The following is a 72,089-nucleotide window of genomic DNA, read 5'->3' as shown; positions in this document are numbered from 1 at the left end:
TATTTCTTCTTGTAAAACATCATCTATAAATCTTTGAAAAATTGCCGGAGCATTTTTAAACCCCATTGGCATAACGTTCCATTCATATAATAGGTGCTTAAATCTGAAAGCGGTCTTATATCTATCTTTTTCCGCTAATTCTATACAAAAAAATGCATCTTTTAAATCCAATTTACTAAAATATTTTTTTCCACGAAGCCCGTATAAAAGCTTATCAATGTGTGGTAAGGAGTAATTATCTAGCTCTACCAATTTGTTTAACGAAACTAAATTTGTAGTAACTCTTATAGAACCATCTGGTTTAATTACTGGTCTTAAATTATTCAACCACGTTGATTTTGATTTTCTTATGTAATTTTTCCTTAGTAGTTCTTTGATAGATTTTTCCACTCCTTCTTCTAACTTTTTTGGTAGTGTATAGACCTTTTCAACAATTTTTTCTCCTTTTATCGTATTTATTTCACAAATTCTATTGCTAGACACCCTTTTCAATATTTCTTGTAATGTCTTTTTTCCTACAAGTATTTTAAATTTTTCCACCTTAGGGAATATAAAAAATTTAGAACGATAACTTTTACCACCATAAGAGAAATCTAATATCACATATTCTGTAATCCCGAATCTTTCTTCTAAACATGTTAAAAAATATATTTCCTCTGTACTTCTATAAATTTTTAAAGTTAGTTCAGAAGCAGCCTTTTACTCATAAAATTATAGTAAGAACCCGAGTCAAAAGTTACATTAATTTTTTCATTATAAACATATATTAAATCTTCTTTATTGTTAATAAAGTTTGCATCCAACATTCCGCCTTCTTGGTGGATCTCATTTATCCTTTTATACTGTAGTTGTTTACCATCAGTTCTTTTCTTCTTCGCAAAACAGTCTTTAGCGATATGCCCATCCTTGTGGCAAAAATAACATGAATATCTTTTGTTGATGTTATTGGAGGCAGGTTGTCTTATTTTTGTTATATCGTTATTTTCCTTTTCCATTTCATCAATTATTTCAAGGAATTCTTTATTAATTTCATATTGCCCCGTTAATACCATTTTTATAGCCTTATATCTTGATAGGATTCCATTTCTTATTATCTTCCTTTTATCCGTATTTCTGATATTTTCCTTTAGACATTTCTTTTCTACATCTTTGATAAATTCCACAATACTTTGGTTTTCTTTTTGTTTTAAAGTATATAATTCGTACAATCCAGTACCGCAGTCAAATTCCGTTTCTGCCAACTCTTTCCACATTTCAAATGTTAAGGAACATTTCCGTTTCTCCTTCATTAACTTACTATGCCAATCTAGTATCTCAATGTTGGCTTTATGAATAAAATAATCAATTTTTTCCTCATTTGATAATTTATTAAAACTGGAAAGTAAAGAAGCTCTTTGTAGCTCCTGCAAGATATTTTCACTACTAATCTCTGTTTTCATATTCTCCACCATAAACATTTATTCTAGAATAGGGGCTATAAATAATTATTATTTCACTCAACACATACATTTATATTTTACTCAAGGATAAAATTGAAGGGTCATATTCTAGAGCCTTCGATAAATGCAAGGAATTAGTTACTATAAATGTTGAGAACTTTGTGACTGTTTTTGAGATAAGATTGGTCAATGCATTACGAATATCTTTCCCTGAAGCAAACTGTAATGGATGCTTGTTTCATCTTGGGCAGGCAGCCTATAAAAGAGTCGGGGCGATGGGGGACATAGAAAAGTTTTAAAATGATTCTAACTATAATCTAGTATTCAAAAAGAGGCGTAGGTTTGCTTTTGTGTCAATACGAGATGTGTCGGTTTTTTATAAAGATATTAAGAAATTTATACAAGATAATTCAATTACAACCACAGCCAACTTTCAGTTATACTTTGAAAATAATTATTTAGTTTCAAATGTAAAAAGAGAAGATAATGGTGGGAGAGCTGTCGCCAATATAAATTTTTGGAATGTATTTGATAGGGTAAAAAATGAAATTCCTCGGACTTCTAACAATGCAGAAAGCTGGAATAGAACCATCAACAAGAGGATGGAGACAAGAAATTAAAATATCGCTCTTTTTATTTCAAGAATACTCGATTGTGAAGAAATGGATATATATAATCTAAAACGTTATAAAAAAGGATTATTTGAAGCTAAAAAACCAAAAAAGCGGAGGAAAAAGTTAGAATATACGTTAAAAATAAATAACATTATTCTCGTGAAGAGTACATAAATGCTTTACTGCAACACGTGAATTTCAAATGCGAATAAGTAAATTCAAAAAACCTATTTTAATTATAAATGCTTTTTGAATAGCCAACAAATTTTAATTTAAATTAAATAAAGCTTTTCAAATTTTTTATTCGTTCTTAATACCAATCAATTTTTTTTGTATTTTTTTGGCGAAAAACGAGCAAATTTTAATTTTTGGCGAATTTACGGTTACCGCATTTTCATCATCTGAGTTGATCCAACTGCATCATATAAAGTAGAAACCATTTTGGTGCCCCTGGGAATCGAAATCGGCCATCGCCGATGGAGGCATCGCCTTCTACCACTAGGCCAAGGGCACGAATGATTCATAAATGGGAGGATTCGAATCTTTATAACTGCGCTTCGAGAACTCCGTTTGTTTTTTCTACGACTATGGGCTTTTGATTGTGTCCTGTATCACAGGAAGTTTCATGAATTTAAAATAATTGTTTAAAATACTTTTATTGTTGTTTATATTATTATATTTATTTTGGGCGTATGGGGTCTTCCCATTTCTAGACTCACCCTTCTTGTTAGTGTTTTCCTCTCTGAACATTCTGTACCCTTCTTTGTGAAGTTTCCTTTTATATTTTATGATGACGTATTCGTCCTTCCCAATATTACAACAAACATGTGAGTATTAATAATTGTACCACGAAATATATGATTTCGTTTTGTTTGTTTGTATGGCCTCATGGTTGGTCATCCTGAATCATTTGACAAATAAACCAATTAAACTTAATTGGGATGTTAGGCATAACATCACAGATTGAAAGTTAGATTTTTTTATGCGCCATTATATCCTTACTTCAATTTTTTTTTATTTCTGTGTGTTAATATGTTTATTGTTATTCTCCATAAAAATTAGGGGTACATATAAAATATTTAAAATTATCAACATCCCCCTCTACAAAATTGGCTCATCAACTAAAAGCTTTAACTGAGAAGCGTGTCTTTTTATTTTCTTTTTTCCTATCTTGATTATAAACGCATTATTTTTTAAAGCTTTATAAACACATCCTCGAACCTTAAACTTAGGGCTACCTTTTCCTCTATTTCCTTCTTGTCTGATTAGCACAACCTCCCCTGGTCTAAAAAAATGTTCTTGCTCACCTTTTCCATTCTTTTTATTGTATTTTATTATATTTTCCATTTGAATCCGTCTTAGTTTGTCTTGTACATTTAACAAGGTTGCTTCTTGGGGTGTCATTGAGATTCCAGTATTAAATATGTTGTTCTAAATCTCTATAGCTCTTTTTAACTTCGTTTTTAAAAAACTGTCTTCCTTATTCTTAAATATTAGATCTTGTAGTGTCCTATTAAATCTCTCTACTCTACCATTGGATTGGTGATGGTAGGGAGATGTATAATGTAACTCAATATTATGATGCTTACAAAAGTTGACGACCTTTGAACTTAAATTTTCTTTTGACTGATCTAATATAAGTGTTTTTATCTTGACCTTTTCGTTGACATCTTCTATAAAACTTACTACCTTTTCATCGTTTCTTGAACTAAGAACTTTTGCAAAACCTTCTCTAGTAAAATAATCAATTGCTGATATGATATATTGCTTTCCTATTGGGCCTATTATATCCACCGCAACCTTTTCTCCTCTTTCAAATGCCGTAACAAAAATAAACTTTTTTTTCTTTTTTAAATTGTATTGACAACATATTTCACATTCATTTACTACTTCTTTAACTAGCTTTTCTACATTTTATATTTTGAGTCCTCTTTTTCTAATTTCATACTCTAATGATTGTTTTCCTCTATGTAATAGTTCTAAATGAATAGCTCGCACAATTTCTTTTTCTTCGACCCTAATCTTCTTGAATTCAATTTCTTCTTCTTCGTTATTTTTATTTTCAATATTCTTCCTGTCTTTCTTGTCTTCCTCTATTTGTTTATTATCATCCTTTATTTCCTCATTTTCAACGAAATCAAAATTTCTGCTTAAACAATCTACGTGAGGTATGTCTTTGCCCTCCCTGTACGTAACTTTAAAGCAATATCTAGACATTCTATCTAACCATCTTTGAATTCTCGGGGAGTTAATTTCACCTTTATTAAGCACTTCTAATGCTTTATGATCTGTTATTACCTCAAAGTTCGCTCCATATAAAAAGTAATTAAAATTTTCCATGCCACATAACATAGCCAAACACTCTTTTTCACTAATACCATAATTAATTTCATGGTCTTTTTGTTTCCTAGAAGCAAACGCAATGGGTATCTCCTTTTTATCAATAATTTGACTAAGTACTGCCGCGATTCCATACTCAGAAGCGTCCGTTGTCAAAATAAAATCTTTAGTATAATCTGGCTGGAATAATCCTGTGTTCATTTTGAGAATCTCTTTGATCTTCCTAAAAAGTTTCTCTTCTTCCTCTATCCAAATGAACTGTTTCTTGTCTTTTAATAATTCATACAGTGGACTACATATACCGGAGCAGTCTTTAATAAATCTTCTATAGTAGTTAATTGTTCCTAAAAATTCCTGTAGCTGTTGCTTATCCTTTGGTGATTTTAAATCTTCTATTCCTTGTAACTTATCAACTAATGGTAGTATCCTATTTTCTTCTATATGATGTCCTAAAAAGTCGATTTCACGCTGTTTAAAACTAGATTTTTCTTCATTTATTTTAAGCTTGTTTCTATCCAAAGCTTCTCTAATTCTTTTATATGCCTCATCGTGTTCCTTTTCATTTCTGCCAAAAATTAAAATATCATCCACGTAACAGAAACAACTCTTTCCTATTTCTTCTTTAAGTGCAAAATCCATGAACCTTTGGAATATTGCGGGAGAATTTTTATATCCTTGAGGCATTACCTTCCACTCGTATAGTCTATGTTTAAATCTAAATGCTGTTTTAAATCTATCTCTTTCCAACAATTTAATTTGAAAAAAACCATCTTCCAGGTCTAATTTTGAAAAAAATTTCATTCCACGCAAATTACATAAAATCTCGTCTATTCTGGGGAGGGAATATCTGTCAAGTTCAACTAGTTTATTTAACGCCACTAAATTTGTAGTCACTCGAATGGAACCATCTGGTTTTATTACCGGCCGAATATTATTAAGCCACGTAGACTTAGACTCCTGAATGTATCCCTTGCTTAAAAGCTTCTGAATCGCCATTCCAACGCCTTCTTCCATGTTCTTCGACAATGTATATACGGGTTCTACAACTTTTTTGCCTGGTTCCGTTTTGATTTCACACACATATCCTTCATTTTCTATTTTCATCATCTCCCTCGTCCCATTTTTCCCGATCAATACTTTCTCGATTCTCACTTTGGGTAAAATAAAAAATTTAAAACGATAAACTTGGTCTTTATACGTCAAATCAATAAATGTATGTTTGTTTACAATAAAAGGCTCTTCAAGGCAGGTCCTAAATATCATTTCTTTAGAATTCCATTGAAATGGTAGATTAAACTTTTCAGCTACCGCGTTACTGATAAAGTTGTACGTTGATCCAGTGTCAAAAGTAACAGGAACCTCTTGTCCATAAAAATAAACTGAATTTTCTTTATTTTTAATAATGTCTGATAATTCGGTGCTTATTTCATTCACTTTCTTACTTCCCTGTTGATTATAATTGGTTCCCATACGACAGTTTCTTGCAATATGTCCTAATTTTTGACAGTTGTAACATTTAATGGTTTGTTTAGTAGTTTCGATTTTTAAACTTTCAAGTTTCTTCAGTAAATCTTGAATTTCTTGTTTTCTCTTATTTTCTTCTAAACATTCTTCTTCTATGATTGTCAACTTATCAATAATTTTTTCATCCAAAGATCCACTAATTTCCAAAAAATTTTTTACTCTTCCAAGTTCATCTCTTATCCCACCTGTAATAATTTCAATTACTTCTTCTTCTTTAAGTTTAAATATCCGTGAAGAAGACTTTACATTCATGATATATCGTTTAATGCTTTCATCTTTGTCCTGCTTCATTCGGTACAGTTTTGCTAAAGACAATGTTTTATTTCCGAATGCTTCTAAAGCCAACTGTCTCCATTTCACAAAGGTCATTTTTTTATGACCCACAATAGTCTCGTAGTGCCAGTCGATTAAATCGTAACTGGCTCTACTCATAATCCACTCAATCTTTCTCTCGTCCTCCATATTCTTAAAAAAGGACATTAACTCAAACCTTCACATCTCATTTATAATGTTATCTCTACTAATCTCTGTATTCATGGGTTCTATCTCATTCTCCACCATGTTAATATGTTTATTGTTATTCTCCATAAAAATTAGGGGTTACGTATAAAATATTTAAAATTATCAACACTGTGTTTAAAGCAGTAAAAAATTTCCTAATGTAAAAAAAATGTTTTGTTGAATATAAAATTATGATCATTTTTGCTTTGTTTTCGTATGATATCCTTTTTTACTATACTTTTTCTGCTCAATGGAGATACTTTAAATAGCTTTAATAAATTTAAAAGGTGAGATCCGAAACCTCACGCTACAAGGTTGTTCATTTCATTTTTTCGAACCCATAAATGAATTTCAAAAAGCAGGAGCTAGAAGGAGACGGAATTTTCAAGTACTTATGATTTTAAAAGCAATAAATAAATATACATTTATATACAAACTTATACTTAAAAATAAGCTATTACAACCATATAGATTAGTAATCATTTTTTTACTTTTCCGATTTTTTTGTTGGGACCCAAAACGCCCTCTTCAGAAGGTGTTTACTTTGTTTTAGACCCTAAAAAGAAGCGCAAAAAGGAGAAGCAAGCATTAGCACTCGCAAAACCTGCTTCTTTAAACATTAAAATATTTTCCTTTTTTTGATTAAAAAATCTGTCTGGATTGTAAAACATTTGCCTAAATTTTCGTATATTTATGATACTTCTATTTTTTTTTGGTTTATTATTTAAGAAGATTTTCTTTAAAAAATCATTTCTTATAATAAACAAATAAAAAAATCGGAAAGGTAAAAAATGCTTACTGTGGTATAATGTATTACACCACATTTTCTAATTTAACCAATGGAAACTAACGCCGATTCTTTGCCGGAACGATCAATGATGCAGCTATTTTTAATTAGTTATATCACATTTGCTTCTATTGGTTACTCTTACTATAAAAAAGAAAATCCATCTCCGGCATATTACATCACTCGAACACTAACAAACACTCTTCCTTCTATGATTTAGATAAGCCAAACTCTTTTCAAATCAATCTTTTCCTTCCAACTATCTAAACTCTGGGTTTCACAACACTTAACCCGTAGCATCATTGAATACTTCCTTGCCACCGGCAGCTCCCCGTTAAAAACGCCACTTACTAGTTTATATGATTGTTATAACTTGATTGAAATTTTTTTTGTATATAAATCTATATTCGTTTATTGTTTTTTATATCATAAAAGCTTAGTAATTTTTGTCTCTTTCCAGCTCATGCTATTCTGTACTTGATTTGGGGGGTTTGAAAAATAGAAGTGAACACCCTCGGAGGAAAGATAAAGTATGTACATCTTTAGTCTATATTTATTTTATAATTTCTGATTTTGCAAGGGACAATTCAACCGATCAAATGTTCCATTCAAAAAATCAAGCATTTAAATAAATTAATTATTTATCCTATGCAAGACAATGCTAGACAAAGAAACAGACAACTACAATTCCCCTTGGAATGAAAGACCAAGAAAGGGCTTTTCGGCCAGGGACCAGACTTCCGTAACAAAGGAAGAACGTGGCCTAAGCTTAATAAACTGATAAACTATATAGGGTGTATTTGTTCAGAGGTAGCTCCTCTGGATTGCGTCATTTTGGATTTAAAGGCTAATTAAATAATACCAGGGTTTCCGGGCTATAAGATCCATCCCAAAAGTCTAATTTTACGACTTTTTAAATGGGAAAATTTATACTAGTAGAAGAGATCCCCCCATACCCAAATGGTAAAAAATTATATATAAAAAAATTACCCTTTATTTTTCTAAGTAATCTGCAACTTGAAAGTAGTCATACTAATGTTGCCACCGTTTTCATGCAATTTTTCTATTCCTTTCTTTTTCTTTTAGCGTGTAAGATTTTTTTTTTCATGGGGTAAAGTTTCAAAAATTTTTTAAAAGAATTTCAAATATTTTATATCAATAGATAAGATCCATGGTCTTTTCTATTGGTGGATCTTATGCCCCGGAAAGTTCTGTAAGATAGAAAAAAGAAATTACATGTTCGAATACAGAGAATTCGACCCTAATATCACAGGAGCAGACGTTTAATGTTTATAAAAATAAAAACCATTAAATTTAATATTGGAATAACAAAAATTTGATCATCTAGCATAGAACAATGTCTTGAATAATTTACAGAGGGAAAAAAATTATGGAACTATGTTAGTTGGCGATCAGTTTTTAAACGCAAAGTCTAATAAATCATATTTGAAATCAAGAGCGGCATTACCAGAAATTTCCTACCCCCAGAAACATGAGATTCGGAATTGCACAGGAGCTCAAAGATGTTAAGCAGTACAACCACGCATACATGGAAGATTATGTGAATTCATTTTTCAAAAGTTAGAGGTCTACAGTTTTCCAAAAAAATTTACTAAACAAAAAATCATGAGAAAATTTTCAGAGGTATTTTTTAAAGGACTGGTAGCAGACAGGGTTGGAACAATGCAGGAATGAGGTTATTACATGGTATTTTCATAAATAATTGCCCATCTAAAGAATTTAGAATTTACAATTTTTGTCCAATTAGGAAGACAAAAGGATAATGGGAATATACCATATGAAACAAGAAAAATTTGGAAAATCAAGGAATTCTTATTGTAGTGTGCACAAGAGTTTTCAACAATAAAAGAGATTGTTGACATTAGAACAATTATAAAGGTACTAAAGAATAATAGATACAATCATAAGAATAAACAAAAAGAAATAATACCGTAAGGAGAAAAGTCCGCCAAAATGGAAAAGAAAATTTGAAAAAAATAGCCCTTAAAAGGAGAAATCAAAATGATCAAATTTATTGTAAAATATCATATTTAAAGTTATATAGAGATGTAATTTCTTTTAAAACTTCCAAACAATTGTCTTTTAAATCTTCTATTTTTATTATTATTTTTGAATGTCTGGTCTTTGTTATAGAATTGTTTTTCTTGCTTTTAATATTATGTTTGTATATTTAATTTAAAAAATCACGATTCTAAAACACATTAAAAGCTCAGTTAAACTTGGATGTGGTGATCTCAATTCTCTTTTTAATGAAGAATTAAAACCTTCCGCTCAATTATTTGTAAATGGTATATCATATTCTATTCTTTCTTTCATATCGTTATAACGAAAAAAGTCTTTATTTAACCAATTCGTTATATAATAGTTAAGAAAATCTTTAATTGCATGTCCACTATAATCGCGACATATAAACCTAACTAAATATTTAAATGTAATATATTTTTTTTTCTTCAATAATGAATATTGAACAAAGCAAACATTTGATATAAAATCTTATAATCCTATCATCCTTGTATAATTTAGAAAATCCCAAAGATTTAAATTTTTTAAAAACCGCCTGTGAATAATGAAAGACACAAAATCTTATTCTAGTGCCTGGATATACACTATGCAATGCCTTATGTATAGTCAACTCACCATCTATTATCATATTTTCCATTTTTCTCACATTTGCTAAATTAAATAGCATTTTAAAAGCTTCCACATACGATTCAAATTTTTTATTAGGTAATAGAAAATAAGCAAAAGGAATGTAAGTATATTCATCTACAAAAAATACTACAAAAGTTGAAAAGGGCTAGAGGCGACGAGTAAAATGTCCCATCAACTGCAAAGACTTTCTTATTCATGGCGTTGTTTAAATTTTTATCAGACCAGCATGCTATTATTCTCTCTTTGGTGCTAAAATAATTATCATACTGTACAAATTTAAGTCCAGATCGTGTCATTAGTAGCTCATTTGGAATATCATAATTATTAGAATAGCTAAAATTTTGAGTTAAATATTGAATATTTCTAATTCTTTTCTTTATGTTACGTATACTTGGAAGTAACTGTCTTTCTGAATCATCAAGCATTGATGTTGTCGCACATACAATTTCATTCTTAGTTTTTCTGCTTGTGAGGCTATCTCTTTTTATATCTTCATTTAGAAATAAGCTTTTAATTTGTGAATTATTTAATTCCTCATGATTATGATCTTGATAATTACATACTTCATTTGTTATAATGTTCATGCGTATACTTCTATTACAATTTTTTAAAAAACAAGACCATTTTATAAAAGAAGCCCCAGTGTATTCATATAGTATTTGTATCCTTTGTATAATTTCATATGTTTATTTTTTATGTCTTTTATATCAACAGGTCTTTTTTTCTGTTCTTGTAATCTTCTTTCATTTTCCATATTAAGAGGGTATCGAAAAATTATTGGATGAACATAATTTTATAAAAATCCAAATAATAGTTTAATGTCTAAAAATTGTATATGAAGGGTTAATACATTTGTTATATGTCAAATAATTATTTATTCGTATTATATTATTATAAATTTGTGATTCTAGTTTATGGTGTTTCTTCCTGATGCTGTTTGTCCGTTTCGAAATTCATTTTTAAGGGCTATTTTTTTTCAAATTTTCTTTTATATTTTGGCGGACTTTTCCACCAACCCTTCGAGAAGTTAAAGTGGTATTATAAACACCACAAAATTATTTTTTATCTAATTTATGATTTCTATTTTTAAAAGGGCCCATTCGACCGGTCGAATGGTCTATTCCAAAAATTAAGTATTTAAATTTATTTATTATTTACCCCATACAATACAATGCTAGACAAAGAAATAAACAACTAAAATTACCTTTGGGATTTAAGACCACGGAAAGGCCTCGACCAAGACCAGACCCCCTAAAAAAACGAAAGGAAAAATGCACAACAACCCCAAAAACGATTAACTTAATAAAACTGTTGTAGACTACGATTCTACAACATTTAATTTTATTTCCCCCTGTCAAATCAATCATTGAATTTTCTAGAATTTTTTTTACTATAAATAAAATTCTAGAAAGGAAGGGTACAGAAAGATGATGGAGAGACGAACACAAGGAGTGTTTGGGGATAGCGACAAAAGAGCTATTAGAGAGTCCAAAGGGGCATTTAAGAATAAAAATAAATATATTAATTCTATTTTAGAGTGGTACTTTATTACCGGGAGGGCTTCCCCGGGATACCACAAAAACTTCATCTTTCCTGAGTTGGCATTATAATTACGTCAAAATAATTATAATATTTTTTACATTGGAAAATAACTATTAATATTGTTCAATCTCCTCGTCATAATTATTAATTATGACGACCTTCTTGGGAGGAAATTTAATTAAAGTGATAAAAAAAAAACAAATGTGTAACTTTAAAGTATTACGCGGATTAAAGGACTTGCATATTATACCGATTGCATAACCAATCAACCTGTTTACATCTATAGTAAAGTTGTGAAAATTTATTGAATTGTGATAATATTTGTAATTTTAGAGTCTTAATGAAAAAGTCTTTTTATTCTAAGGGTAATGCCCAGTTCTAATATCATTATATAAGGATTAAATTATTAAATGGTATTAAAGACTGTTTTCATATAGTCTTCGAGTTATTATATACCTTTCAAAATTCATAAGAATATTTCTAAGTTGTGTACCTGAAATATATGAGATTGACATATTACCAGCCTTTTATAGATATCTGATGTTTGCCATTTCTTCTAAGATCGTTAATGTGTGTATAAATACCTTCACTGATAGATAAATGTTGCACAGGATCAATAGTTGTTAAATCTACTTTAGTCTTAGTTGACGTCAATTGAACTTGTGAATATATTAAAATATATTACAACAATTTTCATGTCAAGCCTGTTTTATGCTTAAAAACCAACTTTATTCTGTACCGCATTCAATATTATGTTTACTGTGTAACATATGATATAAGTATATAATTTTATTTGAAAAAATAGAGCTTATTGACTGGAGTCAACTCTTCATTGTGTATTATTGAATTGCCTATTTTTCTATATTTGCAATTATTACGATAATGGTAAAGCATATTGTCTTGTCTTCCAAATAGCTTTTTATATTTTGATCATTTACATTTAATTGGTTTAAGATCAGTGTGAATTAAGTAGTGTCTTTTTATTTGACTTATTGTTCGAAACTCCACATCGCAATCGGCTTTCGCACAACAAAACATTTTTACTCCATTTCTATCTACGGTAGCAAACATGCTGTTTGGGAATTCTGAATAGCTTCTTATAAATTTTTCCTCTGTTGTTGCCAATTCTGCCTGGTTATCCTCGTCTACACTGTCTAATGAGACATCGTCTTCTAAACGTGCTACACCTTCCCTTTTCTTTCTTGGTTTTTCTTCCGAGACATGCTTATCTGTATGGCAGAAGTATTTTGTTATCTAAAACTGGTTAGATCCCTACTTATTTGATCTATTTTCATTTTTCTCAATTTTTGTATAATTTTGCCTCGAATCTTAATCCATTCTTCTTCTAATATATCTTTTCCGCCCCAAGAATCTTTTAGCTTATTATATTCTTTTTGTGCTCCTTCTAAATATTCTAAAGGCACTTTGCTTTTTTTAAGTTTAGAACTTTCTTCTTCTGCTATTTCTCTTAAGTAATCTAGACCTGTTTTTTGGCTTCCTTCATGTGAATAGCCGTATGGTGGAGCCCTTTTCTGGTTACCATTTTCATGGTTTTGATAAGACTTATTGACATTTTTTTCATTTCTAATATCACAATCAGAACTAGATCTGTCTTTAGCAAAAACATCGTCTGCCGTTTCTCCAGATTATCTGATTTCATCCATTTGTCTGATTCTCTACTAGACATAGTATTTTCAATATTTTTTTTATTTTTATGTAAAAAAGGAGAAAAGGGGTCACTCCTTATATATTAGTAAGGCATATTTTTTAAATACCAATCACATTAAAAATTTTAGTATTTTTTATAAGTGTTAAATATGCAATATTATAACTTTTATGCTTTTATCATACATTTAATGCTTGTGTGTTAAAACATAAATTTAATGCAAAAAATCAACTTTTTGATTAATACTCTGATATATAATTTATTCATTATAAGAATTCGTTTTTTTCACTCTTCACAATGTAGATATTATATAAACTAATATTGATTGTTGTAAAACATACTAAAAGTATATTTTGTGATGTTTTACTTATGCCATATAATTATACATGCAAATGAATTTAATTCTACTGACCTTGAAAATTCTCTTTTAACTATATCAGGGGCTTCATAAAGATCCATTCTGGATCATTCAATCTAGGAAGTCATTTAAATTATAAAAAATTCTTTGTTTCGCAAGAACTGTTTTGATATAATAACAAAATATAAAAGCAATATTAAAATTTTTTTAAAAAAAAATTTCTATTTTATGAAACACGACTTAGTGCCCATTTTAAAGTTACAAATATTTTTAGTAATTTTCTATGATTGATAATAAATTGATCATTTAATTTTTTTTATTGATCATATTTTTATTGGTCAACGGTATCTTATTGTATTACTAAATCTAGAAAAGTAAACTGACATATACATAGTAATATCTCCGTTTTATAATACATTTCTAAAATATTTGTATTATTTTACATTTATTTATGTTTGATCTGTTTTAAGTGTTATTCTTCATGCTCAGTGTTTTCTAACCTTTTCGGACTATTTATATTATTTATGAAACATAACGTTTCATGTCTGATCTTTAGAGATCATCGCCTTTGACTATTCGTTCGGAGCAGTGTTTTACTGATTAAAGTTTTAACACAGTACAACACAGATGTCATGGTTTTGAGGACATGACATAAACATTGTCCTATAATATTTATACACCATATTAAAGACTGTTCGTAATGTTTATTTTTTAAAGTAAATTATAATTTTTCTAACCCTAGTTACAAATCATTACTCTTTATCATATATCAAACTTTTCGTTACAAACTAGTCCAGACCGACCTGGTTATCACAAATCATTGTCTCAAACACAGATATAAAAAGAAAAGTTTCTCAATAAATATGTAATTTTGTCCTTTCCCATCTACTCTTTTCAACAATAATTATATGTTATAAACAAGATAAATACATAATAGACAATATGTAAAATTTATAAATAATTGTTATATATAATAAAAACATGATACTGTAGGGACAATGCAAAGGCATAAATCTAAAATAAGAGCGTCAAAAATCAGTGTAGTGTAAAAAAAATTACAGGGGTCAAATTTCTTAAAAAATAGCCCCTTTTTAAAAAAAGGAAAGGAAGAGGAAACTCTAGAAACAACATAAAACTTATATGTATATATAAATGTCATTGAATTAAGATTTAGATATTGTCGTACCTCCTGCGGAAGTACAACTCCAATAAAGATAAGTTTTGAGTAAATAGTTTATTTCTCTTATCTTCCATACCCCTAAGTATGGAATTTTCTTTTATAGTTTTTTTTTTGTTTGTTTACAGGGTAAACAAATCAAGAAATGTCAAAAATGATATGTTTGACATGTGGGATACCACATCCTACCCTCTTCTTTTAATGTCCTTTATGTGGATCCAGTTGCCTCCTTCTTCTACTTTAACCCAGTTTCCTTTCTTCCCAACCTCTTTGATCGTACAGGGTCCTTTATATTGTTCATCCATTTTCCCAGCTTTGAAATCTCTTACAAATACTTTATCATTTATTTTTAATTTTTTATCGTTATTCTGGTTCAGTGTGGCTGGAACTGATTTGTATTTTGGTTCCTTTAGGTTGCTTTGTCGTCTGAATGGGTCAAAAAAGCTGTATTGTTTCTCTAATTCGAATGGAGAACATCCAATAGTTCTTTTGTAATTTACGTTAAGTTTAATGTTAATTTTATTTGTTATGTCGTTGATGTTATTTAGCTTGTTTATCCTTAGACATTCAGCTATTATACTGTTTTGCCTTTCTGCCATTCCGTTGCTTTGTGGATGGTATATTGGAGTGTTAACGAGTTTAATTCCTCTACTTTTCTCATATTTTTCTCTGAGTTTTTCTCCGGTAAATTGTGTGCCATTGTCCATGATAATTTTTTCTGGCTGTTGAAATTCTTGTATCCATTTATCTATACATTTTATTATTGTATCTTCCGTTATGTTATATAGAAGGTATACCCTTGAAATTCTTGAGTAAACGTCTGTTATGCAAAGGTAATAAGCCTTATAATGGATTGTATCATGTTCAAAATTTTCAAGTTCAAATGGTCCAAATATGTCCATGGCTATTGTTCCGTAAATTTTATCAGATTCGATCTGTAATTTCTGAGTTTTGACTTTCTCTTTCTTATTTAAGTTACACATTCTGCAATTTTTTGTTATTGCTATTATTTTGTTCTTTAATCCAATTATGTTGTAGAAAGGAGAGAGATTCTTGTTTAATACTACGATTCCTGGGTGGCCGGCTAGTTCATGTATTTTTGTTAGAAAATTTTCTGCTTCGGTGTTTTTGATCATTATTTTGTCATCTTTATTTCTTTCCCAGTTTTCCTTTCCGGATTTATCGTCTGATATTTTTTCTACATATTGTTCTATTATATTCGTAAGGTTATTTCCATGTCTGACATTTTCTATTTTAAAACATCTTGATAGGTAGTCAGCTACTGAGTTATTCTCTCCTGCGATTTGTTTTATGCAGTAATTGTGCTCTATCATCATCGCGTCCCATCTTTCTATTCTTCTGCTTATTTTGCTTTTAAATAGACAATTCCTGTTATCTGTATAGATTTCGACGTAATTTCCGAGTACTATGTTTCTGCACTTATCCATCGCGTATACTATTGCAAAGTATTCTTTTTCCACTATTGTATAATTTCTTTCTGTTTTATTAAATTTCATGCTTATATTTAAAATTATTCCGTGTTCTTGTGATAGTACTGCGCCCATTCCTAGTTCAGAGGCGTCGCAATGTAGTGTAAATTTTTTACTGTAGTCTGGCAGTACTAGGTGGCTATTGTTCTTTAGTGTACTTATTAATTTGTTTATTATTAGATTGTCTTCTTTTGTTAGCTTGACTTTTTTTTCGTTTCCTTTTAGCTTTTCGGTTAAGCTTAGAATTTCTAGACTTAAGTTTGGAATGTATTTTCTGTACCAATTAAATATGCCAATTATTTTTTGCAGGTCTTTTTTAGTGTGGCATTTCATGTTTTCTGTTAGTTTACAGTCTTTCGTGAGAGGGTACATTTTTCCGTTAAAAATTCTTGTTCCTAGGATTTCGGTGTCCTTTGTGCAAAACTCTGATTTTGCGAAATTTACATTTACATTGTAATGTTTCAATCTTGTGAACAGTTCTTTAAGCGTATTGAGGTGTGATTCGTAGTCCTTTGTGGCAATTATTATGTCGTCTATATATACTGAAATGTTATTTATCCCGAAAAGTATTTTGTTCATGATTTTCTGAAAAGCTTTTGGTCCATTTTTTAATCCAAAAGGAAGTCTTTTGTACCTGAATGTTTTACCAAATATCGAAAATGCTGTCCATTTTCTGCTATCTTTTGCTAGGAGTAATTGATTAAACCCGTTTGTCAAGTCTAATTTGCTTATTACTTCGCTTTTACCAAGTTGATAAATAATATCGTCCATTTTGGGTATTATTTCCACTTCATCTTCAACAAAGTTATTTATTTCTCTATAGTCTACTATTAATCTCATTTTCCCATTTTTCTTTTTCTTAAAAAATGCGGGACTTGTGTATCTTTCATTACATTCTTCTATTATGTCAGCGGTTATAAGTCGTTGTATTTCGGCTATTGCATCTTCTTTAAAGTTTGATGGTACGGCATAGTTAATTTTCTTACATTTTATGTCGTTGTTTGAAACTTGTAATTTAACGTGATCTGTGTTTATAGGACAATTTTCTTTGATTTCTCTTTTATAATTATCTATAATTTCCCTAAGTCTTTCTTCTTCCTTAGTGATAAGTATTTTTCCTGGGGGTTTTTCGAATTCTGTTTCTTCTGCATTTGTTTTCATATTTACGGTTGCGTTGTTCCAGATTATTTTCTTTCTTGTAAAATCTAATATAATATCGTTTCTCGATATGAAATCTCTACCAAGTATAATATTGACTGGTAGGTTTTTTAATAAGTAAAATTCAATCTTGCATGTCTCGTTTTGATCCTTTAATTTTAAGTCGAGTTCTATTGTAGTGTTAGTTTTTTCACTAGATTTATTACCGAACATTACCTGGATCTCTTTGTTTTCTCTAGTGGTGATGTTCCATTGTTCTACGAGGTCTGCTTTTATAAAGTTTAATCCTGCTCCGCAGTCTATAGTTCCTGTTGACTCATGTTTTGTGTTGATTATGAGTGGGATATCGAGTTGTTCGACAATGTTAGGATTTTCTAAAATAACATAGTTTAAAGAGTTTTTATTTTCCCTGGGCTCTGAAGTCTTTCTCGTTGTATTTTTTAAATTTTGATTGGTATCGGGAACTACTGTCTTTTTGTAGTTGTTGAATTTTTCGTGTTTTACTTTGCTCATATTCGATCGATTTGTTTCATTGCTTTGCCCGCAGTCTCTCGTTGTATGTCCCAAAGTTTTGTGGACTTTACACCATTTTTTCATGAATCTTATACCTGAGGTGTTATTTAGCTTTCTCGGTATGTTAAATCTTGTTATTATGTTTTCTTCAATTCTTTTTAGAGCTGGTATGATTTCAGGTAGTGTTTCGAGGTTTTGTTCCTCGAGATATCTTACTGTTTCTAAGCCTAGTCCTCTGTATAGAGATTCCTTTGATCTTCGTTCGTATTCTTTCATGCTACAGTTAGATACTTTACTGTAGATAGTTAATCGATTCATGATTTCGTTTACATAGTCGTCGAAGAAGATGTGGTCAGTCTGTTTGAGATTACTCAGTTCTGCTATTAAGTTCTCGACCCTTTTCTGTGAAAATACTTTGGACATGATGTATTTTTTGTTCTCTTCATAATCATCTTTCAATTTGGTTTTATCTATAATCTGATCTTCTATAAGATCGTATAAAAAGAGCCTTTTAGTTTCTTCATTCCATTGGTTCCTTTGAAAAATTTCTTCGATCTTTTTGAACCATCCTAGTAGATCGATTTCGAATATGTCGTTGATCAGTTCTACATTCTTAGTGATTCCTAGATCCACTTCACCTGTCTTAATTCTTATGGTGACTACTTTTGTTTCTTGAATTTTGGAGTTGTGCCCTGCGATTTCTCTTCCTCGCGTGGGTGGGAGTTCATTATATTTGTACTCTCTTATTGAATTCAATATGTCGTACCTCCTGCGGAAGTACAACTCCAATAAAGATAAGTTTTGAGTAAATAGTTTATTTCTCTTATCTTCCATACCCCTAAGTATGGAATTTTCTTTTATAGTTTTTTTTTTGTTTGTTTACAGGGTAAACAAATCAAGAAATGTCAAAAATGATATGTTTGACATGTGGGATACCACAGATATATATAAAAAAATTTGAAAAACATAATTTCAATAACGCTTCGTAGGTATCCTGACTCTCATTTCTCCAGATCATATAGAGTGTCAAATAAATCTCTGCAAGGTCATATGTCCTACATCTAATGAATCACATTATTTAAATGATTTTTTATATCCTTCAACGCTTTATGAACATCTATTTTATCGCTTAAATGTTTGTTTATGATTCACGGGTTTATGGTACCCATAATAGTCTTTCAAGGTTATATAGGCCATCCACATATCATGATTTTTAACAGATCTAAATTTCACGTGCTTACATAAGATCGGAAGCGATGTATCTTTTTTAATAATCACTAAAACTAACTTTCTTATTCGGCCCTTTCCATCATCTCGAAACACTAAAATAAAAACCTTTAACAATTTTCCCCCTGGTTATTTTTTACCAATAATATTTATTCTATCTCTACAATAATCTCACGCCTCCTATCTGTCTTAGGTTATTCAAATAGTTGTCGTAAGTTTTTTATGTGCAATTGTTATAAGATGTAACCTAAGTTTTGTACATATCATCCTAACGTTTTCAAAATATGAGTTACTTTGTGTCTAAAATTTCCCATTTTGAAGATTTTACATGCGTAGACGATCTTTTTCACATTTGAAAATTAAGTATTATTTCAAATTAGCAAAAACATGCTTGTATGAAGGAAACTTTGATCTAGAATAAGCAGCTATATTTGATACTTTAGAGGTATACCAAAAACTTATATATTTTTGTTTATACTACTTGTTTAGTAGACGTGCGTAAAGTTCTTCAATCACTTCATTACTTAGCATTCCTTTCCTCTTTTTAAAAAGGGCAATTTTATTACACTAATGCTTTTTTTCTCACAGTTCTATTTTATGCATTGTGAGATTCTGTAGTAAAAAATTTACAAGCATTATAGACTTGAAATTTGACTAGATAATTTCTTAACAAGTATTCAAAATTGTCGCGAGATCTTGACTATGTCTAGGCAGTTTTGCAGATTAAACACACCATCCCAAAACTTCTTCATTCAAATAAAACGCAAATTTATAATCATGTAATATTGAATATAAAATCAGCATATTTTGACATCTTTCTCGCAAAAAAAGATTTTATTCTATAAAGTGTACTTTGATGCATCTTTAACAGTGGTCTCATTGCCATAGAAACTATGTCTTTATTAAAAGGAGAAGCATTTTAAGTCTAACTTTTGCACCTCTATAGTCCTACTTTCATGCAAGTTCTTTATTATTTTAAAAAAAATAAAAATCTTTTGTATACCTAGAAAAGCGAGAGCAATAGTCACAACGGGTTGCGCATTTTTATCAATCAAATGAATTAACGAGGAACTGAGAGTTTTAGGCATTCTTATGTTTTTTGCCTTCATATTAACCACAGCTTAAAGAAATGAAGAATATTTTTTTATCATGAAATCGAGGCTTTGTGCTGTACGAAATTTTAATAATAACGTAGAAACAGATTTAAAACAATTCTAGAAAACGATTTAAGCTTCTCGTGCCATTGATTTTTTACGATTATGGTATGATGCTAGAAACGACAAGGAGAAATATGAATTTATCCCATTTAAAGAGTTGTATATTGTTTTGCATATATTTCCCTCTAGTTCATTATATAACAAATTCTGGTTTTTTTCAATAAATGGATTTTATAATGCAAAATGAGCAGTTAAAATCATTTAAGAAGACCCAGAAAATGAAGTTTATAATTTTACTAAGAAAAAATAAAATTCCATACAAGAACATACAAAATTTTTTTTTGAGATTACACAAGCAGCTACTTTATAATAAGAGGAATAAAGAGAAGAGATACACACGGCCCTCGTATTTGGGGGCGTACAATTTTTTTTCGAACCTCAAAAATGAAATTCCAAAAAAGTAGAAATTAGCAAATAACAAAAATACTGACCATTTTCAATGACTAAAAAACTTAAAAGATAAAAAAAGAGGGATAAATATAATTGTAAACATATTTGTTCTGTTATTGTGCCAAAGTAGATAATTTACATTTAACAATTTTTATAAATTTACTCACCTTTTTTTTATACAATGCCCTTAAAAATGATCTAGAATTAGAAAGAAGTCGAAGAAATCATATGCAATAATAGAAATCGAAAACACCAATTTATCTGTTTATTTTGCGTTAGTATATAAAAATATGCAAAAAAACTAAAAGGAAACTCAAATGTTCGATGAGACTGTGAAGAAAAGAAACCTTTTAAACAAACAGAAGGCGTTTTTAAAACTCAAAATCACAATGGTTAAAAAATATGTGTTACCTTTATCACTTGCGGCTTTACAAGGTTTGAATTTCTATAGTGCCATGTTTGAATTTCTATAGTACCATAAAAAGTTAAAATTTAAAAATTTATAAAAATTTTCATTTTTTATGCCCCTTAATGGTTAGAAAAGAAAGAAAACCCATAACTACTGAATTAAGAAATGTAGTTTTGAAGTTAGCGAAAGATGAAAAACGATGATGGTTGAAATATCGAGGATGGTTCGTTTACATCGTAAAACCGTTGCATCTATCATAAAAAGACAGCACAATCAATCCGTTGGTCCTTTTCCGCAGTTTGGTGAAAGCGAAATATTTTCAAACACAGAGCGTGTTATAAAAAACATAGTTGATTGTGCAAATGATATGACTTTGAAAGAAATTTGCGACGAGCTAAATACACGAACAGGAGTAAATTTGAGCATATCTTCAATATTGAAAAACTTAAAAAACTAGGCATAACAAGAAAAGGACTTTCATTAATTCCTGTTAAACGTAATTCTTTGGACAAGTTAAATAAAAGAAGTATCTATGCATCTGAAATTAGTAGGTACTCTGTTGAAAACGTAGTTTTCCTTGATGAAACTGGGTTCAACGCTCATTCGACCCGTAGTTACGAATACTCATAGAAAAACACCAAAGCCTATAAGAATGTGCCAGCAAATCGCGGCCAAAATATCAGCTGCATGTGCGTAATTAAAATAAATGGATTATTGGCATTTGAGTTTAAACGTGGAGCGTATAACTCTGAGAGTTTTATGAACTTTGTGGAGAAAAAAATGTCTATGTTTTTTAGGAATAATCCGGGCAAAGTTCTTATATTTGATAATGCTAGTTTTCATCATTCACGGGAAGTTTTACTAAAATTAAACTGTCTAAGATCAATCATAAATTTCAGCCTCCTTATTCTCCACAATTCAATCCCATCGAAGAATTCTTTTCAATGCTCAAGGCAGGATTTTCATCTTTTCATAATGCAGAAAGTCAAATTTAAACAAGTCTTAATAATGTTTTGAGTTTAATTTTTAGCCGCCTGTGTCCTGAATTTTATAGAAATATGATGGAGTGGAAGAAAAGTCCAGAGCCAAAAGAAGACTTATTTTAATAAACTTTTTATAAATTTTTAAATTTCAACTTTTTATGGTACTATAGAAGTTCAAACATGGCACTATAGCATTTCAAACATACGAATATAGAAATTCAAACATGGGAATATAGAAATTTAAACATGGGAATATAGAAATTCAAACATGGCACTATAAAAATTTAAACATGGCACTATAGAAATTCAAACATGGCACTATAACGATTCAAACATGGCACTAAAACGACTATATCCCTGTAAAGCCGCAAGTGATAAAGGTAACACATATTTTTTTAACCATTGAAATTTTGAGTTTTAAAAAGGCCTTCTGTTTGTTAAAATGGTTTCTTTTCTTCACAGTCTCATCGAACATTTGAGTTTCTTTTGTTTTTTTGAATATTTTTATATACTAACGCAAAATAAACAGATTAATTGGTGTTTTCGATTTCTATTATTGCATATGATTTCTTCGACTTCTTTCTAGTTCTAGATCATTTTTAAGGGCATTGTATAAAAAAAAGTTAAGTAAATTTATAAAAATTGTTAAATGAAAACAACTACTTTGGGCCAATTACAGAACAAATATGTTTAAAATTATATGTATCCCTCTTATTTATCTTTTAAGTTTTTTAGTCATCGAAAATGGTCAGTATTTTTGTTATTTGCTTACTTCTACTTTTTTGGCATTTCATTTTTGAGGTTCGGAAAAAATTGTACGCCCTTAAATACGGGGGCCGTGTGTATCTCTTCTCTTTATTCCTCTTATTATAAAGTAGCTGCTTGTGTAATCTCAAAAGTTTTTTTTTGTATGTTCTTGTATGGAATTTAATTTTATAATCTTAGTAAAATTATAAACTTAATTTTCTGTGTCTTCTTAAATGATTAAAATGCAAAATTTTGCATTTTAAAATCCATTTATTGAAAAAAATTGAAAATTATCCAGCATTTGTTATATAATGAACTAGAGGGAAATATATACAAAACAATATACAATCTCATTAAATTAGATAAATTCAAGTTTCGCCTTGCCGTTTCTAGCATCATACCTTTATCGTGTAGAATTAATGGCACGAGAAGCTTAAATCGTTTTCTAGAATTGTTTTAAATCTGTTTCTATGTTATTACTAAAATTTCGTACAGCACAAAGCCTCGATTTCATGATAAAAAATATTCTTTAATACTATTAAGCTGTGGTTAATGTGAAGGCAAAAAAACATAAGAATGCCTAAAACTCTCAGTTCCTCGTTAATTCATTTGAAAGATAAAAATGCGCAACCCATTGTGACTATTGTTATCGCTTTTCTAGGTATACAAAAGGTTTTTATTTTTTAAAAAAATAAAGAACTTAAATGAAAAGTAGGACTATAGAGGTGCAAAAGTTAGACTTAAAACGGAACCCCCTTTTAATAAAGACATGGTTTCGATGGCAATGAGACCACTATTAAAGACGCATTAGAGTACACTTTATAGAATAAAATGTTTTTTTTTGCGTGAAAGATGTCAAAATATGCTGATTTTATATTCAAAATTACATGATTGAAAATTTGCGTTTTATTTGAATAAAGAAATTTTGGGATGGAGTGTTTAGTCTGCAAAACTGCCTTTACATAGTCAAGAACTCGCGACAATTTTGAGTACTTGTTAAGAAATTATCTAATCAAATTTCAAGTCTATAGTGCTTGTAAAATTTTTTACTACAGAGTCTCACAATGCATAGAATAGCTCCTGTGGCTAAAATCAGCATTAGTGTAATAAAATTGCCCTTTTTAAAAAGAGGAAAGGAATGCTAAGTAATGAAGTGATTGAAGATTTTTACGCACGTCTACTAAACAAGTAGTATAAACAAAAATATATAATTTTTTTGGTATACCTCTAAATATCAAATATAACTGCTTATTCTAGATCCAAGTTTCCTTCATACAAGCATGTTTTTCTAATTTGAAAAAATACTTTATTTTCAAATGTGAGAAAGATCGTCTACGCATGTAAAATCTTTCAAAATGGGGAATTTTGGACACAAAGTAACTCATATTTTGAGAGCGTTAGGACGATATGTACAAAACTTAGGTTACATCTTAGAACAATTGCACATAAAAAACTTACGACAACTATTTGAATAACCTAAGACAGATAGGAGGCGTGAGATTATTGTAGAGATAGAATAAATATTATTGGTAAAAAATAACCAGGGGGAAAATTGTTAAAGGTTTTTATTTTAGTGTTTCGAGATGATGGAAAGGGCCGAATAAGAAAGTTAGTTTTAGTGATTATTAAAAAAGATACATCGCTTTCGATCTTATGTAAGCACGTGAAATTTAGATCTGTTAAAAATCATGATATGTGGATGGCCTATATAACCTTGAAAGACTATTATGGGTACCATAAACCCGTGAATCATAAACAAACATTTAAGCGATAAAATAGATGTTCATAAAGCGTTGAAGGATATAAAAAATCATTTAAATAATGTGATTCATTAGATGTAGGACATATGACCTTGCAGAGATTTATTTGACTCTCTATATGATCTGGAGAAATGAGAGTCAGGATACCTACGAAGCGTTATTGAAATTATGTTTTTCAAATTTTTTTATATATATCTAAATCTTAATTCAATGACATTTATATATACATATAAGTTTTATGTTGTTTCTAGAGTTTCCTCTTCCTTTCCTTTTTTTAAAAAGGGGCTATTTTTTAAGAAATTTGACCCCTGTAATTTTTTTTACACTACACTGATTTTTGACGCTCTTATTTTAGATTTATGCCTTTGCATTGTCCCTACAGTATCATGTTTATATTATATATAACAATTATTTATAATTTTTACATATTGTCTATTATGTTTTTATCTTGTTTATAACATATAATTATTGTTGAAAAGAGTTGATGAGAAAGGACAAAATTACATATTTATTGAGAAACTTTTCTTTTTATATCTGTGTTTGAGACAATGATTTGTGATAACCAGGTCGGTCTGGACCAGTTTGTAACGAAAAGTTTGATATCTGATAAAGAGTAATGATTTGTAACTAGGGTTAGAAAAATTATAATTTACTTTAAAAAATAAACATTACGAATAGTCTTTAATATGGTGTATAACTATTATAGGACAGGTTTACTTTTCTAGTTTTAGTAATACAATAAGATACCGTTGACTAATAAAAATATGATCAAGAAAAAAAAATTAAATGATCAATTTATTATCAATCATGGAAAATTACTAAAAATATTTGTAACTTTAAAATGGGCACTAAGTCGTGTTTCATAAAATAGAAATTTTTTTGCTAAAAATTTTTAATATTGCTTTTATATTTTGTTATTATATGAAAACAGTTCTTGCGAAACAAAGAATTTTTTATATTTTAAATGACTTCCTAGATTGAATGATCCAGAATGTATCTAATGAAACCCCTGATATAGTTAAAGGAGAATTTTCAAGGTCAGTAGAATTAAATCCATTTGCATGTATAATTATATGGCATAAGTAAAACATCACAAAATATACTTTTAGTATGTTTTACAACAATCAATATTAGTTTATATAATATCTACATTGTGAAGAGTGAAAAAAACGAATTCTTATAATGAATAAATTATATATCAGAGTATTAATCAAAAAGTTGATTTTTTGCATTAAATTTATGTTTTAACACACAAGCATTAAATGTATGATAAAAGCATAAAAGTTATAATATTGCATATTTAACACTTATAAAAAATACTAAAATTTTTAATGTGATTGGTATTTAAAAAATATGCCTTACTAATATATGAGGAGTGACCCCTTTTCTCCTTTTTTACATAAAAATAAAAAAAATATTGAAAATACTATGTCTAGTAGAGAATCAGACAAATGGATGAAATTCAATAATCTGGAGAAACGGCAGACGATGTTTTTGCTAAAGACAGATCTAGTTCTGATTGTGATATTAGAAATGAAAAAAATGTCAATAAGTCTTATCAAAACCATGAAAATGGTAACCAGAAAAGGGCTCCACCATACGGCTATTCACATGAAGGAAGCCAAAAAACAGGTCTAGATTACTTAAGAGAAATAGCAGAAGAAGAAAGTTCTAAACTTAAAAAAAGCAAAGTGCCTTTAGAATATTTAGAAGGAGCACAAAAAGAATATAATAAGCTAAAAGATTCTTGGGGCGGAAAAGATATATTAGAAGAAGAATGGATTAAGATTCGAGGCAAAATTATACAAAAATTGAGAAAAATGAAAATAGATCAAATAAGTAGGGATCTAACCAGTTTTAGATAACAAAATACTTCTGCCATACAGATAAGCATGTCTCGGAAGAAAAACCAAGAAAGAAAAGGGAAGGTGTAGCACGTTTAGAAGACGATGTCTCATTAGACAGTGTAGACGAGGATAACCAGGCAGAATTGGCAACAACAGAGGAAAAATTTATAAGAAGCTATTCAGAATTCCCAAACAGCATGTTTGCTACCGTAGATAGAAATGGAGTAAAAATGTTTTGTTGTGCGAAAGCCGATTGCGATGTGGAGTTTCGAACAATAAGTCAAATAAAAAGACACTACTTAATTCACACTGATCTTAAACCAATTAAATGTAAATGATCAAAATATAAAAAGCTATTTGGAAGACAAGACAATATGCTTTACCATTATCGTAATAATTGCAAATATAGAAAAATAGGCAATTCAATAATACACAATGAAGAGTTGACTCCAGTCAATAAGCTCTATTTTCTCAAATAAAATTATATACTTATATCATATGTTACACAGTAAACATAATATTGAATGCCGTACAGAATAAAGTTGGTTTTTAAGCATAAAACAGGCTTGACATGAAAATTGTTGTAATATATTTTAATATATTCACAAGTTCAATTGACGTCAACTAAGACTAAAGTAGATTTAACAACTATTGATCCTGTGCAACATTTATCTATCAGTGAAGGTATTTATACACACATTAACGATCTTAGAAGAAATGGCAAACATCAGATATCTATAAAAGGCTGGTAATATGTCAATCTCATATATTTCAGGTACACAACTTAGAAATATTCTTATGAATTTTGAAAGGTATATAATAACTCGAAGACTATATGAAAACAGTCTTTAATACCATTTAATAATTTAATCCTTATATAATGATATTAGAACTGGGCATTGCCCTTTAGCATAAAAAGACCTTTTCATTAAGACTCTAAAATTACAAATATTATCACAATTCAAGAAAATTTTCACAACTTTACTATAGATGTAAAAGGTTAGTTGGTTTGCAATCGCTATAATATGCGAGTCTTTTAATCCGCGTAATACTTTAAAGTTATACATTTGTTTTTTTTAAATACTTAAATCAAATTTCCTCCTAACAAGGTCGTCATAATTAATAATTATGACGAGGAGATTGGACAATATTAATAGTTATTTTCCAATGTAGAAAATATTAAAATTATTTTGACGTAATTATAATGCCAACACAGGAAAGATGAAGTTTTTGTGGTATTTTGGGGAAGCACTCCCGGTAATAAAATACCACTCGAAAATAGAATAAATATATTTATTTTTATTCTCAAATGTCCCTTTGGACTCTTTAATAGCTCTTTTGTCGCTATCCTTAAACACTCCTTGTGTTCGTCTCTACATCATCTTTCGGTACCCTTACTTTCTAAAATTTTATTTATAGTAAAAAAATTCTAGAAAATTCAATGATTGATTTGACAGGTAAGGGGAAAAAATTAAGGTACATGACCGTTTGGAACCCGCTTTGGGAAAATGAACCTCTTTGAAAATTTTAAAAAAGGAAAAATAAAAAAAATTATAAAAAAAGAGACTTAACGATTTATTTTGAATAATGAAAGAAGTCGATTAATTCTTTGGTTTTTTGGTATTTAATAAGACCATAGAAACTGTAAAAGATACTCATAGTGCTCGTCCTGGTTTATTCCATGTCTAGACCGAATATCTCTCTTCGAAAGAGACCAAAATCCTTCAATTTGTTGAGTATGTGTCTCGGATCATTAGGATTTACGAAATTGATAGTGTGATTCACAGTTTAATGCTCCATCCCTGTGATTTGTCTAAATGCAGCATCATATGCTCTTCATTGATCACAATAGAACCAGGCAATACATTATATTGTATTACCTCAAGAAGAGTAGCAGTATTTCTACTAGCTACAGGGACGAGAAAGGCCTTTTTAAAACCTCTTTCCACTCCTCCTACATACCACTGACCTATGGTATGATTGCCACGATTATATTTGGCACGAAAGAATAGACTCTCGTCGAACTCCACTACTTTAGGAATGCCGAATTCATCACGACCTCCTAACCTCTGACTATTATTGGTCACTTCCTCGATTATGCGATCTCTGCAGAGCATACCACATGTACTTACGGTATTTCTGTCTAGCTCAAGATCATTTGCTATATCGAGAAAGGAAACTCTTTTGATATACTTATATATCATTCTTATAATTTTATAAAAACTTAATTTGGTATTTCCAAAAATAGAGTCTTTTCTGACAGATTTAGAAGCCGTACAAGGTTTTGTGCAATTCCAAACATATTTGTCTAATAATCTTATTCTTCTAATAAATTTCATTTGCCTTTCAGAGCTGCATACAGTACAAAAAAAGTTGTTTTTTATTAATGAACTGCGTGCCAGAAAGATACACGCTGTCTCAGCATCATAAAATGTTTCCAAAATAAAATTTTCATTTTTTTCCTGTTTAAAAACATTTCACTACTAAAAAGCTCATCTTCTTCAACAAAATTTGTTTTTTGTCAATCTTGCCATTTTTTGAAAGGGGGGTTATTTAAATTTTCAAAGCGGATTCCAAACGGTCATGTACCAAAATTAAATGTTGTAGAATCGTAGTCTACAACAGTTTTATTAAGTTAATCGTTTTTTGGGTTAAGGTGCATTTTTTCTTTCGTTTTTTTTTTTTGGGGGGGGGTCTGGTCTGGTCGAGGCCTTTCCGTGGTCTTAAATCCCAAAGGTAATTTTAGTTGTCTATTTCTTTGTCTAGCATTGTATTGTATGGGGTAAATAATAAATAAATTTAAATACTTAATTCTTGGAATAGACCATTCGACCGGTCGAATGGGCCCTTTTTAAATAGAAATCATAAATTAGATAAAAAAACTAAATTGTGGTGTTGATAAAACCACTTTAACCTATCTGAAGTTTTATGCCCTTAACGCGTATCCACTTAAGAATCCATTTAACCCTTACTTATTTTTCTTTAGATCCTAACTGCGTTATTTTTCTTTTTTTTAATTACTTTGAGTCTGACTTCATGGCCGCTAATTTTTTACAGACACTTTGCTGACGTTGCCTGAATTTGCTAGTAGTTAATGTTTTTTATTACGCATTTGTATTGCTCTCTCTAGTAGATTTAGTACTCTTTGACGTTTAGCGTAGCATTAGGAAACATTTTATTGATCTATTAAGTTATTGTTGAACATTTATTCGCACATCTCGAAGGCGTAATTAAATTTTAGCTTTCACGATTATTTTTATGAATGTAAGAGTGCATTTTACTGACTATGATATATCATTTGAACTTAGGGTATTTGTTATAATATGTAAGGGCCTTATCCATTCTTCTTTAGATAATGTTCAACATGCTTGTTTATAACAGCATTCCGTTGTCTAGTATTAGCTTATGGGCTTGAATTTTATAATTGATTTCAATTGCCGACTGCGCCGTATAATTTCTTCTTTCCATTTTAATGCTTACTATAGTTTCGTGCATACTATTTTAATGTCTGTTAAATTAGTAATTAATCTTTTATTATGTTACTTGTGTCCCCAAATTTCCTACACTAAATAAACCATATATATCCGAGTTGATTCTTTAAAGCTTGTTTTCGGCCGACATATGAGCTCCTATCTTCCTTTTGACAAAAAATTGTGTAAAGTTTTTCATTTTCTGCAATTTTTACTAATTGTTTTATCTTATGGATTAGATGTGATCAAGAAAAATTCTTTAGCCTATTGGGCTAAAGTTAGCTTAGGACGCAAATTTCGATGTAGGGTTTTTTGATTTTTTGGCCCTTTTTTTAAAAAAATGGAAGAAAGAAAATGTAGAGGAAGGAACAAAATTTAAAATTAAACAATAAATTTAATATTGCATCGAAACAGAATTAGATGAATTTTTCTGGAGCATATACCTAAGTAAATAAAGATTCCGTACGTTTTTTGATCTATTTCTGTTAGGTATGAAATTTTTGAGTGAACTTTAATTACCTTCAATGGTATTGGTGTGTACTCCAGTATTTGGATCTCGAAAGTTTAACGAGTGGTTTACCATATAATTTTTTTAAATAAGGTGCCCAAAGAATGATAAGCCCTCCACATATCACTATATATAGTGCTTTTTGTATTAACGAATTTTAATAAGAAATCTGTAAGAGTTTCTTTATCTCTTTTTTGATATATAGAACCACAATATTACGTTCGATAGTACGTTCTATTATGCCGAAACCATAAAACCCTTCACTGATTTTCCTCTGTTAAATTTATTTTTTTCCAATTTTAGTTTCATCCATTTCAACAATGATATCTTCTCATATCTTGTTTAAAGATGATAAATATTTAGCAAAGAGGTTTAATTCCTTTAATTTTTTCAATTGAAAAAGATATCGAAGGTTTTGAACAACAGAGAATTTGGCAAATAAATTCACGAGACTGGCCAAGAATTCACAAATTTAGTACCTGCAAAATTGTGATATGATCGAGTTTGAGTTTTCAAAAAGAGTATTCGTCCATACTGATGTTTGCTTCTTACAATCTTTCCAGGTACAAATTAAAACACAACTATGTTTTCTCATGAACCTCATTCTATTATCACACACACACTGCAAATCTGAATTTGTTTTTTAGTAATTAAATTTTCATACACTGTTTCTAATTCTGCTCTTAAAGTTATTCTTTCTTCCATTTTTTTTAAAAAGGGCAAAAAAAACAAAAAACCCCTATATCGAAATTTGCGTCCTAAAGCTAACTTTAGCCTATTGTACATTGTTGAAATTCCTCTGAGGCCTCGTTCATGATGTAGTTATACAGCAGTGTTTTACTTTGTTTGGTTGCATAAAAATCTTCCCCTTTTTACTTATTTATCCTTTAATTTTTATCACTTATTATTGTATTTTAACCATTTTTATGTAGCCATTTCCATTGTTTGTAAAAATTGTGAAGCATCTCGATAAATTATCTGCTCTTATATTTTCTTGGCTTCTACGGATATCAATTTATGGCTAAACGCAGATAGAATTAGCTTCTAACGATACACTCTTGCAGTTTCTAGTTTCATCCCGTGTAAGCAATGTTTACTATCTTTTCCGACTTCTAGAAATTTCCTTGAAGAAACCTTTAAAGTATGTCAGTGATAAAAGTATTTCAAGATATTCCTTTTTTAAAAATAATATAATTTAGTTCAACTTTCTCAAATAGTCTAATAAATATCCAATTGGTTCAACCTCTTGATACAGTACACAACCTATCTCTATATCAGAAGCATCACATTTTAAGATGAATGACTTTGTGCAATTTAAGCAGATTAATTTTGCTTGAATTATAATAAATTCGCTTATATCCTTGATAATGTTTTAATTTGCAGGGGTAATTCCGTTTTTACTTCTTGTTGCAGCATGTTTGTTGATGGAAGTAATTTTGTTGACAATTTTGGTAGGAATTTTCTGTTCAATCCAATTGTCCATAATAGTTCTTGTAATTTGTTTCGATTTTCTAGCTTTTGGCCAATATTCAATTATAAATCGATTTATTAGTTGCAAACGCACCATGGGCATTGATAGTATTTTCTAGTACGCGATGTTATTTTTCATAAAGTTACTTGTCTAAATTTTTTAAAAAAAAATTGTTCTTTCAGTTTGTTCATTCATTTATGATTAATTTGCTATGTGCTTCCGGTGTTTTTTGTGAATAATCAATATCGGCCATGTCTATGAAGCAGTTATCCATTTCGTGTAATATTTCAGAAATGTATCTTGTAAATTTTTTTGGACTCGGTTTGATGCCAAAGATACACGTTTGTATCGACGTTGGACTCCCATAATCATAATTGATGTCAAATCTCTACTTTCTTTCTGAATTTTGATCAGGTTGAATCCGTTTTTAAACTATTTACGAGATGTACGTATTTCTTCCTATGCCTCAGTATTAAGTCACCTATATTTTGTATTGAAAAAATGTGATCTGCGTTGTGATTTTTTATCCCTTTATATATTTTTACTCCGTCTTAGTTCACAAGATTTTTCTATGGAATGACCAGGACTTGCAAAAATGGTCTGGACTTTTCTATAATGCCTTCGTCGATTAATCTTTTAACTTCCTTTCTTCCTCTTTCAAAATATTTTAAAGCTATACTTTAGAATGTATGTCGAATTATATTGACTTTTTAAAATCATTAATCGAGCTTCATACATTTAATAGAGGAAAATACATCATTGAGGTTCTTATAATTTCCAAAGTAAGAAACATAAATTTCCTCAATGAAAGACATAAAAATAAATTATTATATCTTTCATTCTATCTAATCCGTGTTTGATAACGCGTTAATAAAGGGAATTTATTCTTTTCTGTTAATAAGTGATTGGTTTGTAAAGTCAAATGTGGGGTTTATTCTGTTTCAACCACTCAGCTGCTAGAAGTGAATCCTTTGGACAATTTATAATAGTAAAGTAACCAATTCCCGTGATAATATTTGTACAGACTTATTCGTATTCTGGCTTTAGTGTTAGTTATTTGTCCTTTTACATTCAAAATATAGAGTGGAAGGTTGACAAAGCTCAACTATATAATTATTCATATTGACCACTTGTTCACTTAGAAAATTTAAATGTAAACCAGTATCTATTAACAATATGTAACTATTACTGTTTAAACTTCCTAATATTTGCACTTATTTCTGACGTTTATTCTTTCTAGCTGTATAGCCGTTTTTTTTGTTTATTCTTAGGATTGTATCTATTTATCTTTAATACCCTTGTGATTGTTCTGATGTCTACAATTACTTGTATTGTAGAAAGCTCTTGTGCACACCACAATAAGAATTCCTTGATTTGCAAATTTTTCTTGTTTCATATGGTATATACCCATTATTTTTTTGTCTTCCTAATTGGACAAAAATTGTAAATTCTAAATTCTTTAGATAAGCAATAACCCATGAAAGGTCCGTGTAATAACCCCATTCCTACATTGTTCCATCCCTGTCTGCTACCAGTCCTTTAAAAAATACCTCTGAAAATTTTCTCATGATTTTTTGTTTATTAAATTTATTTGAAAAACTGCAGCCCTCTAACTTTTGAAATATGATCTTCACATAATCTTCCAGGTATGCGTGGTTGCACTGCTTAACATCTTCTAGCTCCTGTGCAATTCCGAATCTCATGTTTCTGGTTGTTAAAGTTAATTGTAAGTTAAGGGTTAAATTTATTAAATATATATTCTCAACATGCCCGCGCTAAATTTAGAACTGAGAGATGTAATTATCTTTACTACTTCCTAAGTTTAATACTTCGCTCTAAAAATAAAAGTGCATTTTTATGTTAACTGGCCATATGCTGCGCTTTATCTACCGCGTCTTATTATCCCTTCTAGTATTGGTCTTTGCGGTAGTTTCTTTCCTTGTTATAATACATAAGTCTATGGGCATGTGATTATTCTTTTCACATGTATTCCAACAATGGAATTGGATTTTATCCGTCTATCTCATTCTTCGACTACAACAGACTTTCATTTTAATTTTCTTCTCTTTTTAAATCTCTCTAGATTTTTGAACACTGTGGTTCAGCTATCTTGCCACGATAGCTTTAATGTGAATAGTGGGATTACCACTACACTCAATCTCGACAACTCTTATGCCAGATCTTATTACAGTCAATACTGTTTCTCCATAGCTCTTCATAGCTACTCTCATTCTCCACCTATCCGGGCCCCTCGACTGATGCAAGTCATACCTTCTCTTCTGTTAGACAACCAACCATCCCCATTCTAACATATACTGCGATTTTTTACGTCTCATGCCTCGGCGTAACTTACAACCTCTTCTTTTGTTTTTTTGTTTGGGTTCAATAATTTTATTCTCCACCATGTTAAAGATAGTTGTAAGTTAAGGGTTAAATTTATTAAATATATATTCTCAACACTGATGATGCCGCTATTGGTTTCAATATGATTTATTAGACTGGGTGTTTAAAACTCGACCGCCAACTAACATGGTTCCATATATTCTTCCCCTTGTGAATTATTCCAGACATTGGCCTACGCTGGATTCTCAAACTTTGTAATTCCAATATTGAAATTAATGGGGAGGTTGTTAATTTTTATTTTTCTATACGTTAAACGTTTGATCCTGTGATATTAAAGTCAAATTCTCTGTATTAGACATGGAATTCTATTTTCGTATTTACTATTTGATTCGTCTTTAAATTCAAATTGACGACATAAAGAAGAGCTACCTCTAGACAAACACAGTTCTATATAATTTATCAGTTTATTGTGCTGATGAGCATGTTCTTCCTTTTATATGAGAGTCTGGTCTCTTAACGAGAAGCCCTTTCTTAGTCTTGAGTTCAAAGGATAATTGTAGTTGTCGTTATTTTGCCTAGCATTGTATTGTATATGATAATTAATAAACTTATAAAGTACATAATTTTTTAGAATAGACCATTCGGTCGGTCGGTCGAGTTGTCCCTTGCAAAAAACAGAAATTATAAAATAAATAAATATAGGCTATAGATGTTCATACTTTATCTTTCATCTATGAGTGTTCACTTCATTTTTTTGAACTCCAAAAATGAAGTACAAAGTAGCAGGAGCTGGAAGGATACAAAAATAACAAAGCCCTTATGATATAAAAAACTATAAACAAATATACATCTGTGGTATTAACCACATGGGATTTTTGAATTGTTGAGATGTCAAAAATCTCAACGAATTTTCTAGAATTATTTTTTGTATAAATAAAAATAATTTGTTTAGGGGCAAGTATTTCAGAGAGAATGAACAAGAACCATAATAACAATAAATATATTAACCACAGTAAAAATTATATTAAACATAATCAAAACACTATAACAAATATAGTAGAGAGTTTTCTCAGTACTGGGAAGGTCCCGCTGAGAAATACCACAACATCATATAAATATTATTTTTAAATCAATCATTACAATCATACAAGTGAGTAAACATTTTTTATTTCGTCCAATTTTTTTTTATTTGTTAGTTTATTATAAGAGAAGATTTTTGCATAACAACTCTTTAATAATAAACCAATTATTTAAAATAGAAGTACCATTAATATAAGAAAAATTAAATAATGTTCTTCAGGTTAAGTTGCGATGTTGCCCCCCCCCCCAAAAAAAAAAAAATAAAAAAAGGGGGGAAAATAAAAAAAAAAGACAAAACTAAAATTTATTCAATTAATTCAAAATCAAATTCAGGGACTAAATCGTAATTTACAAACCATATATTTTGAGCTTCAAAAAAGCATAACATTCTTTCAAGTAGTGATTCTTTATAAATATACTTAAAACGAGCTATTTAAAGTTTTCGAATTAGATTCATTAAAGAACTGGCGTGTTTACCGGGGAGCTTGCCTGTGGCAAGGAAGCATTCAATGATGCTACGGTTTGGGGAGCAGTGAAAACCGGAGTTAAAAGAGTTAGAGTGAAAGGATTGTTTATTGTTATGAAAAGAGTTTTGTTTATCTGATTTGTAGAAGGAAGAGTGTTTGTTTGCGTTCTGATGTTGCACCATGTTGTTCATGGAATTTCTTTATTTATATACATGGTAACCAATAGAAGTGAAATAAGATTTGGCTGACCAATAATAGTCGACCATAACTGATCGTTCCGAAGAAGCATCGGCGTTAAAGTATTATGTGGTTTTTAACATTCATATGGTATGATCCATTATACCACAAGAACCAAAACTTGTTCCTTCTTTGCGCAATTCCCTTTTAATTACAGAACACATTCTCTCAATTGTTTGGGTGTGGCGCCTGTTGTTGAATTTACAAAATTTTGGCTATGATTTACAGTTAAATGTAAATAGTTACAATCCGGACATAGTTCCGAAAACCCTTCATAACCCCGCCAACAATCAGTAATAATTGTAGATCTGAGTGTGATTTTTCGTTTTATTAAATCGAAAAGAGTAGTTCTTGAACGATTTTCAACAATTTCGAAAAAAAAGAATTGCCGTCTCTTCTTACAACTCCAGCAACAGCTCAAATTTGGTATTAAAGCATTCTACCGTTATGGTTATATCTTTTAACAAGCAATGTCTCGTCTATTTCAACTACGCAATTTAAACCTCCTGTGGTTTTGTTTTGAAGGTAGTTGAAATAGGATAAGAATACGGCGTTATGCCCGCGTACACCAGAGAGATACGGTACTACTATCTATATCCCATTCGATAGTAGCCACAACATTGCTTACACCTTTAACCCATTCACACAGCAAAATTAAAAGATCTTCGATATCTAATCTAGAACTTTTAAAAATGCTTTCTTTATAAATGTTACCTTTGTTTGGGCATTTTCTCCTATTTCGTCGTAAGTAACAACGATATTTGTCCAAATTATTTCTAATTTAGGTCATGGGGGTCATGCACTTATTGCACATTGGTACCTTTAAAATTTTTTGTTTAAGAAGAAATAAAAATAATTCCTCTTTTTTATATATTAATTTTCTAAAATTCTTTATGTTTATTTTAGGGGTATAATTTTATTCCTTTTTTAGTTTTTCCCTTTTTTTTATTTTTTTAGGGGAGGGGGTAACATCGCAATTTAACCTGTTCTACAATCCAGACAGATTATTGGGTGCTTCTCCGTTTTGCTGCCCCAAAAAAAATGGGGCAGCAAAAAAAAAATAAATTTAATAAAATCAAAAAAAACATCCATTTCCTCATTCTTCAATACATTATTTAAAAAAAATTTTCTAAAAGTAAATTCTTCGAGCCAAGATTCGATATTCACACGTTTTACTTCGTGCTGTTTAGTCATTTCAGATTGCATAATAGACGAAAAATTCTCAATATTATTAGTATGAAAACCTTCTTCATTAGTAAATCCTATCGAATGATTTACAATAATGTGTTTGAGTTTTAGATTCGCTGCTACACCGGGATAACTAGGATGGCCATCCGAAATAAGAACTGATCCCGGTAAGACTATATCTCAATTATATTTGTTAAAGTATTTATCTTTCGATCCGGAACTTGTACTATGCAAATATTTTTTCTATCTACAGCTTCTATTAACCCCCAAATCCATACAGTATCTTTAATTCCATCATCTGCTCTAGATGGAACTCTAGAAGTTCCTCTTCTACACAGTACAGTTTCATCAACTTGAACTCCCGATCCACCGATTTTGCAATCGGTTTCCAATTGCTTTCTAATATATTCCCTCAATTTAAGCTTTTTTTTAAAATAGTGTCATTTGACACACACGTTAAACATTTAATTGATCTATAATTGCTGTTACAAAGGACCAAGAACACAACAAAAAGATAAATTTCAAATGATAATTTAATGCCAGGTAAAAAGCTTTTTTTTGCCCTGCATTCTTCTCTCATACACCTATAAACTAATCTTTCCTTTCCCCTTTCCAATAATATTGTAAGCTTTGCAACAATATGATCACAAGAACCACATCGTCTAATCAAATTAATAATTCCAGTCTCTATCATGTAGTCTTTATATGAGGCAAGACTGGAAAACAAAGGATGTCTATAATTATAAAAGTTTATTTTTGTCATTTTTGGGGCTTTTTATAAAAAAATAAAAATTATTAAATTTTTGCTTTTCCCCGTTTTGCTGCCCCCAATAAAATGGGGCAGCAAAACGGAGAAGCGCCGATTATTGAGTCAAAAAAATGCATACAATACATGGCGAATTATTCGAAGCTATATAGTTTCATAGTAATTATTCTTTTAAATTTCAATTTTATATACAATAACATTTTTATTTAGTATTTTTATTGTTTAAAGATGTAATTAAGTCAAGTGCTAATGCTTCCTTCTCTTTTTTGCACTTCAATTGGCGCCCCTTAAATTCAAAATCACTGGGGTTAAAAAAATTAAAAAACCCGCGAACATGTATTGTAAAAATTCTACAAAAAAAATTCCAAATCCCCCCATGATTTTGAATTTAAGGAAAGCGATTTTTTTTGAATTTTAATTTTTTACCCCTAATGCAAGTAAAGAACCTCTACAGCATAATATTTGTTGAAGAGGAAGCAGCCATAGAATACTTTAAGGCTTTAAACTTCTACAGACATACTGTAAAGTGTGACTGTGGTTGTTTTATGAACCAAGTCAAGTCCAAAAATTACTGAAAGGAATCTGCTTTTATTGCACGAATGGCTGCAAAAAGAGGAAAAGTATCAAAAATGGTACTTTTCTCCAGAAGTCTTGAATGCCCACACATATACCCCTTAGAATGATGTATTGTTAGGTAATGAAAATGACTAACCCCATGGCCTCAGTAATATGCGAGGTCTCCGAGCCCACATATATTTCTTTCAGGGGAGTCATCCTTGAAAAAATAAAAAATGAAATAAATACATTTTTTTAAAATAAGAGGAATAGGTAAAACTATTCAGGTTGACGAAACAGCAATCTGTAGAGGTCGTATAATTACGAATCCATCTACAGAGGAAGATGATATACCTAGAACGACTTGGTTGGTTGGGGGGGGGTATAGAAAATGAAGATAGGGACTGTTTTCTAAAAATTGTTTCTAATAGGACTGCGGCTGTGATGGTAGAGCTTTTTAAGGAGTATGTTGTCGAAGGAACGATAATAAGAACTGATGGTTTTGCATCTTACCGTTCTGCTGTTCGTGACTTCGGATCTGTTCATGAAGTTGTTAATCATAGTGTTGGCTTTACTAATGAGTATGGACATCATAATAATAAAATAGAGAATCTATGGAGTCATTTAAAAACAGAATTAAGAACAAGAAGAGGAATAATGAAGGTGAATATGGAAGATTTTATATATGAATTCCAATTTAGAAGTAAATATCTAAAAGACAAAAATATCGAAACTTATGCCGAAATTTTCAAAAAAATATTTTTGTTAGTGTTACCGCCATCACTTGCGGCACCAATGAAGGACTGAAACAAAATTTTTAAATGTTTCAGGCTGAGAATAAAACTATATAAAGAAATTATATAAATAAATAATATGTCTCTTAAAAAGAATTCTTTCTCAAATACCAAGCCTCAAGACTACCCTATCAACGCCTTCAGGTAACACTGGCGACAACTTTGCGAATCCAACGACAATGGAACATTTATTAGAAAAACTTGGCGTTAACACTGGACTCAGAATGATATCCTACAATGGCAAATCAAACAACAATGCATGGCCATGGATAAATCAATTCAAATACTTAGAAGGTGAATGGAAAAATGAGAAAATTCTCGCTTATGCTAAAAAATTTCTAACTGAATCAGCACTAAAATGGTTCGAAGCCGGAATCGAAGATAACTGTACTTCTTTTGCGGAAGTTAAACTAAAATTTCTAAATAAATTTGGGAAGGAAGAGCTGAAGCAGAACGCGAATCCAATTAAAATTATCTATAAGAAAGTTTATGAAGGTCCAATGCAAGGAAGCATTGAAGATTTTATACATGATCTGATGATTTTGAACAAGAGAGCGAATATTGAAGTCAAAGACCTAATCGAGGAAATAGCAAAACACTTTCCATTAGCCTTGAGAGAAAGGGCCGAAGCAACAGAATCTTGAGAAGAACTCCTCGACTGGTACGAGAGAAATAAAAAATTCATTGAGACGTCACATTCGAAAATGGCAAGTAGATAACAGAGAGTAGTGGGCCGATCAGACAAAGGCTCCCCCATCCAAAACAGAAGACAACGAAAGAAAAAAACTTATTTGCTTTAAGTGCGGCGGAGAACATTTGTATAAGGATTGCTTTAAAAATAATCCCAAGAAGGTAATGTCAATAGAAGACATTCAGTCTCAAGAAGACAATGAATTTACCACGATCAAAGGACACCTCAATACTACCCCTGTTAGAATACTATTCGATAGCGGTGCGTCGCATTCTTTCATAAACAGGCGGCTGATAGGAAACAGAACTGTCGAGAAAACTGAGGAATCCGTACTAACAACCACTACCTTCTATTCTCGGATCGATGAAATGATAAGAACAAGATTAGTGATACAAGGAAACTCTATAAAGCCGACTTGCTTGTGGTAAAGGACCTTAACTTCGACGTCATTGTGGGAAGAGATTTTATGAAGACCACGGAATACGAATGAACTACGACGACCAAACAATTGTGATCAATAATAAAATTATTAAGTCTTGCTCATTTCCAAAAACTTACATCTCAGTAGCCGTATTAAAAAAATTGCCTTCGGATAAGAAAATATCCGTTAAACAGAAGCTTTTACGCGAATATGAATCAAATTACTTGACATGCAAATCTCCTGCGAACTTTGTTGAACATAAGATACAATTAAACACACCTAAGATTATGTATAAAAGAAATTATCCATTAAGTATAGACAAGAGGAATTTTGTTCGAGAGGAAGTATCACGTCTTTTAAAAGAAGGTATCATAGAGGAGAGTACTAGTAGATTGAGTTCTCCAATAGTAGTGTCGTAAAACGAGATGGGAAGAAACGATTGTGTATAGATTTTAGAGAACTTAACTAGATTACTGTAAAGTTAGTATGTCAGCCACCTCTGATCGAAGAATGTTTAACATATCTGAGCGGTGCAAAGATATACTCCCAACTTGACCTAGAAAAAGAATATTACCAGATCCCGATGGGGAAGGAATCGAAAGAATATACTGCTTTCATGACCTCTTCGGGCAAGTTCAAATTCGTGAGAATGCCCTTCGGATTAACGAATGCTCCAGCTACGTTTCAAAGTTTAATGTACAAGATTTTTAGAAACTAATTGAACCGGACTACGGTAGTTTACCTCGATGACATATTCGTCTACTCGAAGGACAAGGAATCGCACGAGAAAGACCTGCGCGAGGAGTTGGACGTCTTAGCCAGCAATAAACTAAAAGTCAACATGGAGAAAAGTAATCTTATGATTAGAATGATAGAAATACTAGGCTATACTATCGTGTCAGGAAAGATTACACCGGACAAAGAAAGATTAGGTCCACTGGAAAATTGAATTGAAATTAAAACCGTAAAACAACTACAATCAGCCATTAGACTATTAGGTTTCTATAGAATGTTTATACCAGATTTCAGCCGAAAAGCTGCAGAGGTCTACCGAATTATAAATGAGAAAGGTCAAATCTCGCAAAAAGCCAATGACGACATAGATGCTATGCGGATGGAGCCCATAAGTTCTCCATGGTCGTCTCTATTGAACATGGACAAGCCTTTTATAATCGAAGCGGATGTCTCTGACTTCTGTCTTGGTGGTGCATTAAAGCAGGTGCAGGAAGGTAAGGAAGTTACGATACGATGCACCAGCAGGGTACTAAATAAGCACGAAAGAAACTATACGACACTTGAAAAGGAAGCCTTAGCAATAATCTACGCAATAAAAACCTTCAAGATGTACTTACACGAGGAATTTATCTTAAGAAGCGATCACAAGCCATTAATGTGGCTATATAAAGTAAAGAACCCTCAAGGTCGGATTGCGAGATGGCTAATGTTTCTTAGTGCTCTCAGGTTCAGGATAGAGTATAAAGAGGGCAAGACTCACATATTGCACGACTGCTTATCACGGGTACAAGCTTACACATTGAAGTTAGAAAGTCTGGACGAGAAAGAAGAACGAAAGAAAACGATTCGGGAAGCCCATGAGCACATAGGACACGGAGGCGTTAAAGCGACCCAGTTGTTTTTAAAAGCACAGGATGGGATAGAAGGAAAACGAAAGACGAAATTCGGAAGGTTGTTAGAGGCTGCCAGACATGCATCGAACATCAAAAGCCACGAAAAAAATTTCGATCTTTCCCCACGGCGGTAACCGTAAATTCGCTTACAGGCGAATTTACGGTTTTCGCCAAAAAATATAAAAAAAATTTATTGGTATTAAGAAAGAAAGAAATAAAAGATTTTAAAAGCTTTATTATAATTTAAAAATTTATTGGTTATAAAAAAAGCGTTTAAATTAAAATAGGTTTAGAGAATGAAATTATTCGCATTTGAAATTTACGTGTTGCAGTAAAGCATTCATGTACTCTTCACGAGAATAATGTTTATAATTTTTAATAATTATTCTATTTTTTTCCGCCGCTTTTTGGGTTTTTTTAGCTTCAAATAATCCTTTTTTATAACGTTTTAGATTATATATATCCATTTATTCACAATCGAGTATTCTTGAAATAAAAAGAGCGATATTTGGATTTCTTGTCTCCATCCTCTTGTTTATGGTTTTATTCCCGCTTTCTGCAATGTTAGAAGTCCGAGGAATTTCATTTTTTACCCTATCAAATACATTCCAAAAATTTATATTGGCGACAGCTCTCCCACCATTATCTTCTCTTGTTACATAGAAAACAGAATAATTATTTTTAAAGTATAACTGAAAGTTAGCTGTGGTTGTAATTGAATTATCTTGTATAAATATCTTAATATCTTTATAAAAAACCCGAACATCTCGTATTGGCACAAAAGCTAATCTAAGAATCTTTTTGAAAACTAGATTATAGTTAGAATCATTTTTAAACTTTTTTATGTCCCTTATTGCCCCGACTCTTTTATAGGCTGCCTGCCCAAGATGAAACAAGCATCCATTACAGTTTGCTTCAGGGAAAGACATTCGTAATGCATTGACCAATCCTCTCTCGAAATCAGTCACAAAGTTCTCAACATTCAGAGTAACTAATTCCTTACATTTATCGAAGGCTCTAGAATATGACCTTTCACTTTTTCCCTTAAGTAAAATATAAATGTATGGAAAACTTTTGCCAAATATATGTTCATGAAAGACAACAATTTGGTAAAACCCCCGAGGAGAAGATTTAAACGTTCCATCGACAACAAACGTGTCTATTTTTTCAATCATACTTTTTTTGAATTCTGAAAAAAATATTATAAATATATCATTATCCTGCATACCACTATCAAATCTAATTTAACGATTTTTAGAATCTACTTGCAAGACTTCGGGTATATCCATAATGCAACCAGTTATAAATCCGAGTCTTGAATTTCTTGTTCGTTTAATTGTATCTCTTAAATATTCTATGGAAGGCATTTTATTAATATCTAAGCTGGTTGACAATTCTGGGAGTTGTTTTTTATTATTTCTAGGGTATTTCATTACTTGTAGCAACTTGTTCTTTTATTTTTTTGATAGTTCTTTTAAACATGCATTTCTCAGGTACTGGTTCATGTGAATGAGTAACTTTTTTAACGATTTCGTTTTGTTCATTCATTGTAATGGCTCCTCTACAAGACCTATTATTGCGCCTCCATCGCCCAGTGCCGTCCTTATTGTAGTCTAAAGTGTATATCTGATCTTCATAGATAAGATTTTGCCCTCCCGTTGACCTTTAAAAATTTCAAGTTGTCGGTTATTTTTTTAAGGGTAGATTTTCGGCGAAAAAAGGAAAAATTTTTGGCGAAAACAACCATTTTTGAACTTTTGGCGAAACCCCGTAAATTCGCCTGTAGGCGAATTTTAGGGTACCCATTCGGAAGGTTGTTAGAGGCTGCCAGACATGCATCAAACATTAGAAGCCACGAAAAAAATTTCGATCTTTCCCCACGGTTCTTGAGTCAGCATTCAAAATGATAGGAATCGACTGCATAGGACCCCTGCCTAAGTGCGCCTCTGGAAAACGATTTATCATAGTAGCTACTGATTATGTAACTAAATGGGTGGAAGCGAAGGCCATCAAACATAAATCGGCATATGAAATTGCTAAGTTCATCATGGAAGAGATCTTACCAGACATGGGCCTGTTAACGTGATCAGGAGCGACCAAGGATTAAAATTTAAGAATCAGATTGTGAACAGAGTATCTGAGCTATTCAAAGCTAAATTTAGATATTCTAGTCCTTATCATCTGCAATCTAACGGCCCAGTGGAGAGAACTAACCAGAGTTTCATATTAAAACTATCTAAATTTGTATCGGATTACCCAATTCATTGGGACAAGGCCTTGCCTTTTGCTCTTATGCAATACCGCTTGTCCCCGATCGGGAAACTTGGAATGTCACCGTTCGAAATGTTGTATGGAAGAAAAGCAGTATTACCGAGTATAATACAAGACCTGCCCAATGACTTCGAGATGCTGTTTACTGATCCGTCAGAGTATTTAGCTACGAGAGTACAGATAGCTGAAAACACTCAGGATATTATTAACACCCGGAATAGAGAAAACATTTTAAAGGAAGACATTCGATCTAAAAGAAACGATCGACCTGATACTGTACCGGAGGGAACTATAGTATTTATGAGAAACAGAAATATGAGAAGTAAACTCGATAAGAAGTTCATCGGACCGTACATAGTTAAAGAAAACAAAACTAAAGGTGCGGATTTAATCAAAAGTTTGGAAAATGACACAGAACATCTCATTAACCGCAGTGATTTCGTAACATTCAAGACAGAAGAAAATTTGTCAGAGAATACCCAGTCGATCTTAGACGGACAGCTTCAATTAGAAGAGTGTTACCGCCATCACTTGCGGCACCAATAAAGGACTAAAACAAGATATTTCAAATGTTTCATCTCAATCTGAAACATGATTGTTTCAGGCTGAGAATAAAACTATATAAAGAAATTATATAAAAAAATAATATGTCTCTTAAAAAGAATTCTTTCTCAAATACCAAGCCTCAGACTACCCCATCAACGCCTTCAGGTAATAGTTAGAATAAATGGTTTGGGTTTTTTTTAATTTTTTAACCCCTGTGATTTTGAATTTAAGATACGCCCTTCATTTTTAGGGTCAAAAAAAAAGTGGACACCTTCTGAAGGGGAGGGGTTGGGCCCAATTCAATAAAAATAAGAAGAGTTAAAATGTTCACCAACTTTTATGGTGGTAATAAACTGGTTTAAAATTGTTGTGACATTCTCATGTCATTGTTTACTTTATTTTTTTATTATTAAATACCCCTCAACTTGGATATGTCTAACAAAAATATAATTTTGTATATAAAAATGTAGAAAGTGTGACACATGTCAAATTCAACAGTGTCCATCTTGAGACATTTGACAGGGCAATTTTTAAATATTCTATAATAAATAAACATATGTTTTCACTCCAACAATTTGGCGACAAGGACATTTTTTTTCAGAAATGAAGAGAAAATCGACCCACAGCAGTTTTAGAGGACTTGCTAGAGGTAGGGAGGTTGCAGGAGTACAGAGAGGGTACGCTTATACTCCTTTTTGTAATGTCTTTAAAAGAAGAAGCGAAAGACCGGATCAACTCCCAGCCAATGGGACTTGGGCTTGATAAATTGATCGAGGGATTTAAAGGAAGATTTTTTTAGTAATATACAATTTAAAATTTCCTTTGACAAACTTTCTTCGTTAAGATGTCATGGGGTTCTTTCTTAAATTATCTGGCAATAGAGCCTATTCCGGGGAGGGGGGTTAAAAAGGGTCACTTAAAAAAAATGATAGAAAAAAAAAGAAATTTTAATTACTTATTTTATTTAAAATTGTTAAGAGGCGTTTTTATAGGCCCCAAATCACGGGGTTTGATTTTCTTTGCCTCCAAACATATTCTTCTATAAAGCCTGACATTGAAAGACCTGGTATTTTATTCCTCGTTCTAATGTCCGATTTAAAATGAGGCCACTCACATTTTATTAAATTGGTGTGGTCCTTATCAGCATTGGTGAATTCTTTTCCATGATTCACTGTTTTTTTTGTACTCCGCCAATTCTAGCAACGGCGTATGGATAGGATCTGTGTCCATCAGTTTTTATTACAGACGTTAGAAAAAAAAATTTCAGAGAAAAGGTTAAAAAAAGTTTCCTTTTTCTATTTGAGATAACTTTAAGAGCTAGTTTCTGGTTTTTCTTCAACTGCACCAATTATTCAAGTAGTTAAACTAATTGAATCGCAGATTTCATATGGTGACTTTAAAGGTTTCCTTTGATTATTACACTCTCGTCTACTTGTATTGGGCATTCTGGCCCTTATTTCTCCCACGTTGTCTTATTATCTTCAAATATAACATCTATGATAGTCCTTTTTATTCTCTTAATAGTATTTAATGAAACAATGTATTTTTATTAATGCTGTATTCTTAATTTTTTTCATGCCATGAATACATTATAAATAAGTATTCGCATATGTCTATCGTTTACTTAAAATTTTTAACCCCTCAAAAACAGATTTTGATTTTCTACAAGACAAGTTAGAAAATCTAAATTAAAAACTGTAAGAAAATGTAACGTCATGCTCCAAAACCACACACTAGTATCATTTTAAGCATGATTTAAATTCTTCAAATAAGCCATGGCCTTTAAATAAAGGCCATGGCTTATTTGAAGAAAAAATTAGATCTTGAGTTTCTCGGTTCTCGAAATTTTTCAACTTTGGGGGTTTCAAAATTTCCCAGTTTAGAGCCTTTTCCGAAAAAGTCGTCTTTTTACGTTTATATCAAAAAAAGCCCTTGGCGCCAACGATTGTTATTATAAAGGCATTGATTTTCTACCCCCCCCCCAACGCCACTCTGTTACTTAAAATTATTAAAAAACAAAAAAGGGTTAATTTGTCGCTCTATATGGCATTGGCTTGTTTTCTGTTCATACCAGCGACAAATACTTTAGATGTGTTCTTTCTTTCGTTCTATTGTCCGAAAATAAATTTATCCTCAGAACAATTGTATTGATTGTTTTTTTAAATTAAAGTATAGTTATTGTTGTTGATGATTTTGATAAGCAAAACATTAAAGAGAAGATAACAAAGGTTTAATTGTTCGTGTTAACATTTCACGAGAATGGACCAGCTTTGCTTGCGGAAATGACTTCAAATAGTTTTAGGGCCAATCAAATACTACCATTTGTCAAAAGATGATTTCAGTTTTGATGGGCTATAACATACCCAGTTTTTGACGAATATCTTTTTACGTGACTCTGTTGCCTCTCAATTATCCTTTGTTATTCATCGGCTTCTCTCGGTTAGGTTCCTAAATAATAATTTCGGGCGTTTTATATCCAACAAACCATTTTGACCTAATTATTCTTCTCTAGCCAAGCTTCTATAGATGATTGCTGGTTCTCCAACTTCCAACTTTTCCTTGATAATTCTTTATCCCTTAATTACATCTTATTTATATTTAATAAAGTTTCTGTTTCTTTAATCTAACAAGTCTGTTTATAAATCTTTAAAAAGGATTTGAAGTTTCTTATCTATTTCAGTTTCTATCCGATGTCCTATTTCATTATATACGGGAGTGGAGTTCCTACGGCCCAATTAAGTTTAATTTTGAAAGCCAATGTTGCTTTTTTAAAAAAGAGGCTTTAGTCTTATTCTTAGAATAGTGACAATTTCATTAACGTGTTTCTAAAAGGTTTATATGCTTTTACAATTGCCCATGTGTCTGTGATGATCGGAGAACTGAATTCTCAATCCATATTTTACTTTTGTGTAGTTAGATTACTTTCTTATTACTAAATTATAATCCTAAATCTGTGAAAATCTTCTCTAGCATTTCGTGTTTCTTATAAAATAACCCTTCTATTTCACGATAAATACATATATTAAGCTTTTTTTAAACAAAATTTCAGCCTCATTCCATTTTGTTTAATGATCAAAGGCTAAGAATACATACTTTGATTCCGTACTATAGTACATTTTTTTTCAATGAATAATTTCCTAGAGTTTATTGGGGTCCGATATGATTACTTTGTTTTCAGGTTAAGTTTTTGGTCCGTTCGCCATAAGACACTTTGGAAATTGGATGCATATTTTATCTAGTTCTTTATGCTTTTCCCTCGAAAGTTTTAGAAATCATAAATTTTATGGGTTTGCGGAGGCAAGGTCCTAGATCTTATGATATCCCATCGATATGTGTTTTTTATCCTCTTCACTAAGTAGTTGTGTGTTTATGTTATTAATCTTTACTTGCGGAAAAAATTTGCCAATTTGTTTGCCATATTATCAACTAACTTTACATGTTCTATTCTAAAATCGTATTCGGTAAGTTTTATTACTTATTTTTAATGTCTGCACGACAAGGATTTTGTTTGCATTAAGTAGATGACTGCCTTGTAGTCAGTTTTAAAGGCAATTTTACATATTGGATATTGTCTGTAGTGTGCTGTTTCTTTTACTGGTCCTTGTGTACTTTATCTGTTACTGAATGATAATTTGACATTTGTCTATCTTTTACTGCATGCTGCAATCATTTATTCTATCCCCTGTTTGTTATCTTGCAAAAAAAGATTCCTATTCATGTATCTGAGGATTCAATATGAGTATTAATTTCTTTTGAGGTCGGCTTAAAATCTAATGGTATTTCTCCTTGTTTCAACTTATGTATCATTAAAAACTTCAAATTCCTTATTGTTCAGATTAAACTTTTTATTTGACTTTTGTTTTCTCTCTTCGGGATATCATATGTGATCAGTGAGGATTGCTATGTCTCAAATAAAGTCTTTACAATAATTAATAGTCCCAAGAAGCCTCGAAGTTATTTAATAGTAGAGATATTAGGTGGGACTTTATTTAAGTAATTCGTTCGGGGTCAACTTTTATTTATCCACTTCTTATGATAGTTCCAAAATTTTTATTTCATTTTTATAAATTTGCATTTTTTAGATCAATGAATAATATGGGAGCTCAAATTTTACCCAGTACTATTTGTAAGTGTTAATTATGTTTGTCTTTGGTTTTAAGAAAAATCATTATATTATCTAACGAGGTATGATAAATTTTCTATATCGCACCTTAAATTTTTGTCCTTCGCACGTTCAAATACGGCCGGATTATTTCAAAGTTCAAAATGCATCCTATTTTACGAATAGTGCCCTTATAATAAAATCTGTATGTTCTGAGTCTTTTTTCTCCTTAGGACGTTGTTAAATTTACTTGTGGCGTCTAGGATCATAAAGATGAAGCTTTACAACAACTAAAAAATTAAGTCAATTCTTAGTAAAAATATATGAATCTGTGACTGTAATATAGTATAATTCTTTATAATGATTACACATTCTTCTGGGACATCCAATTTCTAACCATGACTATCATACTGCACCAGATCTTTTATTGTCCCCGATGATTCCTTCTTTTTAATTTTTAAATTTTCTTTTCTATTATATCTTCTTGCTAAACATTATCCAACTCTTTTAACAAACAGATACTTTTTCGCTATTTACTTGAATGTTGTGTTTCGCTCCCAGGCATAGATTTAATCTACCAATTTCTGTCTTAGAAAAAATTCATGTTCTTCCTCTAGTTTTGATTTAATTGTGTCGTTACAGTATTTAACTTTTTGTTGGACATTAAGAGATATTTACAAAAATATCTCTTGTGAAAACCAGTTTTTGCCTGTGGCAAGAGCATTCAGAAATGCAACAGCAGGAAGTAAACCCCCATGTATGGTCAAATTCAAGAAATAGATTGTTTATTTGGTAGTCAGAATGTGGCTTTTCATAATTGGAGAAGAAAGAGTTTTTCTTAGTATTTAAACGTTGCTCCATGCTGTTCATGGAATTTTTTTTATTATATTATAGTATAAAATAAAAACAAATGTAATAAAACTGAGCAATAATAGCTGCCAATAATTTACAGATAAGAAGAAACATCTCGTTATAGTCAAGGCCTATTTCATAACATGTGGTAGGATACATATTACCAAAAACTAAAGAACTAAATTTAATGTGGTTTATTAATTTTGATTTTAATATTACAGTTCTCGTATTTTGCATTATTAGTATTTAAAAGGTTATTGTTAATGTTAGAAGAAATATGAGATTAAGTTGAATTATATTTATTTTTACCCATGATTGTTAACCAAAAAGGTCATTATATTTTTTTCTGAAACATTGTTTCAGATTGAGACGTTTTACTGATTAGAATTACCAATCATGATATCTGGACTATCCACCGTCTACAGGTTATATTTTTATTTTTTCTTCATATAGCATATTATTTAACTGTTTAATATTTTTAGCGTGTCATTGTCCATTTCTTTAGAATACAAAATATATATATATGTTTATACAGATGAGTTAGTATATTTATTTGTCCAATGAGTCTCACATCTGCCCCAGCATTCAATAATCCCCGTTTCTTTGTTTTTATAGATATGACCCCACGAAGATATTAATTGTCGTTGTTATGGGATGATAATCTAGTTACTGAGATTATCCTGTAATTACTTTATTGTAAATACTTACCCAAAGTATCTACTGTAAAATATTTACTATAAATATTTAACCCATCTAAAAATATTATGAAAAGGAAGAGAAACTTTATTTAACATGGATAATACCACAATAAGATAATAACTATAAATAAATTATTTTTTCGTTTTTTTAATTTTAATTGTTATTTCATTTTTCTATCTACTTGATTAAATCTGTACTTATTATATACTTTATGTATAATAAATAGAAATAATAATATATATATAATGAACATTTAACACTGTGGACTACTGGTTGCCCAGCAGTCCGAGAAGAGTTAGTTTTACTTAATGGTTTATTTAACTTCTTCATTTCCTTATGGGTATGATTTTCTTTTATGTTTGTGGGAGGGAAAATAAAGTATTTCACTCCAAAACATAATTGGAGAGAAGAAGAAGAATACCTACAGCATGGTATTCTCTGGTCTCCAGGGCAATCTTAGGACCACTGGGGATCTGTCCCTTGACAAACACAACTAAATTATAATGTTTTAAATTAAAAATAAGTAAAATCATATATTAATATTAATCAATGAAGTTAATTGTAAAGCAGTTTATTAATTATAGTTTACAATTTTAATGTTATCTAATACATATGAATGATTTAAAGAACATCAATATGAGTTTTTGAATCTTCTTCTGTCTTTTAAAACTAATAAATTAACAAAAAAACTAATTTTTTTTTATATAGTAAAAATAATCATAAACAAATCTAAAATCTGTTTTAAACAGCATAAAAACAATGTAAACATTATTATAAGCATTAGAATCTAATTATAATGACATAAGAAAATAAATATATTTTCATGTATTTAGACATCTATTTTAACACAATTTAGAAAAAATGATACTTAAATTTGTTTTATTCTTATGTTTTACATATAATATGATCAAATTAGAACTTAATAAAACTATTTTTTGTGCTTTAAAAATTATTTATTTTCTCCTCCTTTTTTTTGCATTTTGGTTTTATAAAAAAAGAGATATTTTTTAATTTTGGTATTTACATATGTAAGGGGGGTTGTAAAGTGGAATTTGACCATCTTTCCATTACTCTGTACCCCTCTCGGGATAAAATGATCAAATAAATTTTGGAGGAAAATATTCATAAACTATTTTTATGATATTTAGGATATCATAGTACATCATACCAAGAATAAGGAAAATAAATAAAACTCTCAAGGATAATACACAAGGATAGAAATTGTCAATAAATTATTTTTTCCAGAACAAAAAATGGGAGAATATTCTAGTTAGTTTACAAACGCATATACAATTGTTAAAATTTTTCTACAGATAATTTATAGAAAACAGTAAACAAGTTAAAAAGAAATTGCATGGTATGATATACCAAATATCATAAAATATATTATAAAATCTTTCCTTCCAAATTCGTTCAATTTTCCCTCCAACATTTATTAAAATATTTTATCCGGAGAGGGGAACGGAGCAATGGAAAGAAGGAATGAAATCAAAAATAAAAACATTTCAAATACTTTCCTCATTGGTGGATACAACACATTGTTTGTAAAAACATTTCTTTTGTGGTTGAAACAATCATCTGTGATAACCATGTTGACATGAATGAACTTGTGTGAAATAGTTTGGTATAAGATGAAAAGCAATGATTGGTACCTTAAAAGACAATTTTAACTAATTGTAAAATTTATGAAAAATACTTTACATGTTAGTATTTAATAATTTGTAGTTTTGATGCCTGTATTATATTTACTGTAATACTTTTGTTTTGATATTCTAAAAAAAATAACATCATATTTTTGATAATAGTTATTAATTTTCAATTCTAAAGTTTTATTTGTTAAAACTTTGCAAAATTTAGTCATTAAATTAAGATTCCCTTGTTGTTTGTGTTTCAGAAGGGGAGCTGGATAACGAAGAAGGTTTTAATATGAAATAAACTATCTTTAATTGACATATTTTATATTTAATTTTTCTTAGGTAGTTTTAATTTCGTATCTGAAAACAACCTGTTTCAAATCATTATCAACTGTTTCATCTTATAGTTTTTGTCTTATTATCGGCGTGTGCAACACGTTTGTACCAGTTGCGTTCAAAATCAATGAATAAAAGAATTGGACAGCTGACAAAAACATCATAAAAGAAAAGTTTGACATTCATCAACGCAGAACTGTCAAAGCGATATGTAGTATAAAAACACACAAAACAAATGAAGGTGCGTATTAATTGGTTCTTAATTGCTCGATTGTAAGCTTAGGCGGTAAAATGGTTACAGTGTTCACTAATTATGTTGTTCCCCGTGACTAATATTAATTTTCTATCACTTAATTTTATTGTTGTATTTTTATGGTTATATTTTTTCTTTTGTTTACTTTCCCCTGCTTTTTATTTTTTTTATTTTATTCCCCTTTTATGGCTATAACTCGTGTCTACACTTCTATTGCAGAAGACAAAAGCCAAAAAAGATCTCATACCAAGTCTAGGCTATGTTTTTTCGGCATGAAAAATACCTTAATTACTCATAGTCGGACCAAAAAGAAAATGAGTAGACCTACTTCTACTGTTTTAAAAAAAATAAGGTTTTACCAAAAGAGCATTACTTTTTTATGTAGTAGACTGCCCTTTGATAGGATGATGAGAAATATTTCTGAGGATATAGCGAAGAGCACATATAGTCGTGCGCCTCGATTTACATCTCAGTCTTTTATAATACTACAAGATGTATATGAGACACATCGTACTTCTACGTCGGAGACTTCTTGCCTGGTGTGTAAGCATGCGAAAAAATGTCTTTATTGCCCAACGATATAAAACTATAAACAAAATCAAAGGGCGTGACTAGACTTCTGCAAGAATTAAATTTACTTAAAACATAATATTATTTTTATTTTATCACTAACGTTTTAACGTTAGATTTAATATATATAGTAATTATAGTTATGCGAGGATATTATATTGTACTAAAATAAATTCAACCCAACAAACATGTATGACTAAATCTAATATAAGATGTATAATTCATCATTATCGACCTTTCTACACAATTAAATAATGACAATAAAACGACCAGTTTTTAATTTTCCCCTTTTTGCAAATCAGACAATGTATCGTCTCAAAGTTGACTTAAAAATATTAACAATTATAAAATTATATTCTAGCGAAATTGCGATCGATTTCAAGATTTACATTAGTTCATAAAGGGGGTTCCTCTGTCGCCGAAAAAATACTACTAGACGACCTTATTCTTTCTTGCGGAAGTATACAATAAAACAAGCTATAAAGAGTATATCAAGTCCATCAATGTTTTTTTTTGCTAAAAGGCTATAGCTAGTCATACATTTGAAAGATTTTTTTTACCCTTTAATGTAGAAAAGAATAAAATATAAAATTTGTAAATTGATATGTAAAAACAAGATTTATTAATTTGGAGTTTTATAACCCTTACACTTTTCACAATGTTGAAAATAGCAGACGAGTCTGAATGAAATTGCATATTTATTTAAAAACTTTATCTTTTATATTGTGTTTGAAACCATGGTTTGTGATAACCATGTTGGATTGGTCAAACTTGTGCTAAAACAGTTTGGTATATGATTACAACCAATGATTGGTAACTAGAGTTACAACACACACATTACTTAAAACCATTTAAATAGTCTTAGAAATATAGATTTCTCGTTTTTAAATGGTTCCTTTATGCATTATGAAACAAAAACAATGAAGAATAAATATTACCTTAACTTTTATTGTATATAAATTATTCCAATGAAATATGGAATTAATTTTGAGTAATTTAACTTATAATGTATTACTCAAATATAATTTCTTTTCTTTGAAAATTACTTTAATTTTTCCTTTCAGAAATGTTGTATCAAAATACACAAACGTTTATAAGTTGATTTCTAATAATTATAAAATATTTTTTGTGGAAATTTAACCTAAAATGTATATACCTACGTTTTAGAGTTATTTTCTTATTTCTGAATTGTCGCTTTCTAAAATGCCAATTGCAAATAATAAAATATCAGAAGAAATAAACAGTGGGAGATGATTAAAAAAATTTTCTTTGAGTTATTGTGGCAAAAAACTTCACATAATTTTTACTAATGTTTTCCCGATCAATTTTGAGAATGCAACTAAGTAAAGATACAATTGATGATGATCTAAAACATAAATTCTCCAAGAACTCTTGAATCCAAAAATTGCATAGTGATACATAACATACAAATTGATAGGGGCAACAACTGTATTTTCACAATTTCCTTAACAATCCTAATCTTCTTAATAACAGCAATTCTAGAAAGCATTTCGATCCCCCTATTTATGTAGGCATATGAAGAAGCATTATGGAAAATTGTCTATGCTCTGCTCCTTTCTTGCATATAATGCAATAATTTTTAACAACATTATAAATATTTTTATTAAGGCTCCGAACCAAACGAATATTATACACTCAAAAAGAAATCTTGTTTTCTTGTCTTCATAAATAAAATTTAAGAACTATATAATTTTTTTCTTGTTGCTCATTATGTTTGCAAAAAAAAAGAAAAAACAATTATAATGTTATCCCAACCAACTATACCATCTACCAGAAGATGAGTATTAATACTGAAAATGACAATGCTATTTTCTATGAAGTCAATATATTTGTTGATAACACAAAAAATATATAAAAATGCTAGAGATACAAAAAGGACTCCTTTACTTGTTTTCTCCGGCAAAAACAATCCAGCTAACTAAACAGAAATAATCAACGCGACAAAAGGATCCAAACAATAGCAGTCTAATATATTTTATAGATCGAATTCAAAAAATTTATACTAGTAATCATGCTTAGCATTATATGGGATTTTAAAGATTTTTGTGGTTGATGTATCGCATTACATTTTTGGCGAAGCGAGCAGTATGGTTCATACAGAATTTGCTGTATTTTATAAAAGTCAAATTACAAAGAACAATAAGCTGCTTAGATGACAAAAAATTTATGTATTGTGATATAAAACGTTGTTTAACTTTAGAAGATGTTTGGCCAGCAATTCTGCTTTTTCTTTTGACTCTCTTGTCAATCAGGTTAAGTCTCTGTGTAACGTTTCATTGATTTCAAGACAGGTAAAAGTATATCATAACACTTATGATATTATTATTTGTGCCTATACATTAAAGAGTTTGTCTATTAAATTTAGGGGATAGTTACATCGCGAAATTTCAATGGCCAATGAGACACTTAATATAAATTGCGATATTAGTATCATAAGCAAATGAGATGAATTTATAAAATCGGAAAATTCATACTTATCGCACAAGAATATGTCTGAGTAGAGAAAGAAGCAACAGGAGGCAAAAAGAAGTTTAAAATTTTACAATGGTCTTTAGAAACTAGAAAGAGATAAGAAGGCTTAATGTACTTTCTATAAAAGAAATCGCATCGATATAATGATCGAAATGAGTATACAATATATAAGATTTGATGTATACAGAAAAAACATTAACTCGGGCGATTTACATCAAAATATTTATGGTTCTCATTTAGGTCCAATAACATGTACTTGGTTCTTTCACGTAGTAAAGTTGGAGGAAATATAAATATAAGAATAGATCTTATTTTGGAAAGGCAAAGAATATAAATTTGTTACAATATAAAGCATCGCAGATATCTATGCTTAAAGGTAGATACGTTTTTTCTTTGTCGAGCAAAATTGTTTCGACAATTCATTGTTAAGTCATATCTACAATTTGAAGCAAAATACCTTTACTTAAAAAAATTTTAATATATTATGTTTGTGGTATTACAACCACATGTAAAATTCCATTTTCCCAAAATGGAATTTCTTAAAAATTTTTAAAAAAATATTATTTTTCTACCCCAACAAAAAGAAAGAAGAAGCAAATGCAGAAAAGTAACAATAAACATTTTATAATAATAAACAAACAAGGCCCAAGGAGCCGTTTACAAGTAGTTTACTAGAGGCCTACTTTAAACGAGGGTTCATCCCTCGTGACCAGCTCAAGTTGAATTCAACTAGGAAAACTCATATCAAAGATGAAAAGAAAGAAAAAGAACATACAGAATTTGAAAAAAATATACAAGGAACTGCAGTTAAGAGCAAAGTAAAAATTTATAACATTTATGATATTCAACAAGATTTAACCATAAATCAACTCCAAAAATTTGAGATGTTAGCTAAAGCAAATGATTGGAATGACGAACAAATGGCTTTGATTTACATGGATTGTATACACGATCTAAGAAAAGATTATTTACCATCAGATTCTTATATTGCATTAAGAAAGTCACTGTTGAATTTTATTTAACCACCGGAACAAAAAAGACATGCTATACGTGAATTAGATAATACAAGCCAAATAAGTTATTTTAGTATCAAAGAATATAAAGAAACAATCGAGGAAAGACTTAACAGTTATTCATATTATAATGATCTAAAAAAAAAGAGAAGCTCTGCATAAAATGGAAGAAGTATTTTTAAAGGGACTAGGAGATTTCACACATTTAGAATTAACAAGACAAAATATGATAAGTAAGGAAATTTATGAAATTTATAATTACCTCGTTCTAATAGAAAATGAAATTTTAACAAAAGTCGAGAAACCCAATACCCATTATGAAAAAGAAAAATTTGATAATAACAGAAATACTCAATTTAATAACCCGAAATGGTGTTCACTTCATAAGAGTAACTATACTCACGATACCAGGCGTTGTTACGCCTTACAGAATAAAAAAAAATTGCCTGAATTTGCAGATCATAAGGATAAAAATATGATTATAAAACAACGTAGCCAATGTCCCGAAGACATTACTGTAATAGGAAAAATAGGTAATAAGGATGTGAAAATGTTATTAGATAGCGGATCAAGGAGAAATTATATTACTAAAAGCGCAGTTAATGAATATAATTTAAAGAAAGAAGAATGTGCTAGAATTAAAACCATTTTTGGAAATAATATAACAGAAGAATCCAATGAAATGGTCAATACTGTTGTTACGATAAAAGAAAAACCTTTTGAAGTAAAATTTTGCGTTTTAGAAAAATTACCCGTTAATTTTGTTCTAGGGAACGAATTTCTTGACATGCATTGTGCAAAGTTAGATTACGCCGAAGACGCGGTAGAATTAGATGGACTACGAATTGACATGGTACATAAAGAGGGAAATGCTGAAGAATTGCTAGATAAAGAAATAGTTAATAAATTATGTCAGGTTAGCGGAAGCAAAGGATTTAATAAACTATTAGACTTCTATATTAAAGAAAACAAAAAATTTACCTCTATGAAAACAAACCTAGCTTCGTTTAATGTAATACAACCAGTTATAAAAACAAAGAAGATTACCTATACAGTTCCATTTAAATATATTGAAAAAGCGAAAATGGAAATTAAAAGACTTTTAGATGCAGATATAATTGAAAAGAGTTCTTCTGATATAATAAGCCCTGCATTTTTCATAGAAAAGAAAAATAAAGATTTACGTTTAGTAGTAGATTATAGGGAAGTAAATAAAGCTTTACAAGATGACCCATGGATATTGCCCCAAATTGAGGATTGTCTAACAATAATGGGATCTAACAAATTTTTTACGCAGATTGATTTAAGTAACGGATTTAATCAGATAAAAATAGATGAACAAAGCAAGAAATATACATCGTTTTTTTTATTAGGACAACAGTGGCAATACAAGAGAATTCCCTTTGGAATTAAGCCCGGTCCAAAATTATTTCAAAGAAATATTTCAAACATTTTAGGAGATTTCGATAATTTATTTGTTTTCATAGATGATATTGTGATTTATAATAAAACAAAGGAAAGTCACTTAATTTCCGTAGAAAAAATACTAGAAACATTATATAGCAAAAATTTCCAAATAAATTTCGAAAAATCGAAGTTTTTTCAACCAGAAATTGAAGTTTTGGGTTACAAAATAAATCACGAAGGAATTTTTCCAAAAACTAATTATTTAAATGACAGAATATTTGAGAAAGAAATAAAAACGAAAAATGATTTACAAAAACTGTTAGGAGTGATAAATTGGTACAGAAAGTTTATTCCAGATCTATCGATAAGGATTAATAAATTAACCGATATGTTAAAAAACAAGAATGAAAATAAAATCAAAGTAACGACCGAAATGAGAAAGGAAGTTAACAGAATTAAAGAGTGGATTTTAGGTAATCATAAGTTATCATTTCCCGATTACAATAGTAAATTTACCTTACACGTTGACGCGAGTGAAATAGGTTTAGGAAGTACGCTAACACAAAGGGATAAAATCATTAGATATTATAGTAAAAAATTTTCTGGTCCAGAATTAAATTACAATATTGTTGAGAAGGAATTTTTGGCGATAGTTTTATCTATGCTCAATTTTAAAAACATAATCCAAGGATCTTATGTAGAGATTTATACTGATAGTAAAAATTGTATCTATGAAAATAAAATAGAAACATCAAGAATTAATAGATGGAAATTGTTGTTAAATGAATTTAGTTTTTCACTAAATCATATAGATGGAAATAAAAATTGTATGGCAGATAATCTATCAAGAAATTTTATTGGAATCGGTAATAATGAAAACAATAATCACGAAGAAATTATTAAACTAAACCAAGAATGTTGTCTCAGAGACAAAAACGGTAACTTTATATTTGATAAAGAAAAGCGCTACATAGTTAAATTTAACCAAGTAAAAAAATTTATATCATTTATGCATGAATTTGGACTTCATAGAGGAATTTATACCCTATATTACAATATAAAGCGCTATTACTATATAAAACGAATCTTTAAAGAAATAAGAAATACCATTAGCCAATGTAAAATTTGTGGAATTTATAAAAATAAGCATCCTAAAAAATATATCACTGGTAATATAGTAGCACAAAGAAAATTTGAAAAGGTAAGTACCGATATTTTCGGCCCTTTTAGTCTTGATAATTTTATTACTTCAGAAAGGAAAGAGGTAGGATATATCCTTACCATGACGGATATATATTCCCGATATACTAAACTTTATTTCTTATACACTATAAATTCAGACTCGGTGTTAAGATGTTTTGAAAATTGGATTACAACTTTGGGGAAACCGTCATCTATAATATCAGACAATGGACGCCAGTTTATAAGTAAAACAACTAAAGATTATTTAATAAAAGAAAAAATCCTACATACCTTGATACCCTCATACACACCAAGCTCTAATGGTGTATCGGAAGCAATAAATAAAACAATTTCATTTGCCCTGAGCTTCAACAAAGGTTTAAATATACGAGAAGTCGTTATGAAGGCAGAAAATGCGATTAATTTCAATTATAATAGAACGATTAAATCTTCTCCATTTTCAATTATTAATGGATTTAATATTCATGACCCATTACAGAGAGATTACAATCATATTAGTGTCTTAAAAGAAGAAAAAATCTATTTGGTAAAAGTTGGAGACATTTGTAGGGAAAGAATATATAATGCTAAAAAATTAGGACCAAAATGGAGCAAGAGGAAGAAGGTATTATGTGTCGGCAATAAAGGGTACTGGATTAAACTGAAAGGAAATAGTGGATGGACGCATATTAAGAACATTAAACTCTAAGGGTGGCAGAATGTGGTATTACAACCACATGTAAAATTCCATTTTCCCAAAATGGAATTTCTTAAAAATTTTTAAAAAAATATTATTTTTCTACCCCAACAAAAAGAAAGAAGAAGCAAATGCAGAAAAGTAACAATAAACATTTTTATAATAATAAACAAACAAGGCCCAAGGAGCCGTTTACAAGTAGTTTACTAGAGGCCTACTTTAAACGAGGGTTCATCCCTCGTGACCACCTCAATGTTGAAGCTAGATCTTTATAAAAGCTCAGTATATTCAATAAATTATTGATCTGAAAGTACTGTCGGCCCGAGAACTTACCATCAAACTTTTAAAAACTTCAGAGAAACAACTAATGGAAATTATTATATATTATGTCTTTTTTGTGTGTGTAGGCAAGCGCGACCCTTTAAACTATCACTTGCGATTAAATTAGAAAAAAGAATAAAGGAAACTATTTAAAAGACAAACAGTAGTTGATAGAACTGATAAGGAGTAAAGGTATTAAAAATTTATCTAAAGTATGATGGAGATGTTTTTGTCGGAAAGATTTCTTCTGGAAGCCGTAGCTCATGTATATCATATGTAGTTTTAGAGAACGTATCATCCCCATGTTCACATATTAATAATATTAAAAGATAAAATTAAGAATATTAGTATACAGATAGGTATGTTAGTGCAGAGAAAATTTCGTCTTTGGAAAATGTAATGTTAGACAACTGTATAATAAAACATATATATAGTGACATGTTGGCTCAGTAACTTGACATTTTCAAGTATGGAAAAAGAATGTCTGCACGGAAAAATACTAAAGAAGTATGATACTAGAACGAATATCATCAATGGCAGATGTCTTGAACAAACTATTAAGAGGGTCCGAGTATTGTGTAAAAGCTACCATGTGTAATGACAACGTAGTTTCTTATAATGGTAGTTCGATGAAAACACAGTTGTCGCGTTAAAACATAAGTTTTTACTCGATCTTACTAATTAAGCATATTTTCATGTGCATTAAAAAGGATTTGGTTGGTCGAAAATGTAAATTGCTGACAATAATAAAAACAATCTTTATGTTAATTACAGGCATGTCTTGGCACCAGAGTATACCTGGATGATTACGGAATACAAGTTTTTTGAATGATCTATAAGATCCATAGACTTTGACGCATGTTACGAGAACAATTAATTGTTTTTAGACAAGGTAAATGGGATAGGCTGATGGATTGTCTGTTTTAAATAACTCCTCTTTCAGTATACTTGAATTAAATTTTGTTTGATTATGAAGCACATCAAGTTTAGTAATCCAAAAACCATATCATTATACATTTCAAAAAAAAAATATTCACAAAAAAAGAGTAAATTTAATAAGATAGTTATAGACTATGTTCTGTATCTCCTATAGGGTCAAAACAATTTAGTCTCAGATTTCTATTGATCAATGTAAAGGGGGCTAAGTCGTATGATGATTTAAGAACTGCAAATGGTGTAATTAAATTATTTTGCTTAGGTGTTGACATAAAAAGGACTTTTATAAGCTGATAAGAATGGTAAAAGCAGCGGAGTTCTGATTAAGAATAAGAGTATAATATCTATGTACTTGTGCTTTGAATAAGCCAAAAAAACAAAGAGCTCCTTGGAAAGTATCAGTAAGATTTTTCTGTCATCTTGATCACAAAAGCAAACGAAGCATTAAGCATACTAAAAGACACAGCTTATGTTCTAGATTTAGTTTAAATGCCTTGAAGTTTAGATCTGTTAATTAACCACATCAAGAAGAAAAGAACTGTATCTGAATTTGAACATGATCTAGATCAAATGATATTCTCTTTAAATTAAATGTAAACAAAAGCTTTAATATAATAACCAGAATATAAATAAAAGCGCAATATATATTTCTCAGTTAGACCAGCTGTATTGTAAAAAAACATATTTGTATATTGTCTTGGTCGAGCATATAAATTATAATAAAAGGTTTCTAATTCAAATGACCATTACAGGTGCCGCTGCAGACATATCGAAATATGAAAGAACAATGCATAGCTTTATAAAGCTTTTTATCCATTTGATTGAGATATTGTATCTAGACTAAAAATACTTGGAAGCAGAGAAAATAACATCGGGCTCTTTATTGCTAATAGTTAAAATTTCGGAATGTTCAAATATCCATTGAACGCAACAGATGAGAAGTTCAAGTAGTCTGTAGCGAGAACGCTATTTTAATTGAAAAGTCTCTATTACTAAAGGGTGACAATAAGATGTCATCAATTATAGTAATGAGGGGTACTCTAATGAAATCGTCGAGAAGCCCATAAATAGGATTTAAATTGGGGTACACGTCTATAAACTAAAGCTTAAAATCCATTTGAGATCTCATATAAAATAAAGTTTAATATGGGGTTGTTAAGTATGGTGAGGGGCGAACTAGCGACTTTGACGACTGTGTGAAGATATCTAAGGATAGTCTGAAGTCGACAGTATTAACGAATAAACACCTTTGATGGAATTGATACTTCTATATGAATAAGATCATTTTAAAAGCAAAAATAACATGGAACTGAGTTAAATACAAAAGTGTTAACCTTTATTAATGGATCATTTGGAAGATATGTAAATTTTAATTCTAGGAATAAGAGAAAGTCATAAAGAAACTAAGAATAACTCTTAAATCTTAAATACGTAGCAACCATCAGGAAGACCTTCAGAAAAGTTAGTATTAAAATATGGGCAATAGTGATGTTGCTACGTAATGTTTACAGAAAATGAATTTTTTTGGACAATATTGAAAATTAAAGTCGCGGAAAATATTACATCTTAGATGAAATAGTAACAGGAATGTGAAGATGCCCCGGATGTTACAATAAAGATAGGTATTATGATAAGTGACATTCTTCTTCGGTTTATAATCAAAAGAGGGCAGTTTTCTGTCGTATATCACGCTCTATGACAATACATAAAGCACTAGGAGGGGTCGATAAAATAGAAGGTCATTTTCACAGGCATGTATTTTTCTGTTCAATTATACTTAGCTTTGTTGTACTAAAGAAATGTTAAAACTTAAGAATCAAGTTAGAACTAATGGGTAAATATTCAAATGAAATTTTATTTAAATAAGTGATTATTGAGTGTTGCACATAAAATAGAACGAGCCGTGAGCGTATATGTAATTATGCAGTTATTCCGAAAGAAGAATATTTAAGAAATCCAGAAATGCTATAATGTGCTGTTTGACGCACTGAACAATGCTACTTTTTTCTACAAAAAAAAACATAATATTTTCAAAAATTTTGAGATGATATCCCCGCCGTAAGTGTACAAGAAACATGCCATTTTGAAAAAAAAGAAATATAAAATACCAAAGTACGTACTAATACAAAAACATGACTTCTTTTAAAACGTGTATTTGTTTTTTAGCTACGAATAAAACATATCTTCATAAAATATCATTTTCATACAATACATTTATATAGAATAATTTGAGTTCTCTTTAGTATAGTATAATGGTTTTAAAAAGTTTTTGATCTATATGTACCAAATGTGAACTTGTGCTCATAAATAAAATGAGATGGAATAGTATCATTGCACATGAAATAAGAGTGATAAAACAATTGATGAATATTTAGAAGATAATATTATATATTACCAGGATAAAACACCATTTATTTCTTCTACGGATATATTTAAAAAAAGATAAATTTGAATTTAATATAGCTAGTGTAATTATAACAATTTATTCTTTAATAAAAATGTCTAGAATTAAAAAATATTTTTAAATACATCAATCAACAAGTTAGTAAAATCCATCGAAGATATACCTGTTTCTTAGATAATATGGGCAAAATTTGAGGATTTCCTACAGAGAATATATATGAAGAAAAACAAGTAATCGGGGTATCCTGCATTGTCACGGCGAATAAAAATCTGATAGAAGATATTTGTGTCAAAATTTTAAGTAGTGACCTGATTCTGGGGAATAAAGTGGGCATGAGAGGCCAGAAATTAAAAACGAGAAGCTCTCACTCGATATTTTTAAAAAACTAAAATAAAATTCAAGCTTTTGCAACGCTTTAAACACAAAGAGTCATTTTGTCGAACTAGATGTTTGTATTGTGGGGGTTTCTTCAATTTCTATGAAATGTAATTTGGGAATTGTAAATGTTACCTGAAGGCGAAGATGGGGTAGTCTGAGGCTTGGTATTTGAAAAAGAATTCTTTTTAAGAGATATATCATTTATTTATATAATTTCTTTATATAGTTTCATTCTCAACCTAAAACATGATTGTTTGGGTTGAGATTAAACGTTTAATATCTTGTTTCAGTCCTTTATTGGTGCCGCAAGTGATGGCAGTAACAGTAAAATTTAGAGCCAACGTGATTTAAAATCTTAAAAACCTTCAAGGACTAGAAAACTGTTTATTAGAGCGGAACAGGTATTTTTATTAGAAAACGAAAAAGGGGGGGGGATCGTAATACAATGGCAAAATAAAAAGAAATATTTTTATTGTCCAAAATGAAACGTAAGATTGTAGCTCTTAACGGGGAAAAGTTTTAACCGGTGCATTTAAAATATTTTAATAAAAAACAACTTATTTAGTCTTATTTATAAGAATTATACGATTTATACAAAGCCACCTCTTATTTAAAAAGCTATAATTTTAGGGGTACTTACTTTGTACAATACACCAAATTTACATTATACACAACATTGGGCCAAAAAACAACGTATATTTTCATTATATTGAGTTATGATAAAATTTAAAAATTTTTATTCTCCTAGAATGAGAAATAATAAAAGGGTAAAATTATTGTAAATTTTTAAAAGTTGTTTAATTCAATGTCAAAAACTCGTTTTTTAAAACTTCTCAATCTGTAACAATAATTTACAGAATCATTTATTTGCATAATTAAATGTTTTTATTATTGTTTTTTTTTCATGCCTGTCAAATTTTTGTTTGTACACAAATTGAAACTTGACATCTTACTTAATTTACTAGAAAAAAATGTATATGGGACGGTAGAACAGTATAGTGATAAAAATAATTACAAATACAGTATTTATGGCTGAAGTAAGCATTAGCTACAAAAAATCGATATAGGGTTTTTTTGTTTTTTTTTGCCCCTTTTTTTTAAAAATGGAGGAAAGAATTCGGACAAGAGAAGAATTGGAGATCATATATAATGTGTTTATTTTCCATAATGAGGGGTAAAAATAATAAGGATATATAACATCCCCCCTCCAAGACGGTAGTCTCATACTAGAACTCATTAATCCCAAGCAGACCTTTTAAATCATAATGCCGCCTTTTCACGATCCTACCATTTTCCAAACTAACTAAGTACGAGTCACCTCCGCAAACTTCCTTGATAACACCATATCCTAAAAACCTTCCTTTCTCATACTTACTACAACCCGATAAGTTCTCTTTCTTCGCTACCCTAACTCTCTGACCTTTATAGAATTTCTCTCTTTTGCGAGCCACAAACCTCCTACTATAAAATCCTTCAGGTCCATTCTCGATCATAACATGGCCCGTTTCGTCTCTTGAGGCCTCAAACGGTGTACATCTCAACCCTTCATGATAGCTGTTATTATAACGCCATATACATCTATTAACCTTGGCTTCAAAATTCACAGCATCATCTTTCAATATTCCTTCTCTTATGGTTCCTATTACCCTTTCCACTCTTCCATTACTTCTATGACTTTCTACGCTTACTTTCCTATGTAATACATTTTCCTCTGAACACCAATTCCTCATATATTCATTACTAAATTCTTTACCGTTGTCAGTAATTATTTCTACCGGTTTCATTCCTGATCCACACAACTGTTTTAAAAATCCTACAACCGAGCTTCCGCGTTTGTCCTCTATTACTTTTCCCCAAACGATCCTAGTATAATAATCAATCACGACCAACACATATTTCCCTAAATCTCTAAACTCAATCAAATCCAAAGCAACCTTTTCCAAATAAAATCTTGAACTAACAAAATCACAACCACCACTCTTTTTCCTATTATATATTTGGCAAACTTCACACTTCTTTAAAACATCCTCGATATCCTTCTTCATACCCGGCCAATAAAATTCAAACTTCATTGCATAGTACACTGATCCTAAACTTCTATGTCCCAAATTTTCATGAGCATTGACAATTAAACCTTCACGCAATTCTTTCTTTGGAATCTCCGCTTCTCTACCAGAGTCAAATACCCAAATTTCCTTCCCATCAACAACTTTAACATGCTTGTCCCATTTACCCTGTGCCTGTTTAATACTTCTCTCCTTATTCATTAGCGTTTTCTCATTTTCATGTACCCTACTCAGTGCATCTGCTACAACCATGGTACTAGGCTCTCTATATTCAATGCTAAAGTCGAACTCTTGAATCTTTTCAATCCACCTGTTAATTCTATTATTGTTAAATGCTGGTTTATTTCTAATCTCGATCAATGCCTTATGATCAGTTTCTACCCTAAATCTTCTTCCGCGTAGTTCATATTCAAACTTTTTAATTCCCCAAAAGACTGCATACATCTCCTTCTCACTGATTAGCTAGCAACTCTAATTTTTCCTCAATTTCCTTCCAACTACCCTCTTGCGAGATCCTCTCAACAATAAAATTTCTCAATAAAATAGAACCTCTCCTAAAAATTTCTAATTTAAATCCACACTCATCAATTTTCTCTAAAAACAACTCATAAACAATCCTTTTAACCTCTTTTAATATTATTCTAGCCTCTTGGCCACGGTCCTCCTTTGTAGACCCATTTTCTGGTATCGCCCCCATGTGTTTATTTTCCATAATGAGGGGTAAAAATAATAAGGATATATAACATATAATGATCTAATAATAAAGAAACAAAATAAAAAATGTAGCGTCTGTAATCAAAAAATGAAGCAAAGAGGGGAGCAAAGGAGTCTCATAAGGTGTCCATGGAGTTCATGTAAAAACACAATTTCAATTTGGAATGGAACTTTCTTTTAGGAGTCTAGGATAAATCACATTACAATATTACAAATACTAAATTTATGGATTTTAGGTTATTCACGTAAGTCCATTTCTCAAGTTTTAGGTTGTACTAAATCTTCTATATCTTCCATTCTAAAAAAGTTAAAACACATGAGTCTTTATGATAAGTATTTATCTAGTATAGGGACTATTGGAGGCGATAATACTATAGTGGAAATTGATGAGACTAAGATTGGGAAGAATAAATACAATAGAGGGAAGTTAGTAAAAGGATTTTGGTGTTTTGGAATGGTTGAACGTACCATCCAACGTAGAATCATAGTAGTATATATTAAGAAAAGAAACAAAAGGACACTTACTGAACTTCTTTTAAAATATGTAAGTAGAAGCAGTATTATATATAGCGATATGTGGAGAGCGTATCATTCTTTAAATACAATATTTAACCAACATCATATGGTTAATCATACATTACATTTTAGAGATCCGAATACAGGAGTACATACCAATACCATAGAAGGTAATTGGAGATCTTTAAAACAATCTATACCAAATAGAAATAGATCATCAAATAGCGCTAAACTTTATTTATTTAGATATATGATCCAAAGAAACTCCACAACTTCAGTGTTTGAAGATTTATTAAAATATTTATTCTAGTTTTTATTTTTGTTCCTTCCTCATCATTTTCTTTCCTCCATTTTTAAAAAAAAGGGGCAAAAAAAAACAAAAAAACCCTATATCGATTTTTTGTAGCTAATGCTTACTTTAGCCGTATTTATAAATCAATTTAAAAATCAAAAGCAATTTCAAATATTATGTATTACGAAGATAATTATGATGAAGTTTAGAACTTAAGAAATGTACAAGTACTAATCGAAAGGAAGTTTTCTCAGATCTTTAGTTATGCTTCGCCATATTAAAATGGAATGGATTCTTATTTATACTGGTTATTCGGGTTTCTATTTAAAATGAAGAACTAGAAAAAATGTTTATTTGATCGATGTAATACTCATAAATGTAGTTGCGATATAGGTATCTACATCCCAATAGAAATTATAAAAATCAAACGTGTAAAATATTTCATCAATGGTGAGACATCGTATGAAAAAAACAAATAATCAAGAGATCACTTAGAAATATGTTTATAAATACATATAAATTAACAGTTAGATGATGTATAACTAATAACGAAATCTAGTATAAAAAAAGTGAAAACGGGGTTTTCGAGAAGAGGGTGGAATCGAACAGAAACAAAAAAGCCATAACAATAGTAATTTTTTATTAATTATTTTCGGAATTATGAAAAAAAATTGTAAATTCGTTTCATACAGATGAGCATATTAAATCCCGTAAATATTTTTAAGTTCTCAAAAACTAAGAGATAGGAGGTGAATATTATAGAACGAGTTTAAATTGATAATTTTTGTATTTTCTATACAAGTCTGTAAATCAGTTAAAAGTTCTTTAACATATGACTTTCCGTACTATACTGATGTAAGAAGTATTAGAGGCTATATTAATAATTAAGACAACAATACGCTAATAATATGCTAAGGAGAAAAATGTGATTGGAGAAGAAACTCAAAAAAAAGGTCTTACGGTTAAATTGCGATGTTACCCCCCCCCCCCACCCCTAAAAAAATAAAAAAAAGGGGGAAAAAATAAAAAAAGGGGAAAAAATAAAAAAAAGGGGGAAAAATAAAAAAAGGGGAAAAAAATAAAAAAAGGGGAAAAAAATAAAAAAAGGGGAAAAAATAAAAAAAAGGGGAAACAAAATTTATTCAATCAATTCAAAATCAAATTCGGGCGCTAAATCGTAATTTAAAAATGATATATATCAATCTCAAAAAAGCATAACATTCTTTCAAGTAGTGATTCTCTATAAATTAATTTAAAACGAGCTATATAAAGTTTTCGAATGAGATTCATTAAAGAACCATGGCTTGTTCCTTCTTTGCGCAATTCCCTTTTAATTACAGACCACATTCCCTCAATTGTTTAGGTGTGGGCGCCTGTTGTTGGATTTACAAAATTTTGGCTATGATTTACAGTTAAATGTAAATAGTTATAATCCGGACATAGTTCCGAAAACCCTTCATGACCCCGCCAACAATCAGTAATAATTGTAGATCCAGGTGCGATTTTCCGTTTTATTAAATCGACAAGAGTAGTTCTTGATCGATTTTCAACAATTTCGAAAAAAAAGAATTGCTGTCTCCTCGTACAACCTCACCAACGGCCCAAACTTGGTATTGAAGGATTCTACCGTTATGGTTTTTACTTTAACAAGCAATGTCTCGTCTATTTCAACTACGTAATTTAAACCTCCTATGGTTTTGTTTGAAGGTAGTTGAAATAGGATAAGAATACAGCGTTATTAAAACGCGTAACCCCGCGAGATACGGTACTATTATCTATATCCAATTCGATAGTATCCGAATCATTGCTTACACCTTTAACCCATTCACACAGCAAAATTAAAAGATTTTCGATATCTAATCTAGAACTTTTAAAAATGCTTTTTTTGTAAATGTTACCTTTGTTTGAGCATTTTCTCCTATTTCGTCGTAAGAAACAACGATATTTGTCCAAATTATTTCTAATTTTGGTCATGGGTGTCATGCATTTATTGCACGTTGGTACCATTAATATATTTTTTTCAAGAAGAAATAAAAATTATTCCTCTTTTTTTTATATTAATTTTCTAAAATTCTTTATGCTCATTTTAGGGGTACAATTTTATTCCTTTTTTATTTTTTCCCCCATTTTTTATTTTTTTAGGGGTGTGGGGGGGGGGGTAACATCGCAATTTAACCGAAAATAGAAATAAGAGAAAAGTTTAAGGCTGGCGAAAACGTTTAATTATAATATACAAAATATCATAAAATATATTTCTAAAATCTTCCCTCCAAATTCGACCCGTTTTCCCTCCAACATTTATTTAAATATTTTATCTGGAGAGGGGTACGGAATAATGGAAAGGAAGCATAAAATGAATAATAAAAATATTTTAAATACTTTCCTCAGTGGTGGATACCACATTAATATTTAGAGATTACCTAGGCTGCAATAAATTGGAAGCTAAATGGATACGGTTATGCCATCGTCAAAATATTAAGCGAAGATGCGTTTTTAGTGAAATAAAAAATGCCTTGGGGAATTTAGGGTAAATAAAGGTCATATAAAAAAGGATACGTCAAAGATTAATTGAGGGGGGTGTCCTAGGCGATTAAATACTGACCAATCATCTTCTTACAAATGGACAGATTTGATTGGCTACAAATAAATGAATTTAATTAGGGTATGCTTATTGTAGTTTATATTTATAGTTTAACAAGGATAGGTTCCGCGTTAACGTCTCCTGCTTGTAGGTGGCTTCTCGTCTCCATAGTTCTTTCCACATCGGCTTCGTCTCCTCTCCTTCGGTAGTCCAGAGAAATGCTTTCTAGCGTCTTCTTTAGCGTGATCATCTGGATGTACGCTTCTACCTTCTTAGGGATTTCAAGTCTTGTGGTATAAGATTTGTGAAACTTAGTCACTATACCTTCCCAAGTGATTACGTAGGGAATTATTTCTGTTTTAAAACCATATATTAGGCCCAGTTCGTTCGCAAGGACATCATACTTTCTTAACTTATCGTTTTCTACTTGCTGTAGATTTTGATTGGCTACAAAAAGTATTTAAAATCATTTCCAAAAGAGGGGACGGAAAATAAGAATAAAATTATTGACACTTATAAATCAAAATAAAATCCTACCAAAAAACAAAACATTTATCATCATTTCCTACTTAATCTTATATTATTCTTTTTTTTTGTTAGTACTTTTGTTGATTATATTTTGAACTTTAAAATTTAAGCGTAAATAAATGACATGTGCGATATGGATTTTATTACAGGTAACTAACAATGTTATAAATTAAGTATGTAAAAATCTTTGGGCCAAGTCAGCATTAGTGTAAAAAATGAATTGGTCAAAATTGTTAAAAAATGTCCCTTTTTAAAAAACGGAAAAGAAGATAAAATATCAGAACCCCCATAAATTCTAATGCTGATGTAAGAATGATATGCAAAGATATAAAATGAGACTAGTAAATCAAAAAAAAGTTTTTAATGTTGTTTACTCTTTTCACTGCATTTATTTAAATCATATTATGACTCAAATATATATATATATCTTAAGACAATATGCCCTAAAACTATTAAGATAGGGCCTTAAAGGCACTTTTTTAATTAAATGGAGTTTGCATATACTCCTGTTTTTTTTTTATTTCGAAATATTTGACCCGCTTTTGCAATTTTATGATCTCTATAAAAGTATGTCATGTTCATTAAGGACTTTCTACATGAGAAGGAATGACGGATCTATATTTTAGGTGCTTGAAATAAATCGAAAATTCCTATACTTGTTTCTTTTTTTTGATGTCGATGACTATCATTTTAATTATAGTTCTTATCGTATTTTCGAATCAAAAACTTTGATCAATCTGCTCCTATGGTATTTATTTTTTTTATTAATTTTACTTTTGTCTATTATTACAAACGGGTTAACCGCTCCTCTTGTCCTGGGTTATTCAAATATTCCTTTTAAATTTTTTAAGGAGTAGCCTAGAATTTGTTTGTTACGGCTAGCACTCTTGAAATATGAGTTACTATAATCTGTAAGATCCACAAGTTAATATTTTTTAACATAATAAATGACCTATCACACTATTAAAAATAAAGAATTACTTTAAATTGAAAAGTCTGTGTTTGCATTTTGGAAATTGGCATAAACATAAAGCATTTCAGTTTTACTTTGCCCGTATACCACCATCTTTAAAACATTTCGGTTTATTCTTCTTGTTTAGTAACAAAAACATAAATCTTTATCTCTTCATTGCTTAGTATTCCTAATCGTTTTCAAAAAACAGTAAAATTTTAAAAAATTTACTTCTATCTTTTTTACACTAACGCTGATTTTAGCTGGCGTGTTTACCTGAAATTATACCAGAGCAAGAAGCATTCAATGATGCTACAATTATGAGATTCGTGAATTTTCAGTGTAGTTGTCAATGTATTTGAATT

The 72,089-nt window shown here is 30.2% G+C and overlaps 6 protein-coding genes across 8 annotated transcripts in view; 4 read left to right on the top strand and 2 right to left on the bottom strand.

The window, feature by feature from the left end:
- Positions 1–2,059, top strand: part of VNE69_01067 (MULE domain-containing protein) — a gene marked incomplete at both ends in the record, with an annotated part of 4,524 nt that extends 2,465 nt beyond the window's left edge. Inside the window, 2 exons of the mRNA XM_065472201.1 lie at positions 1,526–1,731; positions 1,780–2,059. Of these exons, the coding sequence (XP_065328273.1) occupies positions 1,526–1,731; positions 1,780–2,059 (486 nt within the window). The remainder of the gene's footprint in view (positions 1–1,525; positions 1,732–1,779) is intronic.
- Positions 2,060–11,568: 9,509 nt separating this feature from the next.
- On the bottom strand, positions 11,569–13,545 carry VNE69_01066 (putative SP-containing protein; the record flags this gene model as incomplete). The annotated part of the gene is made up of 2 exons (XM_065472200.1): positions 11,569–11,578; positions 13,454–13,545. The coding sequence occupies 2 exons, from the start codon at positions 13,543–13,545 to the stop codon at positions 11,569–11,571; spliced, it is 102 nt and encodes a 33-aa protein (XP_065328272.1).
- Positions 13,546–25,201: 11,656 nt separating this feature from the next.
- On the top strand, positions 25,202–26,700 carry VNE69_01065 (uncharacterized protein; the record flags this gene model as incomplete). Its single annotated transcript, XM_065472199.1, has 3 exons — positions 25,202–25,226; positions 25,992–26,354; positions 26,402–26,700. The coding sequence occupies 3 exons, from the start codon at positions 25,202–25,204 to the stop codon at positions 26,698–26,700; spliced, it is 687 nt and encodes a 228-aa protein (XP_065328271.1).
- A 15,748-nt stretch (positions 26,701–42,448) lies between these two features.
- On the bottom strand, positions 42,449–43,529 carry VNE69_01064 (MULE domain-containing protein; the record flags this gene model as incomplete). Of its 3 annotated transcripts, XM_065472198.1 has the most annotated exons (3): positions 42,449–43,024; positions 43,247–43,359; positions 43,418–43,529. In XM_065472198.1, 3 exons carry the CDS (start codon positions 43,527–43,529, stop codon positions 42,449–42,451), a joined length of 801 nt encoding a protein of 266 aa, XP_065328268.1. The 3 variants fall into 3 exon arrangements, with proteins under 3 accessions (XP_065328268.1, XP_065328270.1, XP_065328269.1); XM_065472197.1 differs by lacking the exon at positions 42,449–43,024 and having other exon boundaries at positions 43,226–43,359; XM_065472196.1 differs by lacking the exons at positions 43,247–43,359; positions 43,418–43,529 and having other exon boundaries at positions 42,449–43,156.
- Positions 43,530–43,884: 355 nt separating this feature from the next.
- On the top strand, positions 43,885–44,798 carry VNE69_01063 (integrase catalytic domain-containing protein; the record flags this gene model as incomplete). The annotated part of the gene is made up of 2 exons (XM_065472195.1): positions 43,885–44,063; positions 44,114–44,798. 2 exons carry the CDS (start codon positions 43,885–43,887, stop codon positions 44,796–44,798), a joined length of 864 nt encoding a protein of 287 aa, XP_065328267.1.
- Positions 44,799–52,859: 8,061 nt separating this feature from the next.
- VNE69_01062 (histone 3) lies at positions 52,860–53,258 on the top strand (the record flags this gene model as incomplete). The annotated part of the gene is made up of 1 exon (XM_065472194.1): positions 52,860–53,258. The coding sequence occupies one exon, from the start codon at positions 52,860–52,862 to the stop codon at positions 53,256–53,258; it is 399 nt and encodes a 132-aa protein (XP_065328266.1).
- Positions 53,259–72,089: the final 18,831 nt, after the last annotated feature.

This window comes from Vairimorpha necatrix, chromosome 1 (assembly GCF_036630325.1).
Source record: "Vairimorpha necatrix chromosome 1, complete sequence".
Classification (NCBI taxonomy): Eukaryota; Fungi; Microsporidia; family Nosematidae; genus Vairimorpha; species Vairimorpha necatrix.
This window is presented reverse-complemented; position numbering and strand designations above follow the sequence as displayed.